A 66,248-nucleotide genomic window follows, 5' to 3' on the forward strand; every position below is an offset into this window, starting at 1 on the left:
GTTTTTAATGAAAAGAGAGATAAAATGAGTACTATAAGATAATCACATGTATTCCTTTCAGTATGAGAAAACTAGGAAATGTAGAATGTCAAAATATATTTCCCATTCTCAAACAGTTTGCCTGATTTACCAAGAGTCCAATTCAAAATATGTTCCACTTTCCCACTGGCTAAAGTTATTCTTCTTGACTGTGAAATAATAGTAATAGAATTCAAATAAGGTGATTATATCTAGTGATCATATTTTATGCACAGAGCAAAATATGAGTCAAATGTAATCTTTCCCTTTCTATAGGTAGTAAGGAGAATGTCCATGCTGATCTCAAATGACTTATCTATGATTAGAAAATTCTAATGTCAAATTTGTCCCTATAATTGAGAATTAGTATACTAAATATGACAAAAGGAATAAAAATGGATAAAATATAAATATTAATATCAGTTAAAAGAAAGGAAATGTTGCAACCACATTTTAAAAAGCAGGCAGACAGCAAGCTGACTTTCCATACAGATATAAATGAGTAAGTAACAAGTAGTAAAGATGTTTGAAATAAGGCCAAACTGTGTGAGAAATCTTAAAATGAGGATTCTCTTTGTGTTTTCCTAGGATAACAAGTACTAAGTTACTGTGTGTGTATGATGGGAGAAATAATAAAGAATTACAAAGAACTCTGTATGTTAGTTGGTTAAGGACTTTGAAATGGTTTTGAATAAGGCTGTTTTAGAATATCTGACTGTGTAGATCTGATTGGGTAAGCAATAATGAAGAAAGATATAGCAAATGATGTGTTTCAGTTGAAAAAAGCAGTAGTGAATATTATCTTTTCACCTCTAATTCTAATTCAAACTAAGCCCCAACCACTGGGCAGAGTGACAGGCACTATGAACAAGTTCTCAAGGCCCTACTTGTGCTGACCCATGCCCCCTCATCATCTGTCTCCACCCTTTCATACCTAATTTATCACCCTGCCATACTGAGCAATTTGCAATATCCTAACTTTTTGTCACTCAGCTGTACCTTTTTCCGTGCTGTTCCTCTGGCAAAAATATTTTCTCCTCCAGTCCCCACCACCCTGAAGATTATCTACACGCTTTTTTAGACTCAGCACTAGTCACTTATGTACAAATCTTTCTTGGACTCTGAAGAACATTGACCCTTTACACCCCATATCACTTTGTGCTGCAAGATTAAGTGTCCATCCCACATCCTGAACCTCTTTCTATCATAGAAACTATAAGATACTACTGACCTAATTTTTACATTTGTATGTTTCTACCAAGCTATAAGCTACTTCTTAAACTGAAGTCATGTTTTACTGATATTTTATATAAATTTTATGGTGCCTGGTGCATTGATCAATAACTGCCTTATGAAAGAAAGGATGCATTTTTGAGGTGTCCTTTTCCCACAGTCAGTCTCTCTTTTGATTATCCCTGGATAGCAGTTAATGAGGAAACAAAAGTGGTTGTGGCCAGGGCAGCTGAGCTTGGATGGAGAACTGAACTGCCTCTGTTGGAGCAGACAATTAAAGCAAACAGCCAACACAAAAGTTACAATAAAACATTTGGCCATGTACTCTAAAGGCATGGGAAAAGTCTAAAACTGTAGAAAGCATCAACTATCCCTGTTCATTTATCCTCCATGGAATGGTGCACTGGGGAAGGTGAAGTAAATTAGAATGGGTGGGGAAATCGTATCTCTGTTGAGGCTACCTTAAAAAAATGGCTTCTGAAGTTTTATGGGTCCTGGAACCAAGGGGAGGGAGAGAAGTGGACAGCTAAATGTGGGGACATACTGCGTACTGTATCAGAGTGGGGAAACTTGTCTTTAAGATTTTCCTCTCCTCCCCTCTACAAGGGGCACTGGGCAGAAACACCTGAGGAAGAGAACTGGGAATGATGATGCCTAGGATAGAAATACCAAATTATGTAAGAACATGAGGAAGGACTGGTATTTGAATCCTTGACCTCAACACCCTTCACAGACTGCAATGCCCTGGCTGTAGGACAAGTCCAGTTCAGGGAAGGCCCCTCTCCAGGTAAAGCTTTGTGCAATTCCTTGTGGTCAAGACTGAAGAAACACACACATAGGTTTTCAAGCAGCCAACTCCTCAGTTACTTATGCTTTTGTGTCACACAACCCTGTTCATTATCCCAATGACCTGACTGTACAAATCTTTGGAACAGGTGGAAACATCATTATTTTGTCCTCTCTCAATTTTGAAAAAAACAATGTAAGACAGATGTTTTTATGTTCTAGTATATTACCCATATGCTTTGGTCCTCCATAACTTCTGTGTTTACTGGTGAAAAAGAAGACCAATGATTATAGATTACCCATTATCTGTTCAATTGTTTTAAGTCTAGATTAGAAGTCGCCCACCTGAGTCATGAAGTGCCTAATGTGACTTGTAAGCAAGTGTTCTCTACCCATACATATTCTGATTCTTGCTAATCCTCAAATTTTTGATAAAATACAATCATGTCCTTAAAAAAAAAAATGAGACCATAATATCAGTTCAGTCAAGAAAAAAAAATGGTATTCTAGAGAACATTTTATTCCTTCTCAACAAAATCTAACCCAAAAATTCAAATCTTTAATCATTTTCATTAAATTGTACTTACATTACTCCTCTGTTTCAACTTCAGAGTTCAAGGGCTTGCAATGATACACACATTAATTAAGATTCATTTATGGAATTTCTCAAGTATTTTTTTATAGTAAGTTGAAATCACCTTGAACTGAAGTGCTCTGGTTGAGTTGTGGAATTGTGTCAATGTGGAAATGAGTGTGTGTATAGCTATCTATTAATCTATCTTTCTATCATCTATCTGTCTATATATCATTTATCATCTATCATCTATCTATCTGTCATCTATCTATTTACCTATCATCTATCTACCATCTATCATTTATCTATCATCTTCATCATCATCATCACAATTATCTATGGTGTTCTTTTTTTAAAACATAATTTTTTTCAGTGTTCCAAGAGTCATTGTTTATGCACCACACCCAGTGTTCCATGCAATACGTGCCCTCCTTAATACCCACCACCAGGCTCACCCAACCTCCTACCCCGTCCCCTTCAAAACCATCAGTTTGTTTCTCAGTGTTCACAGTCTATGGTGTTCTTATAAAAAATTAATTAAAAAAGTTAGTTATCCTAAACATTTGCATAGCACCAACTTGGACTTATGAAGAATAACAAAATTTCTCTATGCTCTTATTTAATAGGCAGAATCTGAAGTTTAGATAGTTTATCTGTCTCACCAAATGCCATTATTTTAATGATAGAACAAGCCCAACTGTGATAGAAATTGTAAAGTTGCTACCTCATTAATTTGTGAAAAACCCTTCAAAGTACAAATGCACTCAATTAACACCAACAGACTAAATTTTTACTTACTATCAGAGCTATTTAAATGTGTCAAAGTTTCTCACATCTTCAAGGAAGCACTTTATATAACAGTTTCTTAAATTGTGTTTACAGGTCTAACCAACCCCTGACACATAAGATGACTGATTTCTAAAATATGTCTATTAAATATTCTCATTTCTAACACAAGCAAATCCTGAAGAAACTATTTTAGCAATAATGAGAATTGTGATATAGGGGGATCTTAGAATGGGGAAGTTGGCAATGTCTTGAAAAGGCCATGGCTTGTTTACAGTTACTAAGTCAGCTGGGGAAAACATGTGTCCCCAGCAGGCAATTAGCCAGGGGACTAACTTCTGGAGATCATCCAAGAAAAATGGATACACATATTTCCCTAGTGTGAAATATTCCATTCTTTCTTGAATATTGCTTTGGGACCGTCTACTTCATAAAGGAAATAGAAGCCATTAGACTTGCACAACATAAAAACAAGTTATTTCATTAATTGATTTTATTAATTGATTAAAACAGCCTACTTGTATTGGTTTCTTTCAACTCAACTCCAGTTATAAGACAGAAAATTAGTATTATCTTTTTGAAGTTAATCCTTCCTTCTGTATTTTGAATTTCCTGCATCATATTACTTACTGTAACTTCAAGCACCTTTCCCTATTAGACAAAGTAACATTATAAAAGTTTGTTCTCTATTAGAACAAAGTAACATTATAAAAAAGGGATCTAGAAAATGTATAGATTTACTAACTTTTTGCAATCTCAGCTTTCTCTAAGTTTTAATGTTGGATTTCTCAACCCCAGTCCAATGTCCTCTTCTCTTATCACATTTAATGTCTCCCTAATTGAGCCCATCTGCTAATGACTATATTAATTATGCATATATACCTCTATGAAGACCAGATCCATTTACACAAATTACTTCTTATTTTTCAATTTTTATTTAAATTACAGTTAGTTAACATACAGTGAATATTAATTTCAGGTGTACGATTTAATGACTTAACACTTACACAAATACTTGGTGTTCATCAAACAAGTGCCTTCCTTAATCCCCATCCAAATTAACCCATCCCCTCAACCCACATCCCCTCTGTTAGGCTTCAGTTTGTTTTCTGTTAAAAATCTATTTCTTGGTTTTTCTCTCTCTTTTTCCCACTATGATCTCTTTCTTTGTTACTTAAATTCCACATATGAGTGAAATCATATGGCATTTATCTTTCTCTGACTGAATGACTTCTCAACATAATACCCTCCAGCTCTGTGCACTTCATTGCGAATGGAAAGATTTCATTCTTTTTTGATGCTGAGCATTAGTCCATTGTATATATATACCACATCTTTATTTTTTTTTTAATTTCAGGTTTTTATTTAAATTCCAGTTAGTTCCTATGTGGAATTTAAAATACAAAACAGATGAATATATAGGAAGGGAAAAAAGAGAGAGAAACAAACCATAAAAAACTCTTTACTATAGAGAAAAAAGTGAGGGTTGATGGAAGGGCATAGGTGAGGGATGGGCTAGGTGGGTGATGGGTATTATGGAGGGCATTTGTTGTGATGAGCACTGGGTTTTGTATGGAAGTGCTGAATCACTGAATTCTACTCCTGAAACTAATATTACACTGAATGTTGAATACTAGAATTAAAATAAGATTTGAAAAAAATTTTTTTAAATAAATTTCAGTTAGTTAGCATATATTGTAATATTAATTTCAGGAGTAGAGTTTAGTGGTTCATCACTTCCATACAATACCCATTCATCATCATGACTATACTCCTTAATCTCTAACACTCATTTAGCCCATCCCTCTACCCACTTCCTCTCTGGTAGCCATTTGTTCATTCTCTATAGTTAAGAGTCTCTCTTATGGATTGCCTCCCTCTCTTTTTTTTCCCCATTCCATATGTTCATCTGTTTTGTTCTTTAAATTCCGCAGATGAATGAAATCATATATATTTGTTCTTCTCTGACTGACTTATTTCACTTAGGGTTCTACTCTCTAGTTCCATCCACACCATAGTAAATGGCAAGATTTCATTCTTTCTCATGGCTGAGCAATATTCCACATATATATTCTCACACCTGTCAGAATGGCTAAAATTAACAAAACAGGAAACAAAAGGTGTTGGTGAGGATGTGGAGAAAGGGGAATCCTCTTACACTACTGGTAGGAAAACATATATTCATACTGAATGACTGATTCAATATCTTTGCTGCTTATCAGTCTGTTCAAGTTTTCTATTTCTTATTGTATATGGCTTGGTAATTTATGTTTCTCGGAATTTATCCATTTCTTGCAGGTTGTCCAATTTTTTGCATACAGGTTTTCATAATATTCTCTTAAAATTGTTTATATTTCTGTGGTGTTGGTTGTTATTTCTCCTTTCTCATTTGTGATTTTCTTTATTTGGGTCTTTTCTCTTTTCTTTTTGATAAGTCTGGTTAAGGGTTTGTCAATTTTATTGATTTTTTTTTTTTTCAAAGAACCAGCTCCTGGTTTTACTGTTTTGTATCAATATCATTTATTTCTGCTCTAATCTTCATTATAACCCTCCTTCTGGTGGCTTTAGGATTTGTTTATTATTCCTTTTCTAGTTCCTTTAGGTATAACGTTAGGCTGTTCATTTGAGATTTTTCTTCCTTCTAGAGGTAGGTTCAAATTGCTACAAACTTCTCTCTTAGAATGGCCTTTGCTCCATCCCACAGGTTTTGAACCAATTTTTTTTAATTTTCATTTGTTTACATGTATTTTTTTATTTGTTCTTTAATTTCCTGTTTGACCCATTCATTGTTTAGTAGCATGTGATTTAACCTTCATATATTTGTGGTCTTTTCAATTTTTTTTCTTCTGGTTGATTTCAAGTTTCACAGTATTATGGTCTGAAAATGTGTATAGTACGTTCTCAATCTTTTTATAATTTTGAGGCCTGGGTTGTAAACTATTATGTGATGTGTTCTGGAGAATATCTCATGTGCACCTGAAAAGAATGTGTATTCTGCTGTTTCAGGATGAAATTGTCCTGAATATATTAAGTTTATCTGGTCCAATGTGTCATTCAAAATTATTGTTTCCTTGTTGATTTTCTGCTTAAATGATCTGTACATTGCTGTTAGTGTTACACTAACACTTAACTATTATTATAATACAATAACACAATATATAATGCAATAAAAACACAATACAATAATGCAATATTATTACTGTATTATTATCAATGAGTACCTTTAAGTTTGTTATTAATTGTTTTATGTATTTGGGTGTTCCCAAGTTGGGTACATAAATATTTATTACCATTAGATCTTCTCTTTGGATTGTCCCATTTATTATGATACAGTGTCTTTCTTCATCTCTTATTACAGTCTTTGTTTTAAAGTCTAGTTTGTCCAATATAAAATATTGCTATGCTGACTTTCCCTTGACAACAATGTGCATAATAAATATTCCTTCCCCTCACTTTCAGTCTACAGATGTCTTTTCATCTAAAATGAGTCTCGTGTAGGTAGCACAAAAGTGTTTGTTTGTTTGTTTGTTTTTATCCATTCTGACACCCTATGAATTTTTTAAAAAGATTTTTTATTTATTTATTTGACAGACAGAGATCACAAGTAGGCAGAGAGGCCGAGAAAGAGAGAGTAGGAAGATGGCTCCCTGCTAAGCAGAGATCCCAATGTGGGGCTTGATCCCAGGATCCTGGAGTCATGACCTGAGCTGAAGGCAGAGGCTTTAAACCACTGAGCCACCCAGGCATCCCAATCCCATGTATTTTGATTGGAATATTTAGTCCATTTACATTCAGGGTAATTACAGATAAATAGGTATTTAGTGCCATACTTTTTGGTCATTGTTTCTGGAGATTTTCCTCTGTTCTTTTCTTGTCCTTGCCACCTTGGCCTTTCCTATACATTCAGAGAATATTAAAATATTTCTAGCAGGGCTGGTTTAGTGGTCATGAGCTCCTTTGGTTTTTGTGTTTGGGAAACTATCTGTCCTGTTTTGAATGACATTCTTATTAGATGTAGTATTTTTGGCTGCAGATTTTTCCCATTTAGCAATTTGAATATATCATCCCTCTCACTTCTTACCAAGTTTCTGTTAAGAGATCTGCAGCTTTATTTATGGGTCTTCCCCTGTAAGGTATGGACTTTCTTTGCCTTTCTGCTTTTAAGATTTTTTTTTCTTTATCATTATTTTACATCCCAACAGGAAGAACCAGAAAATGTCATAGAGGGATCTAGTCAAAACAGATATAAGAAATATGCCTGGTCCAGAATTTAAAGGAACAATCACGAGTATGCTATCTGGGCTTGAGAAAAGCATAGAAAACATCAGAGAGACTCTTACTACAGAGATAAAAGAGTTTACAGCCAATCAGGCCAAAATGAAAAATGCCATAGCCAAAATTCAAAACTAACTGGATGTAATGACTACAAGGATGGAAGAAGCAGAGGAATGACTAAGTGATATAGAAGATAGAATTATGGAAAATAATGAAGTTGCACAAAAGAGGGAAAGAAAAATCTTGGATCATGGAAGTAGAATTATGGAACTCAATGACTCCATAAAACATTATGACATTTATATCATAGGAGTTCCAGAAGAAGAGAGTGAAAAGGGGCAGAAGGTTTATTTGAGGAAATTATAACTGAAAGCTTCCTTAACCTGGGGAAGGAAACAGACATCCTATTGCAAATTTAATAATAATATGTCTTGTCGGTCTGCTTTCGTTGATTTTAATGGGAGTACTCTGTGTCTCCTGGATCTGGAAGTCTCTTTTTTCCCCTCATATTAGGGAAGTTTTCAACTATTATTCCATCAAATAATTTTTCTGCCTGCTTTTCACTGTCTTTCTCTTCTGGGACTCCTATAATGTGTATATTACATTTGATAGCATCTCTGAGTTCCCTAAGACTATTTTCATGTTCCATAATTCTTTCTTGCTTTTGTTCAGTTTCATTGTATTTCATTATTTTTTTATACCACTTATTTGTTCCTCCACTTCTTCCAGCCTATTCTTCATTGCATCAAGCCTGTTTCAATCTCAGTTATTGCATTCTCTATTTCTGAGTGACTCACTTATAATTACTTTATCTCTGCAATAATGGTTTCCTTGAAGCCTTCCATTCTGTTTTTCAAACCCAGCAAGTATTAATTGTTGCTTTAAATTCTCCATCAGTCATATTACTTATATATGTGTCTTGCAGATCTCCAGTCATGTCCTCTCCTTGCTTTTTTATTTGGAATGAATTCCTCCAACTTGACATTTTGTCTAAATCTCTACCTTCTTCTTTGTGTTAGAAAAGTCCATTATGTTTCCTGCTCCTGAAAGAAATGTTTTTTTGAAGAAGTCATGCAGTGTCCAGGGCTTGACACTTCAGGGAGTATCAGGGAGTGGTGTGTGCTGCAAGCACTCTGCTGTTGTGTTTTGACTCTTTTATCCTTCAAGCCTGTCACATGCAGAGGCTCTCCTTGACTGTTGTGGACAGTGTTTGATCCTTGGTCAGACTATGTCAAGTTTTAACAAGGTGTGCTCTTGTCTGCTTTTAAATGAGAACTGACTCTACTTACACTAGAACTGAAGGCTTGCAGAACTCTCTGATTAGTAAACATGGTATGCACAGGGGTTTCTGCTGGCCTTCTGGGGGAGGAGGCTCTGGCCCTGGGACTTAGGCAAGCTTGACTGAAATTGGTAGGTCCATCAGAGAACAGTGCTGTGGGACTTACTGTAAAACAATGAGGCAGTGAGTGTTGCCACTGCTTTATACAGTATTTGTTTTAAAGTCTACTTTGCCTAATATGTATATTAGTACTCTAGTTCTCCTTTGACATCGATTTTTGTGAAAAATATTTTCCCTCACTTTTGATCTGCAGGTCTAAAATCTTTAGGTCTAAAATAGGTCTCTTGTAGGTAGCATATATTGATGGGTCTTGTTTTTTAATACATTCTGTTACTCTCTATCTTGATTGGATAATTAGTTTATATTTAAAATAATAATGATAGGGGCACCTGGGTAGCTCAGTGGGTTAAAGCCTCTGCCTTCCGCTCAGGTCATGATTCCAGGGTCCTGGGATCAAGCCCCACATTGGGCTCTCTGCTCAGTGGGGAGCCTGCTTCCCCCTCTCTCTCTGTCTGCCTCTCTGCCTACTTGTGATCTCTGTCTGCCAAATAAATAAATAAAATCTTTAAAAAATAATAATAAAATAAAATAATAATGATAGCTATGTATATATTGCCAAAATGTTATTTATTTTGTGTTTTTTCTTTGACGTTTCCCCTGATTCTTTCTTGTTTTCTTCTTATGATTTGTTGAATTTCTTTAGCAATATATTTGGATTTTTTTATTCTTTTCATATTAATTAGTGGGGCTTTATTGATATGTGGATACCATTAGTTTGTATATAACCTCTTCTTCATATAGTTATCTATATTAACTTAATGGTCATTAAGTTTGGACCCATTCTTTCCTCCTCTCTCCCAGGTTTTAAGTATATGTTATTATATTTTATATTATTTGCTTGTGAGTTTCCTTGTTTTAAAGATTATTATTATAATTTGTTTTTTTTTTTTTTTTTTTTTTTTGAGAGAGAGAGTGTATGTGTGCACACAAAAGAAAGAGCAGGATCAGGGAGGATAGGCAGAGGGAGAGGGAGAAACAGACTCCCAAATGAGCAGGGAGCTCTATTTGGGGCTCAATCACAAGACCCTGGGACCATGACCTGAGCTGAAGGCAGACACTTAACTGACTGAACCATCCAGGCACTCCATTTGCATGTGAGTTTCTTGACTCATATTTATAGAAATATTCATTTTTACTACTTTTGTGATTCCTACCCACACAATGTCATTTTTGTTCTCTCCTTTCCACTTGAAGTGTCCCTTTTAATATTTCTGACAAAGTTGGTTTAGTGTTCATGAATTTCTTCAGTTTTGTTTGTCTGAGAAATTTTTTATCTCTTTTGCATTCTGAATGATATCCTTGTTGGATAAAGTATTCTTGACTGTAGATTCTCCCATTTAGTGCTTTGAAAATATTCTGTCACTCCCTCTGGTTTCTTTTCTTTGAAAAATCTCCTGTTAGCCTTATCAGTTTTCCCTTGTAAATTCATTCATGTCTTGGTGCGCTTAAGATTTTTTCTTGAGCACCATATTTCGCCAATTTAATTATGTCTCAATGTGGGTCTGTATTTGTTGAATTTGATGGGTTTCTCTGTGCCCCCTGGATCTGGATATCTGTTTCCTTCCCCAGACAGAGGAAGTTTTCAGCTATTATTTCTCCAAATGAAGTTTCTGCCCCCTTTTCTCGCTTCTTCTTCTTTTCAAGGACTTCTATAATTTGAATTTTATTATGTTTGATGATGTTGCTGAGTTCCCTAAGTCTATGCTCATAATTATTTTTGTCTTTTGTTTAGCTTAATTTATTTCCATTACTCTGTCTTCTAGGTCATTAATTATTTCCTATGTTTATTCCATCCTGCTATTCATTCCATCAAACATGTGTTTCATTTTCTCCAGTGTACCTTTTATATCTGCTATGATATTCCTTATATCTGTGTTAAGGGTCTCATGTCTCCCATTCTTTTCTCAAGTCCTGGTGGGTAATCTTACAATAATTGCAAATTCTCCAACAGGCATGTTACTCATATCTATTTCACTTAGATATCTGGCTGTAGCCTTGTCCTAATCTTTCATTTGGGATACATTTCTCTGTCTCTTATCTGTTTCCCTTTCTATGTCTGTTTTTCTGTGTTAATAAAGTCACCTGTGTCTTCTGCTGTTGAAAATAGTCACTTCATGAAGAAGAGTTCCTGGAGTGTCCTGCAGTGCAATATCTTCTGTTCACCAGAACCTAACACTTCAGGAGAGTATCCTATGTGTTGCTTATGCACTGTTGTTTTGTCTGAGTCATTTTTCCTTTCAGTGCAGTTGTCTGCACTGACTTTCTGCCCTTTGTGGGCTACCTTTGCTCTCTGTGGTGTTAATGGGATTAAAGCAGACCAGCTCTGAGGTGGCACCCCACCAGGGACTTGTGAGTGGAGTGCATTATTAGCAAAATAAGTGCTGAGACAGTAGTCATATGCCTTATCCCTCAAAGTACTGCAGTGGCTGGGGGTTGTGTGCAGGGTGCCAGGTATGGGAGGCACATGCAGCTGGGCCCTGTGCAATGGTGGCTGGGGGTGCATGTCTGGACATGGTGTGCTATGACTGCTGGGGTGCATGAATGGGCAAAGCATGCAATAGCTCCTGGAGGTGTGTGGCTGTATTATGCATCTTTTCCAACCACAATGCTATAAAACTAGAAATCAATCACAAGAAAAAAGTCTGGTAAAAAACACAAATGCAAAAGGCTAAATAAATGCTGCTAAACAATGAATAGGTCAACAAAGAAATTAAGCAGGAAATCAAAAATGCATGATAATGAGTGAAAATAATACATAAACAATGAATCTCGGAACATACATCAAAAACTAATGATGGGGCGCCTGGGTGGCTCAGTGGGTTAAGCCGCTGCCTTCGGCTCAGGTCATGATCTCAGGGTCGTGGGATCGAGGCCCGCATCGGGCTCTCTGCTCAGCAGGGAGCCTGCTTCCCTCTCTCTCTCTCTGCCTGCCTCTCCATCTACTTGTGATCTCTCTCTGTCAAATAAATAAATAAAATCTTTAAAAAAAAAAAAAAACTAATGATGTGTGGTGACTAACATAACATAAGAAAAATTTTATAAAAAGAAGACATAACAGTCCAAAATCATTGTGATGCAGCAAAACCTGTTCTCATAGAGAAGATTATAGTAATATAGGTCTACCTCAAGTAATAAGAAAAATCTCAAAAACAACCTACATCTAAAGGTGGTATGAACAAGCCCAAAATTAGTTGAAAGAAGAAAATAATAAAGTTTAGAGCAGAAATAAATGAAATAGAAACCAAAATCACAAATAAGACAGACCAATGAAACCAACATCATATTTCTTTAAACAAAAATGAAATTCATAAACATTTTGATTAGCCAAACTCATCAAAAGAAATGAAAGTGACAAGTCAAGTAAATAAAATCATAAATGGAGGGAAAATAGCACCTAACATCACAGAACACAATGGATTATAAAATAGTACTAGGAAAAATTATATGCCAACAAATTGGACAAGCTAGAAGAAATTGATAAATTCTTAGAACCGTAACTTTCCAAAACTGAATCAAGAAGAAATAGAAAATTTGAACAGATTGGTTATTAGTAATAAAGTTGAATCAGTATCAAAAAACTCCAAACAAACACAAGTCCAGAACCAGATGGCTTCAAATGTGAATTCTAATAAACATTTTAAAAAGAGATAATACTTACTCTTCTCAAACTATTCCAAGAAATAAAAGAAGAAAGAAATTCAAATTAATCCTATCAAGCCAGCATTATCCTAAAACCAAAATGAAATAAAGACTAATGAACATAGATGCAAAATTCCTCAACAAAATGTTAGCAAACCAAATCCAACAATGGATTACAAAAAATAATTCACTACTGTTATGCTGAAAAGAAATTAAAAAGGAAAAAAAAGTGCAGAATGAGAACTAAACCAGAGCATTGTTAACCATCAGGGTAAGACTACCTCCTAACACAAAGGGGGATTTTTCCTTGTGAGTTGTGTTGCGAATTATCCTTGAGACACATTCTCCAGATGGGTGAAGAAAGAGACATATTTTGAGGCCCCAGAAGCTGGACCATACAGCCAATGTATCTGTTATGTATAATGTTTTCATTAAGATGATATGACGGGAATGAAATGATTTTGATAATCCTTTAGAAATTATCACATATCTGAATATATTAAGAAGGCTAAATAAAAAGAGGTGAAATAACAACAACAACAACAAAAAATCACCATAATCAAGTAGATTTTATTCCAAGGATACAAGTGTAATTCAACATTCACAAATTCACAAATCAAAGAGAGAAGATAAAAACCACATGATCATTTCAATAGATGCAGAAAAAAGCATTTGTCAAAGTGCAACATCTTTTCATGATAACAACTTTTCATAAAGTAGGATTAGAGAGAACATAACTCAACATAATAAAGGGCACCTATGAAAACCCCACAGCATCTTCATATTTAATGGTACAAAACTGAGAGCTTTGCTTCTAAGATTAAGAATAAAACACAACTACCATATGATTTCACAAATATGTGGAATTTAAGAAACAAAACATGAACATAGGGGAAGGGAGAAAAAGAGAGAGAGAGAGAGAAAGTCAAGCCATAAGAGATCCTTTTTTTTTTTTTTTAAGATTATGTTTACTTATTTGTCAGAGAGATACCACAAGCAGGGGAGCATCAAGCAGAGGAATAAGCAGTCTCCCCACTGAGCAAGGAGTCTGACACAGGGCTCAATACCAGGATCCTGGCTTCATGACCTGAGCCAAAGGCAATGATGGATATTAAGGAGGGCATGTATTGTATGGAAGGCCAGATGTTATACATAAACAATGAATTTTTGAAGACTACATCAAAAACTAATGATGTATTGTATGGTGACTAACATAACAGAATAATAAATAAATACATTAAAAAAAAAAAAAAAGACAAACCCTGAACCAACTGAGCTACCCAGGTTTCTACGATTCTTAACTATAGAGAACAAACTGAAGGTTGATGGAGGGAGATGGTGGGGGGATGGGCTAAATGGATGATGGGCACTTGTTGGAATGATCACTAGGTGTTATATGCAACTGATGAATCTCTAAATTCTACCCCTGAAACTAATAATACAGTATATGTGAACTAAATTGAATTTAAATAAAGAAAATTAAAAAAAAAATAGCTTGAAATTAAAAAACCACAAATGTCTGCTCTCATCACTTATTTATTTATTTATTTATTTTATTATGTTCAGTTAGCCAGTATGTAGTACATCATTAGGGCACAAACTAAGGGCTTTTTACTATTTGCATATGACATGACACTACATGTAGAAAACCCTAAAGACCACCAATAAATTTCTAGAACTAAAAAAGGAATTCAGTAAAATCACAGGATACAAAGTTAATATAAAACAATGTGTTGCATTTATATACACTAATAATGAAATAGCAGAAAAAGTAATTAAGAAAGAAATTCCATTACAATTGCCCTAAGAAGAATAAAATACCCAGGAATAAACTTAATCAAACAGATGAAAAACCTGTACTCAGAAAACTATAAAATATAAAATATTGGTGAAATTGAAGATAAAACAAACAAATGGAAAGATATTCCATGCTTATGTACAGAAAGAATCATTATTATTAAAATGTCCATATTACCTAAAGCAATCTATAGATTGAATACAATGCCTATGAAAATATCAAAAACACTGTTTATAGAGCTAGAAGTAAACTAAAATTTGTATGAAACCATAAAAGACCTCAATTAGCCAAAGCAATCTTGAAAAAATAAATAAATGATAAGAAAACTGGAGATATTATCATCCCAGATTTCAAGTATAGCGATCAAAACAGTATGATACTGGTACAAAATAGACACACAGTTCAGTAGAACAGAATAGAGAGCCCAGAAATAAACCCACACTTAAGTGGCCAATTAACCACAAAGGATGCAAGAATATACAATGGGGAGAAAACAGTCTTTTCAACAAGTCATGTTGGGGAAAATGGACAGCTATATGCAGAAGAATGAAAGTGGACCACTTTCTTACATCATACACAAAAATAAACTCAAAATGTATTAGAGACTTAGATATGACACCTGAAATCAAAAACTCCTAGAAGAGTACATTAGGCAATAGTTCCTTTGACATCAGCTATAGAAACAGTTTTCTAGATAAGTCTCCTCAGGCAAGGGGAATAAAACCAAAAGCTACTCAGACTTCATCAAAATAAAAGCTTTTGCACAGTGAAGGAAACTATAAATGAAGCAAAAAGACATGGCACACCTGGGTGGCTCAGCAGTTTGAGTCCTGACTTCAGCTCAGGTCATGATCCCAGGGTCTTGGGATCAAGTCTGGCATCAGGCTCCTTGCTCAGCAGGGAGCCTGCTTCTCACTCTGTCTGCCACTTCCTCTGCTTGTGTTCTCTCTTGATAGATAGATAATAGATAGATCAAAATAAAATCATACTTATGACAAGGATGTAAAAGGATGTAAAAAAAAAAAAAGGCAACCTACCAAATGGGAGAAGATATTTGTAAATGATATATACAATAAAGGGTTAGTATCCAAAAATATATAAAGAACTTACACAAGTCAACATCAATAATAATAATCAATAATAATCTGATTAGGAAATGGGCAGGAGACATGAATATACATTTTTTTTAAGATTTTATTTATTTGACAGACAGAGATCACAAATAGGCAGAGAGGCAGGGAGAGAGAGAAGGAAGCAGGCTCCATGCTGAGCAGAGAGCCCAATGCGGGGCTCAATCCCAGGACCCTGGGATCATGACCTGAGCCAAAGGCAGAGGCTTTAACCCACTGAGCCACCCAGGCTCCCTGAATATACATTTTTGAAGAAGACATACAAATGACCAAAAGACATGAAATGATGGCCAACATCAGCAATCATCAAGGAATGCAAATGAAAACTACAGTGAGATATCACCTCACACCTGTCAGAATGCCTAAAATTAAAAGAAAGAACACCTGTTGATGAATATGAGAAGACAAAGGAACACTCCTGTACTGTTGGTGGAGATTCAAATTGGTGCAGTGGAAGACTGTAAAAAGGTTTGTCAAAATATTAAAAATAGAGGGGCACCTGGGTGGCTCAGTCACTTAAGTTTCTGATTCTTGATTTTGCATCAAGTCATGATCTCAGGGTCCTGAGATGGAGCCCCCTGTTGGGCTCTGGAGTGAGTCAGGCTCTGGGCTCAGTGGGACATCTGCTTGAGATTCTCTCTCTCCCTCTCCTTCTGCATCTCACCCCAGTTGTGTTATAATAAAGAAATAATCAATCAATCAATCAACAAAATCTTTAAAAAAAATAGAGTTTCCATATGATCCAGTAATGTCATTGTTGGATATTCACCCAAAGAAAACAAAAACACGAATTGGAAAAGATATATGTATTCCTATGTTTATTGCAACATTGTTTACAATAGCCACAATATAGAAGCAGCTCCTGTTTCCATTGACAGGTGAATGGAGAAAGATATGGTGTATGTGTGTGTGATGGAATATTATATAGTCATACATAATAATGAGATTTTGCCATTTATGACATGAATGGACATTGAGGGTATCATCTAAGTGAAATAAATCACTCAGAGAAAGATTAATACCATGCGATTGTGCACATCTGTGGAATTTAAGAAATAAAACAAATGAAGAAGCAGAGAGAAAAGAGATAAAGACCCAGACTCTTAAACATAGTGAACAAACTGGTGATTGCCAGAGAGAAGATGGATGGGATGATGGGTGAAATAGATAAAGAAGATTAAGAGTACACTTGTCTTAAAGAGCTCTGAATAATCTATAGAATGCTTGAATATTGTATACCCCAAATAATATAACACTGTATGTTAATCGTACTTAAATAAACACACACACACACACATACACACACACAAAGAGATAGAATCTAGGAAGAGCATTATCATTATCATTATACCTCTGTATTAGAACAGTTAGGAGTGGTAATTCATTCCCTGACTCCTTATTCTTTATTTGAAATTATTACCACATCTGGACCTGCAGGATACTATCACAAAATTCTTCCTCATTTCATTGAGTTTATATATTTATTCTGATGCATGTTTAAACACACAGCATTCTTGGAAGCTAAAGACCATATAATCAATGTTTGCTACAATTCAGTGAAATAGTGTTTACAAAAAACTCAGTGAAATGGAGTGTTTACAAACAAATTCCCAAGAATCAAGATGCAAAAGTCACTCATTTCCAGAAAGGAATTTTTTTTTAATTCAAATCGATTAGCCAACATACAGTACATCACTAGCTTTTCATGAAGTGTTTAATGATTCATTAGTTGTGTATAACACCCAGAAAATAAATGTTCTAAGCAAAGGCCATTTAGAGTGAAGTCCTGGGAAACAAATCATCAGTGCTATAGCATAAACAACAAGACTAGTTTGACTAAACTCTCATCTGGAATATAAATCTGCAAGTTAAGAAAATGTGTTTAAATATAGAAATGTAGAGTTCCCTAACAATAGTGAATGTTTTTTATTTATATGTATTTGCAAGCCCTAGAATATTATATAGCTAAGCTTTTTCTTATGAATCAGATGTCACTATTAGTAATTTCCAAAAAAGAAATGTGGTTTGTCATAGTGATCCAAAGGGGCACATGCACCTTAAAGTTTATAACAACAATGTCAACAATAGCCAAACTATGGAAAGAACCTAGATGTCCACCAACAGATGAATGGATAAAGAAGATGTGGTATATATATACAATGGAATACTATGCAGCCATTAAAAAGAAATGAAATCCTGCCATTTGTGATGATGTGGATGGAACTAGAGGGTATTATGCTTAGTGAAATAAGTCAATCAGAGAAAGACAACTATCATATGATCTCCCTGATATGAGGAAGTGGAGTTGCAATGTGGGGGGCTTAGGGGGTAGGAAAAGAATAAATGAAACAAGATGGGATCGGGAGGGAGACAAACCATAAGAGACTCTTAATCTCACAAAACAAACTGAGGGTTGCTGGAGGGAGGGGGGTCGGGAGAGGGGGGTGAGGTTATGGACATTGGGGAGGGTATGTGCTATGGTGAGTGCTGTGAAGTGTGTAAACCTGGCGATTCATAGACCTGTACTCCTGGGGCTAATAATACATTATATGTTTATAAAAAAATAAAACATTAAAAAAGCAAAGAAATGTGGTTTGTCAATCACTTAGTCAGTCATTTAGTCAGAACTGGTTTACTGGCTCAACTACTTTTGTCAGTCACTTAGAACTGCTTTATTGGCTCAACTACAAAATAATAGAACCAGGTTGATTCTTTCTACTTTATACTCTACCTGAATGTATGGGTTTTTTTCTATGTGGATTATGCTCTTCTACACATTGATATCACATTCTAAGAGGATAGAGTGTAGGAGGAAATAAAAATTCTGCTTCATAACAGTTTGCCTCAATTTCTTCCATCTTTGGTGCAACTTTGGAAAAAGGGAAGACACTGGTCCAACTAGAGATACAGGAAAGCTGAGAGGCCAAATATGTTTTTCACAAATAAAGAAAAAAGAAATGACTAGTTTAAAACATTTCTCAATTTTTTTTTCCTCAACATGGGAAAACAACAATTTCAGCAGTGTTTCATAGATAATATATTTCAGGAGGAAAGATATTTAAGAATAGATTGAAGTATTGACTTTTTTTTTTTTTTGCTATTTTTTTGTTCTATTGGGTAAAGGCAATGTTCCACAGTATATTATATATTCCACATATATTCCACAGTATATTATAGAATGTTGTATAAATAATTAACCAAAAGAAAATGGGAGAAAATGACCAAAATAGGCTTTTATTAAGAAGTTTAATGTTTTTAAAAAAAAAAGTTTAATGTTTTTTTTTTTTTTTTTATTTTACCACACACAAAGAGATGTTTATCACGGTAGTGCTTTTTAAAAAACCTTTTATTTAAATAATCATGTAAAATTTATTCCCAGAATCTTTCCTAGAACTTTCCTTAGTGCCCACTTAACCTCTTTATTTCTCAAAGTATAGATAAGAGGGTTGAGGATGGGGGTCACCACGGTGTAAAAGAGGGAAACAAACTTTCCCTGGTCCTTGGATCTACTCTTGGCTGGCTGCAGATACATGAAGATGATGGTTCCATAGAAGATTATGACAACCATCAGGTGGGAGGAGCAGGTCCCAGATGCTTTCTTTCTTCCAGAAGCTGACTTAATCCTCAAAACTGCTTGGGCAATGTAGCCATAGGAAACCGGGATGATGGAAACAGGTACTATAAGGAAGATAATGCTAGCTACAAAGAGCTCAGCCTCATTGAAAGTGGTATCCACACAAGCCAACTTGATGAGTACAGGGACCTCACAGATGAAATGATCCACTTGATGATGCCTACAGAAAGGTAGCTGCAAGGTGAGAGTAACTGTACTAGGGTAGTGACCACCCCACTGAGCCATGCCAAAGATGCCAAAGCCATACAAAGATGAGGATGCATTGTGACAGTGTAGTGGAGGGGACGGCAGATGGCAATGTAGCGATCATAGGACATCACAGCTAGGAGGACACATTCTGTAGATCCCTGGGCAAGAGAGACATAGAGCTGAACCACACAGCCACCATAGGTGATGTTTCTCATAGGATCCCACAAGTTTACCAAGAGCTGAGGAATAACACTGTTGGTAAAGCATATATCCAAAAAGCAGAGATGAGAAAGGAAAAAATACATTGGCATATGAAGCTTGGATTCCAGACGAGATAACAGAATGATGGTGGTATTCCCAAAAATGGTTAATAAATACAAGATCAAAATGACCACAAATAGAACCTTCTGTAACTGAGGATAATCAGAAAACCCCAAGAGGACAAAACCTGTTAGTCTGATCTCATTGGTACTCCTCATCATCCCCATATGCAAAGTGTGTTCCCAAAGGCTGCTACAGATGAGAAAGATGACATATTATATAAGGTCAAATGAGACAGTATACTTCCCCCAAAAGTATTCTATGTTAAGTTCTTAGAACCTATGTCCTTACATCTAGTAGCTTAGATCATTTTTCCTACTATCTGCATTGTAAATAAATACACATCTTCTCCTCTGATGCTCTCTAAACTAGAGAAGAGCAGACATATGTAAAAACATCATAATCGAGCTACAATAATTAGAACCTATGGTACTGACATAAATGTAGATGTATGTATCAGTGGAGTAAAATGAAGGGCCCCGATAGAACCCATTTATATACAACCACTGGATTGCCAACAAAGTTACCAGGGATACATAATGGTAAAAAGATAGTCTTTTCAATAAATGGTGCTGGGAAAGCTAAATATCCACATGCAAAAGAATGAAGTTGGACGTCTAGCTTACACTACATGCACCATTAATCAACTCCAAATGTATTGAAAACTTAAATGTAAGATCTAAAACATAAACTTTTCGGAGAAACATAAAGGAAAAGCTTCATGACATTGGTCTTGAAAATATTTTTATAGATATGACACCAAAACCACAGACAACAAAAGGAAAATCTAGGAAATGGAAGAAAATATTTGCAAAACAAATATCCAAAAAGGAGTTAATATCCAAAATATATAAGAATCACAAATGAAACAATAGCAAAATAAATAAATAAATAGATATATAGATAGATAAATAAATAAATAAAAAACTTAATTAAAAAGTAGGCAAAGTCTTGAATGGACATTTCTCCAAATGAGACATACAGATGTTGAATAGGTATAGGAAAAAGTGCTTGGCATTGTCATCATCAAGATAATGCAATGAAAAATACAATATCACATCATACCTGTAAATATGGATGTTATCAAAAAAGATAGGGAATGTTGACAAGGTTTTGGAGAAATTAGAATCCTTGTATGGTGTTGGTGGGGGTGTAAAATGATACAGTCACTATGAGAAACAGAATCAACCTTCCTCAAAAATTAAAAACAAAACTTTCATATGACCTAACAGTCCCATTTCAGGTATATATCCAAAAGAACTGAGATCAGGATCTCAAAGAAATGTCTTTATTTTTGTGTTCATTACAGCATTATTTACAACAGCCAACTTAAGTGTCCATCTATGGGTGAATAGATATGGTATTTATTACTCAATCTTAATGAATATTATATCATTTGATATTAATGTAATGTTATTCAGTTTTAAAAAAGAAATCCTGCAATGCACAAAATGGATAAACCTTGAGGGCATTATGCTAAGTGAAATAAGCCAGACACAGAAGCAAAAATATTCCGCTTACATGAGGTATATAAAACAGTTAAACCTACAGAAACAAAAAATAAAATGGTGTGGTGGCCAGAGGATGGGAGGAGAGAAAAATAGGAAGTTGTTCAATGGTTATAAAATTACAGTCATACAAATGAGTAAATTCTAGAAAACTACTGTCCAACATATTGCTTGAATTTAACAATACAATTATGCAATTAAATTTAATTATGCAATTAAAATGTGTTAAGTGGGCAAATTATGTTAAGTATTCTTACCACACACACACACACATACACACACACAAGAGGACACAAGTAAACTAGAAAACTTTTGCAGGTAATTTATTACCTTGATTATGGGAATAGTTCATATATATGTCCAGATTCATCAACTCTACACTTCAAATATGTGAAGATTTTTGTGTATCAGTTATATCTCAATAAAACTGTGTGTGTGTTGAGGGAAGCAATATTATCTATTGCAGGAAATAAATTAGACCATCACTTCCATCCAATCAAATTTACCTCTTTATATTAACATCTTTCTAGTTACAGAAAGATGGGAAATATAACTAATTTCAATAGAAGGAAAAAACAGGTTTGTTTTAAGCAATTTCAATCAAGAAGAAATAAAACCATTTTCATCACCCAAAATAGTGGAGGCCATTTATAAATTTATATTTTTAAAAATATAGCAGATGTAATGGTCATTACATTTTTTAAATGGCATTACTTTAAAAATCAAGTCCTCAGAGTTTAAGTGACCCAGTCAAAGGCACACATATACTTAACAAGTGTATTATATATACTATATAGTGTATATAATATATAGTATATATTATTATGTATTATATATGTATATATATTATTATGTATTATATATAGTATATATTATGTATTATATATGTATATATATTATTATATATTATATAGACTATATAGTGTGTATATTATAGTATTATATAATACTATAGTATATTTTATATAGTGTATTTTATATATATATATATATATATATATATATATATATAGTGTATTATATACACTTAACAAGTCTATTTCTTCCTCCAGTTAATTCTCTACACTACCTTTCGTCTTCCTTCTCATTATGTTTATTTCTTAGGGGTTTTTTGTTGGTGGTGGTGGTGGTCGTGGTGGTTGTTTTTTTATTTGTTTGTTTGTTTTGCGTACTCCTTTTGTCAGAGACTCAGGATACTCCAGGCTCTATGATCAATTTTTAGGAAGTGAAATCCTATCCATATGGTTTTAGATTTCTTTTTCCTGGAATCATGTGTACTTTAGTCATCAGCTCAAAGTGTGAATGCAAAATGTGGCTCTTGTTTTGGAAACAATTAATTAAGGGGCTATTTTATATCCAATGATGGCACTGTATCCAATTTATAAAATAATGATACTTAGAAAGCTAGTAATTATGATTTCATCACAAAAAGGTGAGTCCTTCTTTTACATTGCAGCTACCAATGAAATTTCCCTCAGTATCATACTTTAATACTATACTCCAAATCCTTTGTCCTTATTTGAATGGGAAACTAGCTAATGGGGTAATTATTTTTTTTTTTTGCACATGACTAGATAATATACAACATCTTCTCTATTTGCTTACATGACTAAGTTGTGTATGTATCTGTTCACAACAGCTTTTGAGAGTCATGAGACCAAGTGTCACATAAAATGTAATTTTGTAGCACCCAATACTTAGATGGCTCAGCACAAAGTAGTCTCCCCAAAATTAGTCAGCAATTCATCTAAATTACATTCACCATTTCATACCTATTTTATTTTCCCTAAAGAGACTAACACATCTCTAGTCAATAGTAGAGTTACTAGTAGATACCATTACCAAATGAATGAATAAGCAGGCCTTACCAATCCTCCATCTTGGAGCTGCCTCAAACACATGCTATTCTGCCATCTATTTAAACATGGCTATATTAGAATTGCTAAAATCAACAACATAGGAAACAACAGGTGTTGGCAAAGATGCAGAAGGAAAATCCCCTTACACTGTTGGTGGGAATGCAAACTGGTGTAGCCCTCTGGAAACAGGTTGGAGGTTCCTCAAGATGTTAAAAATAGAGCTACTCTATGGCCCAGCAATTGTACTACTAAGTATTTATCCAAAGGATACAAAAATACTGGTTTGAAGGGACATGTGTCCTGATGTTTATAGCAGCATTGTCAACAATAGTCAAACTATGGAAAGTACACAAATGTCCATAGACTGATGAATGGATAAAGAAGATGTGGGGGTGCCTGTGTGGCTCAGTGGGTTAAAGCCTCTGCCTTCAGTTCAGATCATGATCCCAGGATCCTGGGATCAAGCCCCGCATCGGGCTTCCTGCTCAGTGGGGAGCTTGCTTCCCTTCCTCTCTCTGCCTGCCTCTCTGCCTACTTTCAATCTCTGTCTGTCAAATAAATAAATAAAATCTTAAAAAAATAAAAAAAGAAGATGTGGTAGATACATACAATGGACTATTACTCAGCTATCGAAAATAATGAAATTTTGCCATTTTCAACAACATGTATGGAGCTAAAGTGTATTATGCTAAGAAAAATAAGTCAATCAGAGAAAGATAAATACTGTATTGATTTCACACTTATGTGGAATTAAAAAAAAAACAGATGAACATATGGGAGAGGGAAAAAAAGAGGAGACAAACCACAAAAAAGACTCTTAATGATAGAGTACAAACTCTGGGTTTGTGGAGGGTTACTGGAGGGGAAGTAGGTGGAGGGATGGTTTGAATGGGTGTTGGGCATTAACGAGTGCACTTATTGGGATGAGCACTGGGTGTTGTATGTAAGTGATGAATCTCTAAATTCTACTCCTGAAACTAATATACTATATGTTAACTAGAATTTAAATAAAAACTTACAAAGACAAAATAAAATTTAAAAATGAAATGAAATACAAGTATTAAAAAGCATGAATTTGATAGGGGGACTTCTAACGTGATAAGTAGCAGTCAGACCACACAAAAACTTCTTGGTTTTGATGAACTCCACCTCAATCTTGTAATTACAAAATGGAACCATCCTGTAATATCTTCATTACTATTTTGTCTATTTGCCCCATTCTTTCCCAGTAGGAAACTTCATGTATTTTATCTATTACTAAAGAAAATATATGTCTATTACAAAAACAAATGCTTCCTTTTTCAAATTCATTTTTTTCTTGAATAAATATTATGCAGAATTAATTGTTTTTAGTTCTGTCTTTGTCACTTCATGTACGAGCCCTGCAAAATGTCCCCAGTCCCTTCACTGGTGAACACTGAAACCACTACCTTTAATATGCATGGGGAATAAACATTGCCTCAGTCTACCCTCATCATTCTGAACCTTTATTGATTTCACTATACACATCCACAAGTGGACTCACAGAGAACAGCAGTGTCCAGTCACCTGCCAAAGATGCATTGCAGAGTTTACAGAAAGCAATTAATTCCACTTCAGATAACACTGAGTTTGGACCTTTTAATCATAGCGATTTTTCTGATCAAGTTAGAAATCCTCATTACTCATTAAGAGCATCATAAATTACTAAGCTTTGAAGGTTTTTAAATTAGTTCTATAGAAAAATTATTAAACTATAAATATTGGCAGTGAATGCAGTATTTCCACAACTTTTCTCTTCAAATCTTATATCTTCAACATATCAAATAGGGAGTAGAAAGAGAATATTCTAAACAGGAACAATTCTAAAACTATGGAATGTGTAAACATATGTATCACATTCCATGTGTAAACATATGTATCACATTCCATGTATATGTGCCTAAATTAGAGGAATTCTGTATAGTCATATGTCCCTATATATGCAGATACACAGGAAGCTGCTCAGAGCAGTGGCTTATAGGAGTGGTAGACCTCTGGGAGAGAGATGAGATTTTGCCATTCACCATTTTACTATTTTGACTTGTGTAACACAAATAGTAATTGTTCAAATATGAATAAATATTTTTCTTATTTTAAAAATAGAAAAAAGATGAAACATGAAAAAAGATCATGTTTAGCAAGTAGTTTAATAAAACATGCCTCAGTTTTAAAGTATATAAAAGTGTATCTAATATATATTAAGCCATGTTCACTACAAATAAATGCACTTGATGAGGAAAACCCAAAAAAGCATCCAGGGGAAGAAAAGAAGAAAGAAAGAAAGAAAGAAAGAAAGAAAGAAGAAAGAAAGAAAGAAAGTTCTGTTTATTCAGGAAACAATAAGCCTAGATCACTATGTACATCCAAAGGTGGGTATTTAAGAAATATAAAAACACTGGACCTAGGTTTTGAACATTTAAAAAAAAAACAACTAAAATACAAAACAAGACCAAGGACAAAGACAAAAAGGAAAATGTGCAACCTTCAAGAAACAAAAGTTCAATGAAGAACATATACTTGCAGAAGAATTTTTCCAAAAACCAGTATAAATATTTGGGAAGCAAACAGTAGTCCTTCACACTCAAGAAATTTAAGACAAGGATGTTACTAAAACAAATGATTCAAAACAGTTTATTTTAAAAGGTAAACTGGCTGTAGAAATTGATTAAGGACATATAGAGCAATTACATCCTAATTTGTACTAAGGAAGTGAAAACTAAGCTGAGTAAAAGATATGCCTGAGTAACTTGCCCAGAATGGAATAAAGGAGAAAGAGGGAGTTACAATGAAAGGTGACATGAAGAGTTAAAAACATAATATATTGTAAGATTTTCAGTTAGTAAATTTTGACATCAAACACTCACAGTTTAACATTATGAAAGCTAACATGCAAGCTAAAGTTCTAATTCTCACAGTTACTTTATAACTATATGTCAATCTACAATGAGACATAGACCTACTAAATTCCCGTAAAACAAACATAAAATACACAACACACTGGTCATATAATAAAGTTTGTGTTATTGACCAGGTATTAAGCTTTAATGAAACACTCAATTATGTGGAGAATAGGAATTTCTCTCATTATATTCTCTAACTCATTGCTGTGAAACTTAAATATATAATAGAAATTTAAGTGAAAGAGGGTGCCAAAATTTCAATTGGGGATTATTAAATAAATTTTTTAAAAATTTGAATATTAAAATGTAAACAGAGTTTTAATACTTCCTTTAAATAAGATAAAATGAGAAAAAATAAGAAATAAGTTAGAAATATGTCAGAAAATAAAATCTAGTAAAAATAAAGATAATATTTTATATAGCATAATAAACAAAAGTAATCATGAATATTAATATAACATCCCCCAAAAGTATAAAAAATAGCATATTATAGTAACACAAAAGTAACAAGATAATTTTTAAAAATATTTCAGAAACAGTTTAATAATTTAATAATTCATATAAAAGAACAAATTAAAAGGCTATATTGTAAACTAATTGTATATTTTTTTACAAAACTGTAAAACACCTGCATTACAAAATACTATCACTGTTTTCTTAATTAAAGCAGAAAATATCTATAAAGAAAGACACATTTCCTTAAATATGCAGGGATACAATGGAAACAATGAGATTGTCTATTTGGGAACCAAATAAATCGTGCTAATCATTGCCTCTTTTACCAATATTGAAGAAGTTTCTTTCAAAGTCCAACCAACTTCCCTTCCAGTTCTCCCAGATGCTGACTATGCCCCATTATGCTTCTGTTTTTCCTTTCTGTGCAGACTAGTCTTCCTTGCCATTCAAACACACTGTAGCCTGGCCCCTAAACTATCATATAAAGCTGAATTTTGCATTTGACAACTGAAAAGACCTTTTAACATTAGGATTTTTAGTCCCTTTGTCTAGACCCTACCCATAGTGACATGCAGCATCCCATGGGACAGGGTTCTCTACACCTTTGCAGATAATGCTTTCTGTTTCTCCACAGTCACTCACCACTTTTAAAGACCACTAATAGTGCCAACCTCAGAACATGAAATGATCCTAATCAATGCAATTTTGGATATACCTCTCATCTATCTGCCTTAGAATATAGTAAACCTCTGGGTATTTCCATATCACACGGGGTCCAGCCTGATTATCATATCTGATTATCATTGATAAAGCCTATGCCCCCTGATTGTGCTGGACACCCCCATAGCCGTTCACCCCCACTTGGAGCTTTTTCTCCTTTAAAAACCTATTCACCAGATTCCAGCTCTAGAGTCACCTTCCCAGTCTGCTATTCTAGGTTGACCCTATCAGAAATGCTACATGATCACCAGATTTTGTGAATCTTACCTCCTTCTCTAAGTGGAATTATTTTCACTTTGAGAATACTGTGCCCTCCATTATTTCACTGTGTGATTGTAGGGCATGAGTTGAAAATGCTATTGTAATGATGAGCCCATGTATTCTAAATGTTGCTATGAACTATTTAACCTGCTACTCTGTTCTGGCAGACCCCCCCGCAACCTCTTTTATTCCTTTCTAGACCCAACTACAAAACACAAAACAAGAACTTACTTTAAACATACTAAAAGCAATTTTCTCATCCAAATAGAATAAATCTAGGCCAAAGGACACAAATATTGTCAGCTAACTAGATGTACTTTTTAATACAGGAAAAGTTGCACTCAAAAGCAATTTTTTTAAAAATTGAGTTCAGGGTGCCTGGGTGGCTCCCTGGGTTAAGCCTCTGCTTTCAGCTCAGGTCATGATCTCAGGGTTCTGGGATCGAGTCCCACATCGGGCTCTCTGCTCAGCAGGCAGCCTGCTTCCCCTCTCTCTTTGCCTGTCTCTCTGCCTACTTGGGATCTCTCTCTCTCTCTCTGTCAAATAAATAAATAAAATCTTAAAAAAAAATTGAGTTCAGAGGCACCTGGGTTGCTCAGTTGGTTAAGCAACCAGCTCTTGATTTGGCCTCAGGTTGTATTCTTGGGGTCATGGGATTGCCCCGGCATCATGCTCCCCACTCAGCGGGCAGTCGGTCTGCTTCTCTTCCTCTACCCCTCCCCAACTCTCTCTAAAATAATTTACTAATTAAAAATTCTTTTAAAAAATTGAATTCAAATGTTCTCTCAAAACAAGATAATTATGACATGTGCCATGAAAGGAGGGAGCGTGCTGATGTAAAATACAAGCATCTTCATTGTCTATAGAATCAAAGATAGCCCCAGAGCAGTTCAGGAGACTGTGGCTGCAAGTAGACAAAGCAGCAAAGAGGGTGGTAAGTGGACATACATGCCATATATTGATCTCCCTTCAGAGCCAATTTTTTCAGGAATTTATTTGTAGTCAGAATTAAGATGAATTGGTTGAGCAAATAATGTATATCCTCAATCAATTCCCTTTTAATTCAATGAGATTGTCACCCTACCCTGGTAAGATGTTTCACAAGTGTTTATTAAATGCAAAAATATTTGGGTGGGAATGATTATTTTTTTCAGTTTGAAGAATATAGAAGAATCAGGAGTGAACAATTTAAACCCAGTCTTTGCTGCCTTTGAGCAGAATATTGGGTATAAGAAAGAGAGAGAGAACAAAATGAAAAGAATTTTATGAGATATTTCCTGTTTAGTTGTGAATAGTCAAAGGCAACATGAAAAGACTAGTTTGAAATTCAGCTTCACGATTCTGAGTTGCTTTAATTTCAGTTTGATCTACATGCCATAAAACATAGAACCTGACCATAAATGTAAATATACCTATTTCAGGCCAAGAACATTCATTTGGCCTCAGGAGTTACTTTCTTGTCTGCAGTATCTTCAGCTGCCTGTGTCTTGAGAGGAAATAAAAATGTGTCCCCAGGTTAAGATCCCAGAAAGGACTAGCTGGGAACCACATGTAAGATTCTAAGAAAAGAGGAGTCTGGGTTGTTGTAGACTCCAGTCACTGACTGCCCCATAAACCAGATAGCAGTATGCCCACAAAGATGATACCTAGATCTTCCCACTGTCTGGAAAGGTATGCAAAAATGTTGAAGCTATGGCAGAGAGTTAGGACCACAGGTAAAGTCTGACCCTCAGCTATGCAAAGTAAAACTTTACTTTGCAATGTAAAACAATGGCTCAAAAGCTACCTCTCTGGGCCCTGAATCTCTCTGCAACAGCTCCAAAAGTGGTTAATCCTGATCCATGCCATATGTGGTACAACATGGAAATGTTCATGCCAAATAAGGTAAAAAAATAAACAGTTTCTAGACTAAATGTCAGGACTTGCCTGGGAACATGTCAGAAGAAAGTGAGCTAACTTAACCTCACTGACTCCACTTCTAAGAAAAAGAACTTGGAAGTAAGAAACCCAGTGACTTACCTCTGCGATGAGGATATGGCTTAAGCTAGGAAAGAGAAAAAAAAAAAGTCCTGTTGATGTGACCTAGTCATGTCCCTAGAAGGGTTAGAGATTTACCATCTTCCCTCTATGGAAAATGTGTAGCTCATTAAAATGTCCATAGGAGAGGATGCTGGGACATGGTCATGCACAAGAGCCCTGCAGTCATAATTTCCCCCTATCATGTAAGGATTCACTAAGACATCAGGAGCTTACCTTGCCACTTTCCAAAACATTACCAATTAAATTCATCCTGATTATCCCATTGTAATGCAAGAGGCAGTAGAAAAATGTTATCTTTCAGTAATCACACAGAATTCAGAGAAATAACCTCAAGAGTAAGTCCCTTGAGTAACCAGCTCACAATATCATGGTGTCTATGGACTGAGCTCCAATGGGACACCAAATGCCAGACATTATTGCACTGTGCTATTCTCACTCTAGTAAACGGTATCTTTACAATTATGAGCAGAAAAATTAATAATTCTATTCTTATTTATCACATCTACACTTAACATTTAAACACTTTAATTGCCCTATAGAAGTAAAAAAGAATTGTTGCTCTATTGTTACTCAAAATAGGAGAGTCCCCATTTTTCCGAGGTTATCTAAGTCTCTGATCATGCTTATCAACAATTCCCAAACTCTGCCTAAGAAATCTTTTCATTTCCCATATGTTTTTTTAGATCATTAAGCTCCAGTTTACTTGGAGTTCAGAGATGTTTGTGCACTCCTGAGCACAAAGAAAAACATTCTATTTCCAACCATATCTTTATATTCTGTATATCCTCTGGCTCTTCTAATAATTTTAAATAAAATGGCCTCTCGGTTATCTAAAGTGTATTGTACCATTTGAAGACTATTTGGTTCCTGTTATAAGCTGTCAGCCCTTTAAAATTCACCTGTGGATTCTTTTCTTTCTTATATACATATTAACTTATTTGTAACTTAGCAAAAAACAATATAAACTCTTTCCTCCTTTTCCCAGTTGGTGTGCCACTGTTTAGATAAAGTTGATTTGCAACCACATCAATTTAGTAACAAATATCCAAGTAAAATAAAAGCACATAGCCATTAAGCTTATAGCTTGAGATAGATTTGATTTTTTGCAACCAACTTGCTGAAAGTGAAATTTTCCCCCGTTAATTACTTATTTTGTTAAATATTAGATACTATCAGATAGTGAAAATCTACCAATTAACTGAATTGAACCACTAGCATATAAAGGTACTGTTTCCTTCACATCTGTGCTCTCAATGTCTCAATAATCGTTGGACAAATAATTGCATTTCTTAAAGCAGATAAGACAAGCATAGGTTCCACAGTGCATTAAAAATTGTGTGCACCTAGTAATGTAAGATAGAGGGTATAATGGAAGATGTGAGCAATTAATTAAATAAATATCTCTCCATCTAGTAAAGAAGCCATCTCAACAGTATGCAGGTAGCAGGAAATTAAAATGGAAAGAAGTGGGTAAACTAGAGAGATAATTAAAAGGTAAAATTTACAGAATTGTGTATAGGTTACATACAGTTGGTGAAAGAAAGGGCAGAATTTAGGATGGTGCATGCTTCATTTTGTGATATTGAGAATAGTGAGAAAGAGCCAAAAGCAGAGAAGCTTTTGACTTAGTTATCATGTGCTCATTTTGAAGTTGTTTTAATATACCCAGGTGGAGAAGTAAAACACATAGCTGAACATGAGACTGTAGATAGAAAATACAAATCCAGAAGTCACCTGTAAATATATTCTACTTTAAATTATGACTAAGTCAAAATGTAGTTGCCATTCTCAAAAACCTACTAAGGAGAGAAATACAAAAAATCAGAAACTTGTCAAACAGGAGGGAAAGTGCTGGAATAGAAATGAGCTCAGTGTGTGATGGAGACTTGACCACAACTTCAGGGTCCAATAATCCACAGTCTGTTGAAAGAGCAATACCACTGAAGTTGAACATTTCTTCTTTCTGTTTTGAGCAAATAGTTAAAATACCTTGATCTCTGCAAAATAAGGCATAACAATACCCATCTAGCATACAGTTGTGTCTATTAAATACAATAGACTTTATGAATAAACCTTATTTAAAGTCAAATGCTTATGGTAGTGATCTAATTTTAATTTGGGTTGTTCAATATTACACTTTCCAGTTCATAGATGGTATAAATGTTATGCAAATTGTTCAGGTCACACAGCTATTATGTCATGAAATGAGCATTCAAACTCAGGTTTGTCCAACTCAGAAATTCAAGTACTACTAATTTTTTTCTAATGAAACCCACTATAGGTTTATGAACATAACCAAATAATTTACTGAGTCATTATCCATTAAATTAATCAGTCATAATAACTGCCTCCTAAAAAATTCTTGATAATCACGTTTCACTAAGTCAAAGTTCTCCCAAGAATTTTTTTCAGTGCTGCCTTCACTTCCTTGTTTCTCAGGGTGTAGATGAGGGGGTTTAGTATGGGGGTCACCACGGTGTAAAAGAGGGAAACAAACTTTCCCTGGTCCTTGGATCTACTCTTGGCTGGCTGCAGATACATGAAGATGATGGTTCCATAGAAGATTATGACAACCATCAGGTGGGAGAAGCAGGTCCCAAATGCTTTGTGCCGTCCAATGGCTGACTTGATCTTCAGAACTGCTAGGGCAATGTGCCAATAGGAGATCAGGATGAGTGACAAAGGCACCACCAGGAATAAAACACTAGCCACGAAGAGCTCTGCCTGGTTGAAAGTGGTGTCCACACAAGCCAACTTGATGAGCACAGGGACCTCACAGAAAAAATGATCCACTTGGCAATGCCCACAGAAAGGCAGCTGCAAGGTGAAAGTGGACTGTATGAGGGTGGTGGCCACCCCACTGAGCCATGCCACAGATGCCAGGATGTGACAGAGTCCAGGGTGCATGGCAAAGGCATAATGTAGAGGATGGCAGACAGCAATGTAGCAATCATAGGACATCACAGCCAGGAGGACACACTCTGTGGATCCCAGGGCAAGAGAGACATAGAGCTGAACCACACAGCCACCATAAGTGATGGACTTATCTGAACCACCCAGGTTGACTAGAAGCTGAGGAATAATGCTGCTGGTGAAACAGAGGTCGAGGAAGGAGAGATGGGAGAGAAAAAAGTACATGGGAGTGTGCAGTTTAGAGTCCAAGAGGGATACTAGGATGATAGTGGTATTGCCTAGGAGTGTCATCAGGTAAAGAAAAAAGATTATCCCAAAGAGAACCAGCTCTAACTGAGGCCGGTCAGAGAAGCCTACCAAAATGAACCCAGGGAGTGTGCTATCATTAGTCCACCATATTATTCTTTGATTATTAACTCCAGAGTGATAAAGTCACATTAAACAGAAACTGCAAGGATTTTATGTAAATTCCTTCATAATTAAGACCTAAGTGTTGAAAAATAAGACTTCGGATGTAGGTAAAGAGAATATCAAATGAGATGCCATTGATTATCCCACGAAGTGGCATACCTGGTGTGTTGATCATAGGTTTTCCATCTACCTTGAGGGCAAAACAAAAGTTAAAATACATCAAAGATCAGGTTTACCCACTGTTTTGTCAATACCTTTCTTTCAGTATAAAGGTAATGGAATTGTGTAGGAAATATGGGAATTGCAAACACCATTCCGCATTCTCAGAATCTATCATATGGGTGGTCAAATTAGGGAGGAACATAATGAAACATGTCAGAATGTGCAAGACATCACCTGGGTCAGCAGTGTGGTATGAGAATGCAGAGCAGGGAGAAGAATCTATAGAGGGAAGGTTGAGATTAAGTTCAAGGATTAGGTTACATATTATTCTTAAAAATGAGAGCAATCAAAAATGATAGAATTGCACAATGTTAAGAAGTATAGAAATGGAGAGTACACTATAGAGTGTCATTAAAAAGAAAGGAACTAAATTTAGGGTGTGATTATTGCATATACTGGCTATGCTATATAATAGAATACGATATTTACAAGGTAAATTTGAGTCACTTTTCCTTTTCTTTTTTTTTTTCAAAATTTTATTTATTTATTTGACAGACAGAGATCATAAGTAGGCAGAGAGGCAGGCAGAAAGAGAGGAACAGAAGCAGGCTCCCTGCTGAGCAGAGAGCCCGATGTGGGGCTCAAACCCAGGACCCTGGGATCATGACCTGAGCCAAAGGCAGAGGCTTTAACCCACTGAGCCATGCAGGCACCCCACACTTTTTCAATGACCATAAACATCAGTAAGCATTATTTGGATAGCAGAGGTTCTTGTTAGGAGGGTTTTTGTTTGATTTGAATTGTTCTTTTCAAGATAAATATGGCTACACAATATAGATTTGGGGGTGGTAACTAAAGAGATGGAGGGAAGCGGGATGGGTGAAATAGATGATGGGGATTAAGGAGTGCACCTCTCATGATGAGCACTGAGTGTTGTATGGAAGTGTTGAGTTACTAAATCCTAAACCTGAAACTAATATTACACTATATGTTAACTAGCCAGAATTTAAATAAAAATTTGGGAGAAAAAAAGAAACAATATAGAAGATTTTTAAAAAGAAGACCCTCTAGTCCAGAAACTATGTAGGAAGTCAATGTAACAGTAAACAACACCATGTTACAAATTTGGAATAGAATAAAGGCGATGTAAATAGAATGCAAGAAATGCTGCACAGCTAAATGACAATCAAGATTTAACTACTAATGGGATATAAGACAAATGAATAGGAAGAAGTTAAATTATTAAAGTTTTACATATGATGAAAAAGGGAGATCTAGTAATTAAGAACAGCCTGCATTTATTCAGTCCCAAGTCACCTGGTGATGCCAGGAAGAATCAGACTGATAATTTCTACAGAGTCCTAGAATAGGATTGATGACCATTGTTTTGATGTACTCCTTGGTATAAAGACTTGGACCCAGAGTCTCACTTAAGCTGTGACGCATTGGTAGCAGCTACTCATTTGATACTCCCCACAATTTAGACTCTATAAAAACACAAAAGTCATATATATCTTATATAACCACAAAAATTGCATAAAAACATAATTAGGGAAGCTCAATTAACATAAAGACTATTCCCAGTCAAAACTCTGCATGTCTGAAGAACAATATGGCTAATTAATAATTGCAATCTAGGGTGGTTGGGTTATGGACATTGGGGAGGGTATGTGATATGGTGAGTGCTGTGAAGTGTGTAAGCCTGACGATTCACAGACCTGTACCCCTGGGGCAAATAATACATTATATGTTAATAAAAATAATTAATTTTAAAAAAGCAAATACAGTTGAAAGGAGTTCATTAAGTTCATTAAAGTCCTAAGTCTTTACTCTGAAGTTATGTTTCAACATCCTATTAAGATTTTAAATTTTTGCTAACTATATTTCTTTATACCACCAAGTTTGCCATCTCAGTTCAGGTTTTAAAAATTTTGTCTTCTATGGTATGAAATGAACTTAAAACTAGTGTCCTTCCACCAGAACACAACTGAAGCCATATTTATTGTGTTTAGATACACATGTAATCATTGCCACTCCCCATGTTGATGGAATTCTATAAAGCATGATGAAAAATCAAAGACTTTGGTAACAGAAAAAGCTTAGGTTTAATTCCTGGTCCTCCGCCTTTTGGTTGTGCACCTGGAGTAAATAAGTAGATACTGCTGAGCTTCGGTTTGTCTGTCTGTGACATGGAGATGATAAATAGTTACCATTTATAGGGATAGTGTTAGGACTGTAGGAGATGGCAGCTCAACAATACCTGGGCGAGAGTTGAGCATGAAGACGCATAAATAAGTAGTGTATTCAGTGTGTGGATCAGGATATTAAATGTAAGTCCTTTATATAGCTTATAAGCCCCTCAATATTTGCCTAAACCTATCTTCCCACCTTTTGATGCCTCCCTCCAAACCACAGAAGGAAATACTTCCAGTTCTCCAAACTCAGAGTATGGTCTTCCATTATCAGATTCTGTCATTGGCTGTGATTTTCATAGTATTCACTCATGGCATCTGCTCAGACATTTTTATGCATCCTTTAAGACTTGGTTCAAATAACAAAGATTCTGGGAATCTTTATAGAAAAGTCACCTTTTACAGTTCATTTCCACATCGCTCTGTAGGTATTTCTATATACATTGTAGAATTAAAGGATATTGAATGCTATATCTCACTTATCTTGATGACCTTTAATGCAGCATAGTCACCAAAAAATGACTATGAAATCAATATGTGTGTATGTGTATAAATAAATGAAAATAAAAATGAAGATTTTATCATTTATTTCATTATGTATGTCTTTTATCTTCCAACATGAATACTGATCTTTTATCTTTATCATGGATTTTATTAAAAATACAATATACAATTAATAATATATAAAATATATTATAATAATAGAATATATAAGAAATCCATGATAAAAATAAAATATCTATAAAATATATGATATACAGTCATGTGCACATATTTTATTTAAACACATATTAATATATAGCCATATGTACACTATATTATATTAAAATAAATGTAATGAATATATAATATGTATTTTACATATAGAAAAATAAATGATAAAAATAATAGATAATAGATGTAGAGAAATAAAACTTTGGAAATAGCTAAAGAGAAAGGGTTAAAATAGAGAATATAAGGATAAAATAAAAGAACACATTTAGGGGGGCGCCTGGGTGGCTCAGTGGGTTAAGCTGCTGCCTTCGGCTCAGGTCATGATCTTGGAGTCCTGGGATCGAGCCCCGCATTGGGCTCTCTGCTCAGCGGGGAGCCTGCTTCCTCCTCTCTCTCTGCCTGCCTCTCTGCCTGCTTGTGATCTCTCTGTCAAATAAATAAATAAAATCTATAAAAAAAAAAAAGGAACACATTTAGGTTAAGGTCTTCCTTACTTTTTCATCACTGTCAAATGTATTTATATATAATTTATATATACATATATATGTATGTAAAATTATATGTGATTGTCCTACACTGCTCTATTCAGCCATACACACACAGAGAACATATTTTTTTCATTTTTACAGCAACAAGTTTTAAGATACATTATAGATATTAGATGGATAATTATAACTTAACTATTTTCCATTGGACATTTTGTCAATTAATGTATCCATCAGTATTTATTGGATACATACAGTGTTCCAGGACCTCTGCTGGGTATCAGGCATATGAAATTAGAAAGGCATGAATTTTGGGGTGCCTGGATAGCTCAGTCAGTTAAGCATTCAGACTTGATTTCAGCTCAGGTCATAATCTCAGGATCATGAGACTGGACCCCTACATGAGGTTCCACATCCAGTGAGGAGCCTGCTTGGGTTTCTCCCTCCCCCTTTGCCCCTCCCCCTGCCCATGCACACTCTCTAAAAACAAAATAAAAAGGCATGAATTTTGCTATCAAGAACCTTCTTGGCTATCCAAAACAGAAGAAAATTTTAAAAATATAAGCACAATAGTAAGTTTTAAGTGCAACTAAATGGCAAATCTTATTCCATTCTACAATGACTAATAGAAGGGAGAAAGGAGATGAAAGAAAGGCCTCAGAAAGCAGATTTGAGTTTTTAAGATTATGAAGAGTTCTTGATTTGGACAAGTTGTCCCAGGAGGAAAAGGCAGTCTTACTGATGATGCAAAGTCTTAAAATAATTGGGCATCATTTTCCATCACTCGTGGAGGTTGTGTGTGCTGCTGGAACTGAGATTATAAGGGATGGAGAGGAAAAGGGGAAGACTAAAACCAACTAAGATTGATCTTAGGCCATGCTCTTTAGGACTAGAAATCCAAACAACATTTTACAATGAAAACTATATGGAAAATTTTACCAAAAGGAATGTTATGAAATGACTTTAAAGACATCAGTGGCTGAGTGAGACTAACGGGATCTGAAATAGCAGGATGGGAAGGATATGGATATAGGGACTACTGACCTCCAGTTTCATTTCCGACTTTCTCTGAACCAGTGTATGTCTTTTTCTAAAAATAAATGCATCTCATTACTGCTTTTGAACAGGACATTCTGATACAAGAATTCTGAGTGGGTTTTCTGTTTATCTACCAATATGAATGTCTAGCTCTTCCAACCACATGTAAATAAAATATTAGCCAAGGATGTCACTCTTCAGACGTTCTAGTAGGAAGGTCATTAGGTGTAAAACAGCCTCAGGTCATTTCTATGAATGCTCCCTGCACCATAGTCACACACAGACAAGTAAAGAAGTATGCAGGAAGGAGAATAAAATTAGGGGGGAAAAGGTACTAGACATAAGGCAAACAATAAAAATGTAACAATGGTTTAACAGGTATCATCAATAGCAGTACAGAGAGAAGAACATATGATGCATTTCTGAGAGTTAAACCATAATTTATGCAGTTGTTCTTAAACTTTTTAGGGTTCTTCAGGATATCATAACTTGAAAGCTCAGATTAACAGTTTTTACCAGCTGTGTACATCAATGTTTGTCTGCATTCCCTACCTAACTCAAATACCCTGTTACATTTTCCTCCTTGCTGGAAGAACATGTGAGTTTATCCAGGGGAGTGCTACCAATTGGGTACAAAGCATATCCATTTGGAAAGTGACCTGAAAGTGAAGGGACAACCTGGTCTGTGTCTGAAGGAAGCAGTCAGTAGCATATCCCTCTGAAGTCTGAGGTATGGAGAGAACCTCCAGGGCAAACGTCCAAGTCTGACTGCCAATCAGGCACTCAGAAATAAACCCAGCACTACATGCTATATGCCTAATGAGTCAATGACTTCATCAAAAATCAATGAGGTACTATATGTTTGCTAATTGAATTTAAATTTAAAAGAAGAAGAAACCCATTGGTGCACCTCACATTGCTGAACATTTTCCCTCTGCGTAAAAATGCAGTTTCCATGCTTTGCTGCAGGAAGTTTCCACCAGCTTTTACTTTTCTTTTGGAACAGAAGAAAGGTGTTCTGGACTGTTAATGCTGTATTTATCCTGAGAGAATGCTGGGACTACAAACTGTGCTGCTGCCCAGGGATTAACTAGATGGATGATGAGCCACGAATCCATGCTAAGGTTGATTACTAAACTCCCTCACTAACCTTGGGAAAGGATTTCATGTCCCTAAAACTAAGTATCTCCCTATGTAAAGCAAGGATAGTAACATCGGTTTCTGCAAGCACTTAAGACATGTTGTCATGAAGAATGATAAATACCTGAGCATCTGCATTGAGAGTCAACAGTCTGGCCCTGAGCTCATGGTGATCGTGGTATTAGGCACAGTTACAGAGTGCTCACTCTTCACCTCAGATTCTGCTCCAAGTACCTATCTTCTATGAACCCACTGAATCTCTCCACAATGAAAGTGGGGGCGTTACTATTCCTATCAACACAGATGAGGGAACTAAGACTCTGAGTGAAGCTGACTTTATAGGCAAAGCCAGAATCTGAGCCCAGGTGCTTGCATTCCCAAGCCCCTTGCACTATTCTGGCCTCCTGGATTCCTCCTGAGATGGAAGAAATGGACATGCTTATAAATGCTGTGCAAGAACCAATACCTTCTAAATCAACTCTTTGTCGTGCTATTCATAGTGCTTTGCTTCCTCGTAAGCTATTTGTTTTAGTGAATGATAGTTCTGTAATTCTGTAATTCACAGCTTTGAGCTTCCAAGGTTGTGCTGGTCACTTAGAGAGCTCTCAGATATTTCATGTTTAAACACTTGTCATTTATACCACAAGACTGCAGACAGGACACAGTGTCTCCTTGGTGATGTAGCAATTCTCATTTCAAATATGCATATCCAAATGTGCTGCTTTGGGTTACAGAAAGAAAGAAAGTTTATAAAAGAATATGTGGAAAAGGCCAGTGACAGCAAAAAAGGAATTAAGGGCATAAGAAATATAATCTTGAGATAACTGGCAGATATGATAGTTTGCATCTTCTGGAGCTGAAGATACTTGCCTAATCAGCTGAGGAATTCTGGCATAAATAAGGCCTATGTTTAGGGTTTAATCTCAAGGTGGTGTCTTTAGGTTCAGAAGTGTGCATCACAGGACAATGCTTGGAGAGGGGTGGCAGTCCAGAAAATGTTTCTGTTGTTCCACACAATGGACCCTAAGTCACAATGTCTAAGCATATTTTACTCAAATTAATATATAATGGGGTTATCTGGTTAGATTTTGCAAAACACTTAAACATTACTTATGGGAGAAAGCGGTATTGGAAAAATCAGCAAAGTCACTCTTGAAACCTAATGATAAAAAACTTCATGTATAATTATTTCTCTCAGCTTCCCAGTGTGAAGCTCATAGCTGACCCTTGCTGTGATAGGAAACTCTCATCATTCCTGCAAGAAACATTTGTTCTAATCTTAGTAACTAGTTTTCTTCTTCTTTTTCTTCTTTTTTTGACCACCCCCCCTTTCTTTCCTGAAGTAGAAAAAAAGAATAGAGAATAAAATTGAACTATGCAAGGACTGAGTTATAAAAATTTGATTCTTCAAACTGATGGTCACCAGAACAGAGGTGGGTGGGGGGATGGGTTAAATGGGTAATCGGAATTAGGGAGGGCACCTGTTGTGATGAGCACTGGGTGCTGTACGTAAGTGTAGAATGACTAAATTCTACACCTGAAACTAATATTACAGTGTACATTAACTAACTGGAACTTAATAAAAACTAAAAACAAAAACAAAAACAAAGAACCTCAAAAAGGGAAAAAAATAAAAATTTAATTCCTATCAGAACCCAAATTTAAGCATTCCACAGGGCAGAGGGAATCTTTGCTACTATCTCATCTAAATGGTATACATTACTATAAAGGACGTACAATTTAAAATACAGTGTTTTGGAGCACCTGGGTGGCTCAGTCAGTTGAGTGTCTGCCTTGGGCTCAGGTCATGATCCTACGGTCCTGGGATCAAGCCCTGCATCAGGCTCCTTGCTCAGCAAGGAGCCTGATTCTCCCTCTCTTCCCCCGCTGTGCTCTCTTTCACTCTCTCTCTCTCTTTCTCAAATAAAATCTAAATCAATCAATCAATAAAATACAGTGTTTTAAGCCCACAAAACATAAGAAGAGGACTTTATATTTTCATAAGTTTACCAAGGGTATGGGACTTTGGAAGCCAGTCAGTATGCAGTCTCTCACAAACCTGCTGGCATTTTTCCATTGGAAATGCATTACCCAGTTACCTTTTCTCTGCTCCATGGCAACATGAGTCCAAACAATCTGCCACCAACTCATTGTAGATTCTTAGACTCCTAGTTTCAACTCTATATGCTTCTGTTTTCAACTCTGGAAAAAGAAAATGAAAATTGAAACAATTTCCGCATATGCTTTAAAGAAAAACTAAAATCATTTCATTTTTAAAACTGCAAAGTTATTGTAACTCAATGAACTACACATTATATATAAATTGATGGGCCACATATGAAGATTTTGCAAATGCTTTAGAAAGCTGCTCTGAAGCAATAAAGTTATGATCATAATTTGGTTGTAATTTTTAATGAACTCCCTCACATTATCCAACTCTAAAAACATGAACATTTCCCTTTAGTCAGCACAGTAGTCCAACCAGAAAAATTCTAAGAAACATCCTTAAAAGTAATCCTTTCAGATGACATAATATCTAATTTTGAAGAATTTCCAAAAAATGCTACTTTTAGAATAATCCATCTTCAGAGCAGTACAACACTTGTAGTAGGTAATGGTGTTCTTCCTCCTTGGTGTTCAGAGGATAGACATAATTTATTCTGAAAATGCCAATTTCCCTGAAGTGTGGATTCTTGCATACTCTAGAGAGAGGTCATGGGTTGGTCTCCTGGGTACCAGGCACCATTACAGCATAGGAAATTTCAGTAGTATTTCTGGAAGTGCTCAACACAATTTGAACACATGCAGTCTTGCATGCACCCAGCCAGCCAGCTAGCTAATGAGCCCTCTGTCCATCTTGCCATGTTAACATGTCATTTAATGATTTCTCATTAGATTCTAAAATATCCCGAAGGGTTTTTTTGTTTGTTTTTTGTTTTTGTTTTTTACTTTTGTTGTTGTTGTTTCAAGTTTTTATTTAAATTTTAGTTATGTGTGGTGCCTGGATGGCTCAGTCAGTTAGGCATATGCCTTTAGTTCAGGTCATGATCTTGAGGTCCAGGGATTGAGCCCCACATCAGACTCTCGGCTCAGCAGGGAGTCTGTTTCTCCCTCTCCCTCTGTGCTTGTATGCTCTCTTTCACTCTCTCTCTCACCTAAGAAATAATTTTTTTTTTTTTTTTTAATTCTAGTTCGTTAACATATAGGAGACTATTGGTTTCAGGTGTAGAATTTAGTGATTCATCATTTCTACACAACTCCTATTGCTCAACACAATAGGAGATTACTTTAATACCTGTCACCTATTTAACCTATCCCCACCTCCCACCTACTTCTCCTCCAGCAGCCCTCAGTTTGTTCTCTATTGTCAAAAGTCTCTTATGGTTTGCCTCCCAAAGTTCTGTTTGTTAATAGCAACTTTAATAAACATACTAATGAGAAACAATGCAAATAACCAATAAGACTTCATATTTCTATACAACAAAATATTATTTAACAAATAAAAAGGGGAAAATTATGGATATATCTTAACACAGTACAGGGCCCAGCATGATTTGTCTTAGCTTGCTTACTCAACTCCATTTGCCTGTGTTTTGTGTTGCTTTGTTTTGTTTTATATTTCTCACATTTTAATTTGTTCCTTATTTTGGAACATTTTTAACTGCCCTTACTTAACACAAAAATGTTTTTCTCAGTCTATCTATTCTTCACACTTTATTCCTTACACATACTCTTTCCATAGTACCAATTTGAAACAAATTTCTTTTTTGTCATGCTCTTTATTTTTTTAAGAGCATCTAAAAACAATTATAAAATTGTCCAACCTGTTTTTTTAATTCCTGGCTATGATCCTAGATTCTGAACTTTGAGATGGTGTCTTAACAATTATAAAAAAAAGTGCACTAGCATTTAATTGACTGACACATAGCAGTTGTGCAAAAATTACTCTTAAATGGGATAATCATTTTAATTTACCTTTCTATACTTGCATAATTTCCACCAAAATTTACTTCACATTTGAAATAATTTTATGTAAGCATATGATACTTAATAATCATATATACCTTATGTTATTAAAGACAGGTATCATGTCTTACTAATCTTTTAAACTTTCTATAGTAATAAATGCATACTGAATTAAATTGAGTAGTAAATGAATGAAACTGATTCAGGAGTTATTAAGCAAGATTTCATTCCATGGTTATTTGAGTATCTATCTTCTAGCCTCTTCACCAAAAAATGAATATGTAGCAATGAACATGCTCTCAGGCATATCATGGGATAGCAGAAGAAAGATTACATCTATTGTAGAAAGTCAATACAATGTCATATTAGCATGTAAAAAACAAAGAACAAAAATTTAATCTAGACTCTAAAAAGACAAAAGAGCTATCTGAAATAGGAATGTTCACTCTGAGTTTGAAAAAAGAAGCAATCGAAAGATACGAGGAAAGAAAGTGAGGAACTGTGCAAGAAAAATATACAGAATGGACAAAATCTCAGAAAAAAAATATATTATTTTTCTGCAAGTAGCTTTGCAAGATGAGGGATAGAGGGGCCAGAAAGATAGTGTATGTATAGAAATGTAGATAAATACACAGGACTATAGGAAAACATGACAGATTAAAAGAATAAATTTATCAGCCACTTTCCATGATAGTAATTAAGGCATTTTAAAATTTTAATCAAAAAGCTCAAGGAGAAGGGAGAAAAAATTTTAGATTTAATATAAAATATAACAAATTTTATTGACACATGACAAAGTAATTTTAAAAGTTATATGGGAATTCAGTAGGATGGAAAAAGTCAAGAAATTTTTGAAACACAAAACAGTTCATTCACAAAAAAATTCATTCTACCATATTACTAAGACCTCTTAAAATAATAATCAAGAATTTGCAATATAAGAGCACTGATAACTAGATAGGTCAACAGAAGGAAGAAAAATTTAGACACAAGAACATGCATCTACGATATGTTACAAGTGCACAATGGAGATCAGTAAGGGATTTTTTTTTCTCCTTTAAATGAATAGTTCTAGTCCCATTGGATACATAAATAAAAATAAAATTGCTAAAAAGTTTGTTTGGAATGATGAAAAAGTCTGGAAATGGGTGGAGATAATGGTTGCACAACATTGTGATTGTTTTTAGTATCACTAAATTATACAATTATAAATGTACATTCTTATTTATATATACTTAATCTCAAAAATTTTATTTTGTATATTTTACCTTCATAAAAATAAAATTGCACAGCTATCAATAGTATGCCTAAAATACCCTATATAGCTATAAATCTGAAAGAAAATGCAATAAATACAACAAATACTAGAATTTATTATTACATCTTACTTATTAAGTAAGATTTTAAAAAATAATAAATAAAATGAGATTGAGACATTTAATGACAGAACAATCAAGAAATTCTGCTCATTAAAAAAGTTAAAGGAAAGCTATTTGACTTGATATTTATAACATAAGTACACAACAAATGACTTGTATCCAGCATACATAAACACATCCTAGAAATCAATACAAACATAAAATCCATAGGAAATATGTTCCAAATAATTAAATGTGTACTTTGGAAAATAAATCAATCAATAAAATAAAGGTCTTCAAGGGAAATATAATTTAAAATAAGAACATGGTTTCATTGCACATCTATCTATAATATTTACCAAAATTTAAAAGACTGACAACATGAAGGGCAGACAACAATGTGGAGCATCCATCAAAAATGTGATATAATGATGTTGAGACTTACTATGACCATTTAGGAATTTTTTAGGCATTTTCTAGTATAGTTGAACATTGGTAAACATGATTGCCCAGTAATTCTATATCTAAGAGTCCTAGAAAAACGTGGCCACATATGCATAAGAATATACATGGACACATTTATAGCAGGATTGTTCAAAACTATTAAAAACTGGAAAAGCCAGTTGTCTATCAAAAGTTGAAGGGATAGGAGCTCTGATTCAAGATGAAAATTAAGAAGGTCTTGAACTCACCTCCTCCCACAGACATACCAAATCTGTCACTACATATGAAACAATTCCCTCTAATATAAATCTAAGAACTAGCTAAGTGATACTTACACATTGGGCAAAAGAAAGAAAACTCACATCAAAGATGGTAGGAAAGGCTGAAACAAAGTAATAAATCTCATCCTTGCCCTGGTGACCCACAGTTGGGGTGAAATTCACAACATCTAGGTTTTTCCTGATGCCTGAAGTGTTGTAACCCCACATCAGACACCCCAAATATTAAGACCTGCATCCAAAAGATGGACTTCTAAAACATCTACCTTTGAAAGCCAACAGGGTTTGCAACCATGAGATCCACAAGGTTTTACTAAATAGAGAAGCATTCCTTAAAGCATTGTAGCAGACTCACCCTTGCCATCCTCTCAGGACACAGCACAGAGGCAGCTGCATGTAGTTATCCTGCGAAAGGGACTCTTTGCTTATCTCAAAAGTTTTGGCATAACAGACAAGCATCTAATTTAACACATATCTAGAGACCAACTGAAATATTTTATAAAGACTGAAAAGCCCAATAGACACCATGTTCATACTTTCCCTCTGTCTTGCTCCAGGTCACATGTATTTCATAGTTGTGGCCAGAGACTCAGGTTTCTAATTAAGCACACACCTAAGGGCCAAGGGTAATCCTCTCCAGAGACTTTGGAGGACAGGTACCATCTTCACATTCTTTTTCGGCCTCACCACAGGGTACCAGTGTCTCCCAGAAAGGAGCTTATACACATTCCAGAGTCCTAGTGTCTGCAGCTTCCACCCAAGAAGTACCCATTAATTGCCTGACTCTAGTGGCCAATGAGGCTTTTGTTTATGGTCCCTCAAGACTGAAACAAACAGAATAACACATCTTAACCAGCTACTACCTCAGGGCACGGCACAGAGGCAGCAGACAGAAATGGGGTCTTCCTATGAAAGTGGCTTATTAACTTACCTTCATAGCTGTAGTTTGAGCATGAGGCTTCTAATTAAACACACATCTAGGGATTAAACATACATTAATTAAACACACATCCAGAAACTGGGAAGGCCGGCAGACACCATCTTCATGTTCTCTTTCTGCTCTGCCTCAGGTTACCAGTGTCTTCAAGAAAGGAGTTTCTGTGGACAGTGGGTGACACAGTTTTTGTGGGTGCCTTCCAGAGAACACATCCCTTAATAGCCTGGTTCACGGGTCAGTGGGGCCAAGATGGTAGCAAACAAATAAACAGTTCATAACTGACTATCACCTCAGGAATTAGTGCAGAAGAGAGAGGAAAACATCCCTCTTAAGTCTTTCTTTGAAAGAATATTTGCATACCTTAAAAGATAATGCATGAAAGTCCAGTTTTCAGTTAGCCTGAAGCAAGGTTCTCACTGAGATTCTCTCCTTTGGCACATCGAGTAGTCTTGGCATATCCCCAGCTACTGAGAGCCAGTAAATCAAAGTAAACTGCTTGGACAATTACAGTGGTTTGAGAGACAATGAAAGTTAGGGCAAGGTTGCATAATAAGAGATTCAACTTCTACATGAGGCCATTCCTCATAAGACTATGGAAAAGGGCTGCTTTATCTAGTACACAGAAACAAACACAGATATTAAATAAAAATGAAAAACAATATAAAAGAATAGGTTCCCCAAAAAAGATTTTAAAAACCTCAGAAAATACCTTAATGAAATGGAAATAACTAATTAACATGATAAGGGAGTTCATAAAGATGCTCAGAGGCCAGATGAACAATCCCTTTGATTCAATGAACTGAAAAATTCGATTCAAGACAAAGTGAGAATTTCAATAAAGAGATAGAGAATATGAAGAAGTACCAAACAGAAATCATGAAGTTAAAGAATAGAATAACTGCACTGAAAGAATACAATAAAGGGTTACAAGAGCAGTCTAGATGAAGCAGAAGAAAAGAGTAAGGAGTTTGAAAACATGGCAGTGGAACCCATTCAATCAGAGCAGAAAGAGAAAAAAAAAAGATTAATAAAGAGTTAAAATAGCTTAAAGGATTGATGGAACAACATGAAGCAAGCCAACATTTACTTTATAGGATTCCCTAAAGGAAAAGAGAAAGACAAAATGGGCAGAAAACTTATTTGAAGAAATAATATCTTAAACTTCCCAATGTGAGGAAGGAAACTAACATCCAGATCCCGGAAGTTCAGAGTTCTAAATAATATAAACCCAAAAAGGCTTTCACAAAGACATTGTGCTTAAATTGCCAAGAGTTAAAGGCCGAGAATCTAAAAACAGCAAGAGAAAAATAATTTGTGGTAAGGAAACCCCCAAAAGACTATAGGTTGACTTTTTAGCAGAAACTTGACATGCCCCCAAAGAGTAGCATAATATATTCAAAGTGCAAGGAAAAAAAGAAAAATTTCCAACAAAAAATACTCTATCTAAATGTTGTCCTTCAGAATTGAAGGAGATATAAAAAGTATCTTCAAGTGAAAGTGGAAAAAAATTATCACCACTAGACTGACCTTACAATAAATTATATACAGACTATTTGAGCTGAAAGAAGGATGATAATTTGTAACAAAAGAAAAAAAAATGGACGTGTAAATGTCACTAGGAAAGGTTACTATATAGATAAAAATAGTGAATTAATCACTTGTAAGTCTAGCATAAGGTTTAAATGAAAAATGTAGCAAGAATAACTAGAACTACATACTTTGTCGAGAAATATGCAAGGTAAAAAGATGTAAAGGGTAACATCAAAAACAAAAAATATGTAGGAATAAATCAAATATAGAGATTCAGAATGCATTCAAATTTATGTTGTTATTAACTTATGTAGTCTGTTATACATACAAGTTTTACAGGTAAGACTCAATGTAACATCAAAGCAAAATCCTAAAAGATAGAAAGGATTCTAAGTATACCACGAAATAAAAATATCAAACCACAAAGAGAGAGCAGAAGAAGAAAACAGTTTCTAACTACAAAACATCCAGAAAACAATTAACAAAAAGGCAGTAAGTACAGACTTATTAGTGATTATATAAATGTAAATGGAGTAAATTGGACTTTAGAAAGAAAATAGTGGCTAAATGGGATTAAAAAAAAATAAAAGATGCTGTTTATAAGAACCTTAGAGTGGAAGATTCTCCATACAAATGGAAAACAAATGAAAGCTGGGAAATGTTTATAGCAGACAAACAGATTTTGAAACAAGGACTGTAAAAACAGATTTGCCTCTCTGCTAGTGCCTGAACTGTGGTCTGCCCTCCCCTTGGGCTCTCTTAGCAGGCCCACCAAGGGTGGCCACGGACTTCATCTCTCCCTTCTCTCCCTGCTGAGCTACTTCCTCCTGGAGCTAGTGATGAAGTTCCAGAATATAGGTTGGGTTTGGTGGGGTAAGGTCCAAAGCCGATGACCAAGAAAGAATACTTGAGACATCTTTGGTGCAAAATGGTGGTTTATTAAAGCAGGGGGACAGGACCCCTGGGCAGGAAAAGCTACTGCCCTGGGTTGTGAGAGGTAGCAGGTTAAGTACCATGGGGGTGGGGGAAGTAAGGAAAAGGGAGGTTTCAATAGAACTTTCATATGCTAAAAAGGACCCGCAACATACTGGATACCAGAGGCCTTTCCAATACCAAGGTCCTTTTGCCCTCTAGCAAGGTATTAACATTAAGATGGGTGGGAGATTCCTAAAGAATGTCACAGATGATCCTCCCAGGAGTGGTGGGTTAGGGGGTGGGCTGTGGGGGGGTTGCAAGGTGTCAGCTTTTGCTTTGTTCTCAGCCAGCCTTCTGTCCCCTCATCACTAGGACTGTCATCTCTGTCCCGCAGCACAGTGGGAGCCACTTGTCTGGGTGGCTGCCTGGTGTCCCTGGCCTTTCCCACCCATGGTTACTTCAGGGCCCTCCCGATGGTGGCCACGGCCCTGCCACCTGGACCCTGAATCCTGGACCTCTGGGCACTGCCTGACACCCTTTACCTCTCTCACTTCCTAGAATGAGACGGTCCTGGGCTGACCCCACAGGCTTGCGCCCCTGCAGCTCTGTCCAGCTGTAGTCTAGCTCCTGTGGGAGGCACCCCTCGGGCAGCGCAAAAGAAGTGGTGAAAGAAGAGGGTGCGGGCCAGCATGGCTGGACAGCTTCCATCAGTACCATGGGCACGGGCAGGTCCTGGAGGGCAGGCAGAGCCCCTCAACTGGCCTAGTGCAGCACAGGAAGTCCCACACCAGCTGGCCAATTTAGCCCCTGGTCCAGTCCTACAGCCGCAACCCAAATTGAGGAAGTGAGTCCTTTCCCTGGGCAGCTGCTGCCTGCCGCGCCCAGCCAACCTTCGTTCAGAAGAGAGGTTTTACATTAAAAAATGGGAAAATTGGAGAAAATTGCCATTCCCTATGTCCAGTTTGTTCATGGTATACACTTGTGTGAACAACCAAAGATAAGCAGACAGAAAAGCAAATATAACTTACCACTAATCAAAATCACTATTCAAAAAGAAATTGTAAGGTTTTATAGGCGAGATAAACACGACACCAGGTGAAGTGGGTGCAAGGCAAGATTTATTAAAGGCACTCTCCAGTGAAGGTTCAGGGCTCAGGTGAAGGGGAGCCAGGAAAGTTGCACAGGGAGGAGGTGGGCACCCTCAGGCCAGGTTCCTCGGGCCAGGTTCCTCGACTCTGGAAAGCAGAGTGGGGGAAGTCGCACTGCACTGGGAGGGAGTTGGCCGGGGGTCTTTTATCTGTCTCCTGCATAGGCATCGGGTTACCTATGAAGACATGACCTGGGCATACATCCTTTGGGAGGGAAAGTCAAGGGTTAAGGGGGGAGGGTAGGCTGGAAGACTGCAGGACCCGGCCATGGCGGTGGTCATTTCCTTTGCTCCTCCTGCACTCCCGGAGCCTGCCGACCCAACAGAAATGAAAATAACTTTTGGCAGGATTCTGCTTCATCTGACAGCTCCAGAAGCAGAAAAAAAAAAGGAAGGCTTTTAAAAATACTGAGAACATTAAAAATACACATTTGAAGAAATCAGCATTTCTAACTGAAGTGAACCAAAAGGAAAATTATGCTGGGGCAAAATTTAGTGATCAGCCTTCTCCTAGTGTTCTTCCAAAAGCTCCCAGTCACTGGATGGGAAACACTATTTGAAATTCCAACCAAAATAGGGAGTTGATGGCCATACACTTAAAAATGCTCCTAAAGGGGTGCCTGGGTGGCTCAGTGGGTTAAAGCCTCTGCCTTCAGCTCAGGTCATGATTTCAGGGTCCTGGGAGCTAGGCCCACACCGGGCTCTCTGCTCAGCAGGGGACTGCTTCCCCCTTCTCTTTCTGCCTGCCTCTCTGCCTACTTGTGATCTCTGTTTTTCAAATAAATAAATAAAATTTTTAAAAACTGCTCCTAAAAGTTCACACTTAGATCTCAGATCACAGTATGTCTTGTAAAACAGTTTTCTCAAAATCTCTGGACTCTCGAAAATTGGTACGGAAATGGAAATTTGCCTTGTAACAAACTGTAAGGACCTATTTTATATTTTTATTTTAGCCAGAGGCTTCCATTGATGTTAAACAATAACTTTGTTGTTTAACCCTTAAACAGTCCCTGCTCCCCTTCCCCCAGGGAACTTAAAAACAAGTCCCAGAAACCAGCTTCAGGTGTGGAGGCCAAGAAAAACAAGGCTGTACCCACTTCAGGTCTGGCCCTGACATAAGTACAGCCATCTTGGCAAAGCAAAAGCCGGCACCTTGCACTGTAAGAGTGGGTTAGCATAAGAATGGCCATCCTGAAGGCCGGGAAGCCATTTTACTGAGTGTCCCTAACAGGCCAACACTGTGTATACCACCAGGGTGGTTAGGTGATGATGCCACAGGGACCAAATGTTGAAGAAAAACAAATAGTTAACTTGCAGAGATCACAATCCTGCTAGACCAGAATCGCCCTTCGTTTGCAAATGTCCAGGTGATTTACAACAAAAAGGCCATCTTTTCAATGGCTCAGTACCTCTAGGCCAAAGGTCGTCCTCCCCACCATAAAACTGTAGGAAGCTGAGGCAAAAGGAAATGTAATTAAGGTGAAAATTCTTCTAAACCTAAATCTCACTTAACCGCCAGGGTGACACCGGGGTGGCAAAAAGTTAAACAAAATTAAACTGTCAAAATGGGGCACAAGAGATGTATGTAACTATGAAAAAATGCCTTGAAAATGCTATATAAACTGTTGGTTTTGAGTGCTCAAGGTCCTTGTTGAAACCCGCTGCGCCGGGTGGATACTTGGACCCCAGCTAGCTGGAAATAAACCTCGCTGTGTGACTTGCATTATCGAGAGTGTTCTCTGTCTAATTGAGGGGTGGTTGACTCCGTACCCTAACAATACAAGTGCAAAAGATGAGTTTAAAAAATTGTAAACAAGTTGTATTATATTTTATATATTTTTTAAAGATTTTATTTATTTATTTGACAGACAGAGATCACAAGTAGGTAGAGAGGCAGGCAGAGAGAGAGGAAGGGAAGCAGGCTCCCCGCTGAGCAGAGAGCCCGACGCGGGACTCGATCCCAGGACCCTGAGATCATGACCTGAGCTGAAGGCAGCGGCTTAACCCACTGAGCCACCCAGGCGCCCCTTATATTTTATATTTTGTAAATACTGTATACCATATATTATGGGTATATAGTTCATACTTGAGAGATATATTATAGTTTTGTTATGAAAGTATGTATTTTGTTCTACCAATTGGTAAGTGTTTTGTATATATACAATGGAGAAATTTTTGTTATGCCCGAGTTTTTGCGTCCAAGAGAGCACCAAGGAGCCAAGCACTGATGCAATCACATGAGGGTTTATTTGACAAGCTTAAGCTTGGGCCCAAGTATACCCGACACAGCGGAGTAGGGACTTGGACCCCGAGGTAACATGCTTAAGCTTGGGTCCAAGTATACCCAATGCAGCGGAGTAGGGACTTGGACCCCAAACCAGATTACAGTCAGAGTTTTTAAAGGCAGAGTAGGGGTGGACTTGGTGGTGGGTGAGGACAAAGGGGATTATGGATGATGTAAGTCTCCAAGGATTTCTGGAAGCAATGTCTCCAGGACCTTGAGCAGCTAGCTATTGTTGGGACAAAGGTTATTTATTACCAATAATAAAAATCTTCTCATGAGACCCTTTAGATGTATATCAGTGGGCCATATGCTTGGGAATGATTCTCGACACTATCATGGAGGTTTAGAGATAAAGTTTCCTGAAAGAATTGTTAAAGTAGACTTACAGGATCCTGGTTGGACCTGTTGGAGTAGGGGGTCAGTCAGGCTAGGATTGTCCTTAGCAAAACCTCAAGGTGAGGGCAGTTAAGTCCCCAAGGGAGAGCCACTCTGTCTGTTTCAAGGGCTTGTCAGAAGGTAAGGAATTTTAATGATTTTTTGCCTCTGTTTCCCACATCAGCTAAACTTGAGGTGGGATGGCCTTAATTTTCTCAGCCTCCACATTTTAAGTGTGCCAGGGTACATGGAAGATTGATTTATTTGCACAAGGTACTGTTGTTTTTGTTTGTTTGTTTAAGAAACAGCTATCTAATTGATGTGGGAAACAGAGGCAGAAGAAAAGTTAATAAATTTCCTTACTATCTAGAGACCACTGAGAAGTCCTTGAAACAAGCAGAGTGACATTCCTTTAGGGATTCAACTGCCTCTACCTTAATACTTTGCTAAGGGCAAAAGGCAATCCTAGCCTGTAAGTCTACTTTAACATATAAAAATTCCTTTGGAAACTTCCTTTATCTCTAAACCCTCCAAGATACATGCTGGCGATCATCCCCAAGCATATGGCCCACCGATATATATCTGAAGGGTCTCATGACTAAAGTTTTATTAGACAGTAATAAATGGCATTTTCCCAACAAGAGCTAGCCTCTCAAGGTTCTGGAAACATTGCTTCCAAAATTCCTTAGAGATCTATGCTATTCCTAACCCCCTCCCAACTTGCAAGTATATAATGGATCACTTCTCAAAACCTGGGATGGCAGCAGTAGCAGCAGCAGCAGCAGCAGCAGCAGCAGCAGCGCAGCAGCAGCTCTCTCTCTGCCCATAGGTCCCCATGCTTTAATAAACCACCATTTTGTACCAAAGATGTCTCAAGATTTCCTTCCTGGTCATGGGTTCTGGACGTAACCCCACCAAACCTCACCTATATTCTAAAACTTCACCATAATCTCAAGATGAAGATCTAAATGTGAAAAGTTTACTAATACACTACTGAATTTTAAATCTGTGTCATAATCATTGTAAACATGGGGTTTGTCTGTGTTTCTTTAAATTGATTTCTGCCTTCTAATCTGTAATTACTGGAAAACGAGTCCCATTTTTACCAAACTTAATTTCTGGTTTTTGGTTTATCCATTCAAATCTAAAATAACCTCTAATTTTAATGCCAACAAAATTGGTTGTAACCAAAATTTTAAATAATAATATAATAATTTGCCCCCCTTAAAAAAAAAAAAACAGATAGAGAAGGGTATTGTATAATGTTAAACAGGTCACTCCAACAAGAAGATACAACAAATGTGTGTGTATATATATATATATATATATATATATATATATCACCAAACATAGGAAATCTTAAATATAGAAAGCAAATCTTTACAGACCTAAAAAAAGAAATAGATAGCAATACAGTAATAGTAGGAGACTTCAATAGCATACTTACATTAATGAATAGATGTTCAAGAGAGAAAATCAATAAAGAAACATGGCAGGGAAGGAGCTTGGGAAGATGGCAGATGATCTCACCTGGTCTTATGTTCACAATGAGCTATCATCCACATCCAAGTCCATAAGCCAGAGAGTGACCCAAAGACTGGCCACAAAAAATCCCTTATCTAAATATATGAAGTTGCCTCTGAAAGGCCAGGAAGGTCAGAGAAGCAGAAGAAGCTACATGCATGCAGGGGGCAAAGAAAACATCCCTTGCACCAGACAGCCCACACAACGAAGACTGATCCCCATAATATTTGGCTTTAAAAACCAGAGGGCCTGAATTCCATGAGTTTGTAAAACCAGTGAGATTTTGAACCTGGAGCATTAAAAATAACTTGACTTAGCACTGGGCCACCCAGGAGGGTCAGTGATAGCTGGGTCATTGCCCTTAAAGAGATAGTAGTGTTATGCTCCAATAATGGGTCTGTGATTAAAGGAGTGAGACTGATACAAAGCAAAGGTCAAGCAAAGCTTTATTTCACTCCAAGCATCAAGAATCTAACCAAACGTTCGGGGACGCACCTCTTACACGAGAGGGCGACCCTTCTCTGTTTCACAAACTAGTTTTTAAGGGCAAAGGCCATGCGGTCAGGCCTGGCCATGCACAGGTGACCAATGAGATTGTAAACCATACAGGAAACTCCACAGTGATGCTAGGTGACCAACTGAGTTACAATTTACCCAAGTAGACATTTGAACCGGCCTATTACACCTTGATTAGGATTGGCACCAAAAAGTCTCCCAAAGGGTAGGGGCCCCTACTCCTTGGTAGCTAGGGAGACAGTATGCAACCCCCCACTGATCGGATGTCTCCACCTGGCCTGACCCACCCTTGTATCTGGGCTTTGTTACCAGGAGCTGGTTTCCAGGACTTGTTTTTAAGTAAATCCCCTGGGGGAAGGGGAGCAGGGACAGTTTAACTTTAATGAAAGCCTCTTGCTAAATAGGTCCTTACATTAGCCTGTCCAAAGAGAAAACAAAAAAGTGACAGTTAACAAAATATCAAGGGTAAACAGGAAATAGATCTGTTATGCTGGGGCGCCTGGGTGGCTCAGTGGGTTAAGCCGCTGCCTTCGGCTCAGGTCATGATCTCGGGGTCCTGGGATCGAGTCCCGTATCGGGCTCTCTGCTCAGCAGGGAGCCTGCTTCCCTCTCTCTCTCTCTCTCTGCCTGCCTCTCCATCTACTTGTGATCTCTCTCTGTCAAATAAATAAATAAAATCTTTAAAAAAAAAAAAAAGATCTGTTATGCTGATTTTAGAGGATGTTGGGGGAATTCTTTGAAAATGAGGGAGCTGGAAGACTCCATTTTCCTTCATTGTCAACAACACAAACACAGAGACACCGTCTAGAGATGAGACTGTACAGACACATTACAGACCTGCTGGAAATGTATCACACCCATGAATTCTCCTGACGACTTGCCCACTCCAAACCTGCTAGCCTGGGACTTGGGTTCAGTACAAATTTTGTTAAAACTGTGTGTGCACACCACGCAGATGCTGGATCCATAGCTGTCCCTGTGTGCTGTGCACATCCGCTGTGCAGGGCTCACATGTGTGTCCCTAGCCATCACTGCACAATGCACACACCTTCCAGGTACACAGCTGCTGGTGTGTGCCATGCTCAGCTGACCTGTCAGACCAACCCACTGCATAGAGCTCAGTCATGGGCCATCAAACAATGTCATGCAACAGGTGCAACAATGCCCAGCATCATTTTATGCTGTGCCAAACTTCATGCCCTCATCTACCCCAACATGCAGCCCCCAGCTGGCACAGAGATTCAGGCGATCCTGCATAGGACTAGTGGTCCCATGCAAATTTTGTTAACACCACTGCCCTGCATCCAGCTTCCACAGCAGTCTTGCCTTGTCTGCTTCCTACAGAGAACAAAAATAACCCACAACAAGCAAAAAGTCAGTGCAAAAAAACACACTGAAATAAAAGGGAATCAAGCAAAATAGCACAACATTCACAGCACTTATAGGATATTATCCAAAAGTGTCGGGTTCTGCCGAATGGGGAAACTGTACTGCAGGGCAATCCAGTACCTCTTCTTCATAAAATCACTAAATTCAGGAAAATAAGACAAAGCTCACTTTCTTTTTTAAATTTTTGTTTAAATTTTGTTTAAATTCTACTCAGTTAACATACAAGTAACAGTTAACATACAAGTCAGTTAACATACAAGTAGAATTTAGCAATGTTTCACTTACATATAAAACCCAGTGTTCAACATGAGTGCCCTCCTTAATACCCATCCCCCACTTAGCCCATCCCTCACTTAGCCCATCCCCCACCTGCCTTCCTTCCATCAACCCTCAGTTTGGTCACTATAGTTGAGAGAATGTTTCTGGGTTTACTTTCTCCTCTGCCCCCCCTTTCCTTATGTTCATCTCTTTTGTTTCTTAAATTCCACATTATGAGTGGATTGTATGGTATTTTTCTTTCTCTGATTTATTTCACTTATTTCTCTTATTTATTTTAATATCCACTAGCTCTATCTATGTCCTCACAAATGACAAGTTTTCATTCTTTTTGATGGCTGAAATTATATATATATATATGTGTATATATATATATATATATACATATACACACATACATATGTATACATATAATTTTATATATATATATACATACGCACATATATGTATATATATGTGTGTGTGTGTATGTATACACACACACATACTCAGAAGACGTGGTGTACACCATAGTACATCACACCTTCTTTATCCATTCAACAGTCATTTGACATCTGGCCTCTTTCCATATTTGACAAAACATGGCATCCATTCTTGGTAAAAACTTCAACAAAGCAGGGATAGAGGGAACATACCTCAACATCACAAAGGCCATATATGGAAGACCCACAGGTAATAAGATCCTCAGTGGGGAAAAACAAAGCTTTTCCTCTATGGTCAGGAACAAGACAGGAATGTCCATTTTTACTACTGTTATTTAACAGTGGAAAGTCTAGTCTCAGCAATCAGACAACAAAAAGAAATAAAAGACATCCAAACTGGCAAAAAAGAAGTCAAACTTTCAGTCAAAACCTGAAAGACTCTATCAAAAAATTACTAGAACTAACACATGAATTCAGCAGAGTATAAATATAAAATCAACACTGACTTTCTGCCTGCAGAAACACACAAAGGCAGAAATTTAAGCAGACAGAGAAATTTACACCAAATAAAAGAACAGGACAAGGCCACAGCCAGAAATCTAAGTGAAACAGATATAAGTAACATGCCAGATAGAGAATTTAAAGCAATGATCATAAGGATACTCACTAGACTTGAGACAAGAGTAAAAGACATAAGTGACACTTAACACAAAGATATCCATAACATGGCATATACAAAGTGCACAATAAATGATATGAGAAACCCACTTGATGGAATAATGAGCAGTCTGGAGGAAGCAGAGTAGTGAATTAGTGACCTAGAAAACAGATTAATGGAAAATAAGCTGAATAAAAGAGAGAGAAAAGAATTAAGCAGAATGAGAATAGACTTAGGGAGCTCAGTGACTCAGATGTAATAATATTCATATTCTAGGAATCCTAGAAGGAGAGAAAAGAGCAGAACATTTATTTGAAGAAATAATAGCTGAAAACATCCCATATCTGGGGAAGGAAGCAGACATCCAGAACTGGGAGGCACAGAGAACTCCCGCCAAAATTAACAATACCAGGGGCGCCTGAGTGGCTCAGTGGGTTAAGGCCTCTGCCTTTGGCTCAGCTCATGATCCCAGGGTCCTGGAATCGAGCCCCGCATCTCGCTCTCTGCTCGGCGGGGAGCCTCTTTCCTCCTCTCTCTCTGCCTGCCTCTCTGCCTATTTGTGATCTCTGAGTGTCAAATAAATAAATAAAATCTTAAAAAAAAAATTAACAATACCAAACCAACACCAAGACATATTGTAATTAAATTTGCCTAATATAGATATATATTTTTAAAGATTTTATTTATTTATTTATTTAACACACAGAGAGAGAGATCACAAGTAGGCAGAAAGACAGGCAGAGAGAGAGGGGGGAAGAAGGCTACCTGCTGAGCAGAGAGCCCAATGCGGAACTTGATCCCAGGACCCTGAGATCATGACCTGAGCTGAAGGCAGAGGCTTAAACCACTGAGCCACCCAGGTGCCCTGCCAAATATATTGATGTAGAAAAAAATTTTAAAAACAGCTAGAGTTTTGTAGTAGTTAAGATGGCAGAGTAGTAGGGGAACACTATGCTTGTCTTTTCCCTTGAACACAGCTAGATAATATCAAATCACTCTGAGGACCCCAAGAAGTTAATCTGAGAACTGAGAAAACAAACTGCACAACTAGAGAAATAAAAGAGGCCACATGATGGAAGGTAGGAAGTGCAGAGATGTGATTGGGGGGAGAAAAAAAATAAGTGCTACAGAGGGAAAGGAACCTGGATCACGGGATAAGAGAGAGAAACAGAGGGAGAGAGACTAACATCCTGGGGATTGCACAAGAAAAACAATTCTCCAAAGCCATTGACAGGGAAAATAAGTAAAGCTGATTATTACAAGTTTTTATAAGTGGCAGTGCTCAAAGTACAAAGTTTAGAAGTCTGCATTGTTGGGGTGTGCCCTGGCAGGCACAGCAGTACTCCTATGGAGAAGGAGGACAGGGCCCAAGGAGAAGACATTGTTGTCTGAGTCCTCTTCAAAGTGTGCGGGTAATTTAACTAAGTGTGTTTTGGTCTGCTTGTTAAGAGAGGCTAGATCCCACTTCCACTAGAGCTGAAGTTGAGCCAGACTCTATGTCAGTAGACTTGGTGCATGTGTGTGTAGGGGGTGGTGGTGGTTTCTGATGGTCTTCTGGAGAAGGGGCCTCCTGCTGTTCTGGCTCTCAGGCTGAGTTTCCCTAGTTAAAAAGCACTTGCAGAGTGAAAGGGGGTGGGGCTTGGTATAAGCAGCTCAAGCCTCCATTATGGGCACTGTACTGGTCATTGAAGTCGGTCTGTACTGACTGGCAGAAAATAAAAATGGTATTAACCTGTTCTATCATCCCTGGAGAGGGGAATTTGCATCCACTGCTGTTCAGGAAGCCCTCAGAGAAGAGTGAACTATTTCCCCTTGTGTGTTCCAGGTATCCCTCATATTCCTGCCTTCATTTTGTCTTTATCCAAGCTATCTGACAACCTAGTGGTGCTGTGTTCCTGTGTTTTATGTCATGTGTGATGGTTATGCTTCAAAACCCTAAATTTTAGGGACCCAGCATGATGTGGACCTGCACTGATCCTCTGGGCTAGGGTCTCTCCCTTCTCTGGTGGGTGCTAGTTTGTCCCAGAGTGGCAGCAGCACGGATGCTCAGGGGCTTGGAGTTTATAGTAAAACACACCAAAAAGCCAGCATCCAGGCTAGTTGCCCTTAGCAGTGCCTCTGAGACTATGCTAATGAGTGGGTTAAGTCAATGGCACTCACCAGCTTTTTTCTCCCCTGAGGGGCAGTGCCACCCCTCCTAAATGCCCTCCAAGAAGGCGAACTATTTCTCCCGAAGTGACCCAGACTATTGCACAACTTCAGCTCTAGGGGAATTTTGTCTACCCTCTTTTAACATGCAGACCAAAACACACCTAGCTAAAATACTCCCCAACACTAGGCAAGGTCCACACACTTCCCACTGTAGGCAAGGAAAACTCTGAAAAGGACTGACCTGAGGGCTAGAACACCCAAAACACAACAGCAGAGAACACAGAGCATATACCAGAAACACATTCTGATGCCAGACCTTTATCAGTATATGACATCTTCATAATATAGACCTTATGCTCAAGAGTAAGAAATACAGACTCTCCTAACACACAGAAAACAGACCTAGGCAAAATGCCAAGACAGAGGAATCCATCCCAAATGAAAGAATAAGAAAGGGCACAGCCAGGGATCTAATCAAGATATAAGTAATATGCCTGAACTAGAATTAAAAGAACAACCATAAGGTTACTAACTGGGCTTAAGAAAGGCAAAAAGACACCAAAGAATCACTTAGCACAGAAATAAAAAGACATAAAAACTAATGAAGCTGAAATAAAAACTGCTATAACTGAGATGTGAAACTGATTGCATGTAATGACCACAAAGATGGAAGAAGAAGAAGAGGAATTAATGTGATACAGAAGATAAAATTATGGAAAATAATGAGGCTGTAAAGGAGAAAGTAAGAAAAATATTAGCTCATGAAAGTGGACTTAGGGAACTAAGCAACTCCATAATGCATAATAATATTCATACCATATAGTCCCAGAAGAAAAAGATAGGGAAAAGGTTTGCGTGAGCAAATTTTAGCTGAAAATTTTGCTAAGTGGGGAAGGAAAGAAACATCTAAATCCAGGAGGCAGAGAAGACTCACATCAAAATCAACAGGATCAGGCCAACACCAAGACATACTATAGTAAAATTTGCAAAAATACTGACATAAGAAATACATCCTGAGACAGCAAGGGAAAAGAAATCCCTAAGTTACAAGGGAAGACATATCAAGTTATCATCAGATTTATCAAGAGAAACTTTGGCAAGCCAGAGAGAGTGGCATGATATATACAATGTGCAGAATGGGAAAAATATGCAGTCAAAAATACTTAATCCAACAAGGCTATCATTCAGAAAGAAGGAAATATAAAGAGTTTCCCAAAAAAAAAAAAAAAAAAAAAAAAACAAATAAAAACAAAACAAAAAAAAAAACTAAAGGAATTTGTGGCCACTAAACAATCTCTACAAGAAATATTAAAGGGGACTCTTTGAGAGTGTGTGTGTGGTTGGGGGGGTGCGGTAGCCAAAAGCAACAAAGACTAGAAGGGAACAGGGAAAATCTCCAGAAACAATAAATTTAGAGGTAATACAATGGCACTAAATTCATACTTACCAATAATCACTCTGAATGTAAATGGACCAAGTACTTCAATCGAAGGCTTGGGTGCCAGAATGGACAAAAAACAAGACTCATCAATATGCTGGATATAAAAGACTCATTTAGACCTAAAGTCACCTGCAGATTGAAAGTGAAGGGATAGACAAATATTTACCATGGTCATATGTGTCAAAAGAAAGAAGAGTAGCCATCCTTATATCAGACAAATTAGATTTTAGACCAAAGACTGTAACAAGAGATGAAGAAGGATTCTACATCACAATAAAGGGGACAATCCAACAAGAAGATGTGACAATTATAAATATTTATGTCCCAAACTTTAGAGCACCCAAATGTATAAAACAATTAATAACAAACACAAAGAAATTCATTGCTAATAATACCATAGTAGTGGGGGACTTTAACATCCTACTTACACCAATGGACAGATCATCTAAACAGAAAATCAATTAGGAAACAATGGCTTTGAGTGACACACTAGACCAGATGGAATTAACAGATGTATTCAGAACATTTCATCCTAACGCAGCAGGCTACACATTTTTTTCAAGTATAAATAGTGCATACTCCAAAATAGATCACAAACTGAGTCACAAACTAGTCCTTAACAAATACAAAAAGATTTAGATCATAACATGCATATTTTAAGACCACAATACTATGAAACTAGAGTCAACCATAAAAAAAAATTTTGGAAGGACTATAGGCACATGGAGGTTGAAGAACATACTACTATATAATGAATGATTTAACCAGGAAATTAAAGAAAAAATAAAGAAATACATGGAAACAAATAAAAATGAAAATCCTACTGTCCAAAACATTTGGGATGCAGCAAAAGTGGTCCAAAGAGGGAATCATATAGTAATACAGGACTCAAGAAGCAAGGAAAATCTCACATAAACAGCCTAACCTTATACCTAAAGGAGAAAAGGAAAAGCAAATAAAGCCTAAAGCCAGCAGAAGGGAAATACTAAAGATTAGAGCCAAAATAAATGATATAGAGATGACAACAACAACAACAACAAAACAGAAAATCAGATCAATGGAACTAGGAACTGATTCTTCGACAGAATTAATAAGAAAGGTAAATCCCTGCCAGACTTATCAAAAAGAAAAGAGAAGGATCTAAATGAATAAAATCACGAATGAAAAAGGTGAGATTACAACCAAACCATTATTAGAGAACATATGGAAATTTTATGTCTGGAAGAAATGGATGAATTCCTAGAAACATATTAACTACCAAAACTGAAACAGGAAGAAATGGAAAATTTGAATAGACATAGCCAGCAAAGAAATTGAATCAGTAATCAAAACAACAAACAAAAGTCCAGAGCCAGATGACTTCCTGGGGGAATTCTACCAAATATTTAAAGAAAAGTTAATATCCTATTTTTTAGCTTCTTGAGGAACCCCCATACTGTTTTCCAGAGTGTCTGTACCAGCTTGCATTTCCACCAACAGTGTAAGAGGGTTCCCCTTTTTCCACATCCTTATCAACATTTGCTGTTTCCTGGCCAAATTGGCTGCTGTGAGGTGATATCTTAGTGTAGTTTTGATTTGTATTTCCCTGATGTCAAGTGATATGGACCATTTTTTTCATGTGTCTGTTGGCCATTTGTATGTCTTCTTTGCAGAAATGTCTGCTCATGCTTTCTGCCCATTTCTTGGTGTTGAGTTTGAGAAGTTCTTTATAGATCTTAGATACCAGTCCTTTATCTATAGTGTCATTTGCAAATATCTTCTCCCATTCCATAGGTTCCCTTTTAGTTTTGCTTACTGTTGTTTACTGTTTCTTACTGTTGCTTACTCTCTCCTTTGCTGTGCAGAAGCTTTTTATCTTGACAAATTTCCAATAGTTCATTTTTGCTTTTGTTTCCCTTGCCTTTGGAGATGTATCTAGTAAGAAGTTGCTGCACCTGAGGTCGAGGAGGTTGCTGCCTGTGTCCATTTCTAGGATTTTGATGGATGTCTGTCTCTCATTTAGATCTTTCATCCATTTTGAGAGTATTTCTGTACATGGTGTAAAAGAATGGTCTCGTCTCATTCTTCTGCATGTGGCTGTCCAGTTTTCTCAGGAACATTTATTGAAGAAATTTTTTCCATTGGATATTCTTTCCTACTTTGTTGCAATGGAATATAACTCTTACCATGTGCATCAACATGTATGCTGAGTGAAATAAGTCAATCAGAGAAAGACAATTATCATATGGTCTCATGAGTAGAATATAAGAAATAGCACAGAAGATCATAGGGGAAGGGAGGGAAAACTGAATGGGAAGTCAACAGAGAGGAAGAAAAACCATGAGAGACTCTTAACTATAGGAAAATACTGAGGGTTCCCGGAGGGGAGGTGGGTTGGGGGATGGGGTAAATGGATGATGGACATTAAGGGGGGCACATGCTGTGATGAGCAGGGGGTGTCATATGAACTGATGCATTATGGAACTCTACATCTGAAACTTATGATGTATTATATGTTGGTTAGTTGAATTTAAATTTTAAAAATGAAACAAGGAAGAAAAAAAGAAGAGTTAATACCTATTCTTCTCAAGTGTTCTGAAAAATAAAAATGAAAGGAAATTTTCCAAATTCATTCTACAAGGACAGCATTATCTTGATGCCAAAACCAAAGAGCCCAATAAAAAGAATTACAGGCCAATATACATGATGAACATGGATGCAAAATTCACAAGATACTTGCAAATCAAATCCAACAGTACATTAAAAGAATTATTTGGGGTCAAGTTGGGTTTATTACTGGGCTTTAGGGATGTTTATTTTTTTTATTTTTTTTTATTTTTTTAAAGATTTTATTTATTTATTTGACAGAGAGAAATCACAAGTAGGCAGAGAGGCAGGCAGAGAGAGAGGAGGAAGCAGGCTCCCTGCTGAGCAGAAAGCCCGATGTGGGGCTTGAACCCAGGACCTGGGATCATGACCTGAGCCGAAGGCAGCGGCTTAACCCACTGAGCCACCCAGGCGCCCCAGGGATGTTTAATATTCAACAAAATAATTAACATGATACACCACATTAACAACAACAAAAAAGGATAAAAGTTAAATGATCCTCTCAATAGATGCAGAAAAATCATTTGACTAAGTACATCAATTCTTCATAAAAAGCCTCAACAAAGTAGAGATGGAACAAACCTCAACATCATAAATACTATACATGAAAGACCCATCCATGGCTAATATCATCCTCAATGGGGAAAAACTGAGAAATTTTCCTCTATAGTCAGGAGCAAGATAGGGATGTCCTATCTCATCATTGTTATTTAACACAGTACTGAAAGTCTTAGCCTCAGCAAGTAGAAAACAAGAAATAAATAGTACCCAAAGGGGCAAGGAAGAAGTCAAGCTTTCACTATTTGTTGGCAACATGATATATATACAAAACCCAAGAGACTCCATCAAAAATTGCTAGAACTTGGGGTGCCTGGGTGGCTCAGTCAGTTGTATCTGCCTTCTACTCAGCTCATGATCCTGGGGTCCTGGAATCAAGCCCCACATCAGGTTCCCTGCTTGGCCCCTCTGCTTGCCACTGCCCCTGTTTGTGTGCCCTTTCTCTGTGTCAAATAAATAAATAAATAAATAAAATCTTTTAAAAAAATTGCTTAAAATGGATATAAAATCACATACAGAATCAATTGAATTTCTATATACCAAATATGAAGCAACAGAAAAAGAAATCAAGGAATCAATCTCATTTACAATTGCACCAAAAACCATAAAGATACCTGGTAATAAACCTAACCAAAGATGTAAAAAAATCTGTACTCTGAAAACTACAGAATGCTTATGAAAGAAACTAAAGATGACACAAAGAAAAGGGAAAACATTCCATGCTTATAGATTAAAAAATGAATATTGTTAAAATATCTATACTACCCAAAGCAATCTACACACTTAATGCTGTACCTATCAAAATATGACCAGCATTTTTCACAGAGCTAGAACAATCCCAAAATTTGCATGGAACCACAAAATACCCCAAATAACCAAAGCAATCTTGGAAAAAACAAAGCAAAGCTGGAGGCATCATGTTTCTGGACTTCAAGTTGTACTACAAAGCTACAGTGTTCAAGACAGTACAGCTTGGGCACAAAAACAGGCACATAAAACAATGGAACAGAGTCTAAAACCCAGAAAGAGATCCACAACTATAGGTCAACTAATTCTGGACAAAGCAGTAAAGAATATCCAATGGGAAACAGTCTCTTCAGCGAATGGTTTTGGGAAAACTGGAAAGCAATATGCAGAAGAATGAAACTGGGCCATTTTCTTATTCTATTCACAGAAATAAATTAAAAATGGATGAAAGACCTAAATGTAGGACGGGAAACCACCAAAGTCCTAGAGGAGAATACAGGCAGCACTCTCTTTGACCTCATTTGTACCAGCTTCTTACTACACACTTTTCCAGAGTCAAAGGAAACAAAAGCAAAAATGAAGTATTTGGATTTTATCTAGATAAAAAGCTTCTATATGGTGAAGGAAAATATCAGTATAATTAAAGCCATCAGATAGGATGAATACTTATCATTTGCATTGACATGGATGGAACAGGAGGGGATTATGCTAAGTGAAATAAGTCAAGCTGAGAGAGGGACAATTATCATGCGTGGAGCATAGGGAATAATGCAGAGGACCATAAGGGAAGGGAGGGAAAACTGAATGGGAGGAAATCAGAGAGGGAGACAAACCATGAGAGACTCTGGACTCCGGGAAACAAACTGGGGGTTACAGAATGGGGGGGTGGTGGTGGGAGGATGAGGTAACAGGGTGATGAATATTAAGGAGGGCACATGTTGTGATGAGCCCTGGGTGTTTCGCTATATATAAGCTAATTGAACTTAATCATAAATTTTTTTTAATAAAAAAGAACACCATTAAAATAATATAATGTTGTTTGGAACATAATAGATGAATACTTATTGATCATCTTAATATAATAAAATATAAAATATGCTTCTAAAGTACTGATTTGAAGGTGCACATGCACCTTGATAGTAGCATTATCGGCAATAGCCAAATGATGGAAGAAGCTTAAGTGTCCACCAACTGATGAATGGATAAAGAAGATATGGTATATATACAGAATGGAATATTACTCAGAAATAAAAACTGATGTAATCCTGCCATTTGCAATAACATACATGGAGCTGGAGTGTATTATGCTAAGCAAAATAAATCAGTCAAAGAAAAATATGATTTCAGTTATATGTGTAATTGAAGAAACAAAACAGATGAACAAAGGGGAAAGAAAAATAACCAGAGGGAGGCAAACCATAAGAGACTCTTAACTATAATGAGCAAACTGAGGGTTGATAGAGGCAGGTGGGATAAATAGGTGAAGGATATTAAGGAGGGTACTTGTGATCAGTACTGGATGTTATATGTAAGTGATAAATCACTAAATTCTACTCCTGAAACTAATATTACACTCTATTTTAACTAACTAAAATTTTAAAAGAACTTGTAATATTGGTAAGAAAAATAAAGCATAAGTATTAGATCACTTATGTGATAAATATTAAAATCATAGATCTGGGTCACCTGGGTGGCTCATTCAGTTAAGTGTCTGCCTTTGGCTCATGTCATGATCCCAGGGTCCAAGGATTGAGCCCCACATCAGGCTCTCTGCTCAGTAGGAATTCTGCTTCTCCCTCTGTCTCTGCCCCTGCTTGTGCTCTCTCTGTCCCTCTCTCAAATAAGAAAATAAAATCTTATTTTTTCTTCCTCTTTACCTTTAATCTTTGACATTTTAATTATTATGTCATGGTTTGGATTTCCTTGAGTTTATGGTACTTGGAACTCACTGTGCTTCCTAAATTTGGATGTCTCTTTCCTTTTCCGGGTTAGGGACATTTTCAGCTATTATTTATTCAAATTGCTTTGGTACTCCTTTCTCTCTTCTTCTTCTGTGACCCCTATAATGTAAATGTTTGTTTACTTGATATCATCCAAATGTTTCTTAACCTAGCCTCATTTTTATTTTATTTATTTATTTATTT

The 66,248-nt window shown here is 36.6% G+C and overlaps 2 protein-coding genes and 1 pseudogene across 2 annotated transcripts; 1 reads left to right on the top strand and 2 right to left on the bottom strand.

Moving 5' to 3' along the window:
• Positions 1-18,996: 18,996 nt before the first annotated feature.
• LOC125100458 (olfactory receptor 2G2-like) lies at positions 18,997-19,949 on the bottom strand. The gene is given in 2 exon segments (XM_047730641.1): positions 18,997-19,463; positions 19,466-19,949. Coding segments are annotated over 2 exon segments (951 nt in total).
• An 11,977-nt stretch (positions 19,950-31,926) lies between these two features.
• LOC125101256 (olfactory receptor 2G2-like) lies at positions 31,927-39,039 on the bottom strand. Its single transcript, XM_047731834.1, has 2 exons — positions 38,837-39,039; positions 31,927-32,863 (listed from the first exon to the last, which is right to left on the bottom strand). The coding sequence occupies exons 1-2, from the start codon at positions 39,037-39,039 to the stop codon at positions 31,927-31,929; spliced, it is 1,140 nt and encodes a 379-aa protein (XP_047587790.1).
• LOC125101257 (proline-rich nuclear receptor coactivator 1-like) lies at positions 39,038-49,785 on the top strand (annotated as a pseudogene).
• The last annotated feature ends 16,463 nt before the right edge of the window (positions 49,786-66,248 follow it).

Source organism: Lutra lutra, chromosome 5 (assembly GCF_902655055.1).
Source record: "Lutra lutra chromosome 5, mLutLut1.2, whole genome shotgun sequence".
In the NCBI taxonomy this organism is placed as follows: domain Eukaryota; kingdom Metazoa; phylum Chordata; class Mammalia; order Carnivora; family Mustelidae; genus Lutra; species Lutra lutra.

What these genes read in the sequence shown, in the direction of transcription:
- LOC125101256 (XM_047731834.1), bottom strand. Translation starts at nt 39,039, where the DNA reads ATGTCCATTTCTTCCATCTCAGGAGGAATCCAGGAGGCCAGAATAGTG. An exon ending in AGTGGGTTCATAGAAGATAG is followed by an intron (nt 32,864 to 38,836) that starts GTACTTGGAGCA and finishes TAATAATCAAAG; the next exon opens with AATAATATGGTGGACTAATG.